At 38.2% G+C, this 72,089-nt stretch overlaps 4 protein-coding genes across 5 annotated transcripts; 2 read left to right on the forward strand and 2 right to left on the reverse strand.

Moving 5' to 3' along the window:
• The first annotated feature begins 7,051 nt into the window (after positions 1-7,051).
• Positions 7,052-11,706, forward strand: LOC113056131 (GTP cyclohydrolase 1-like). The gene is made up of 6 exons (XM_026222670.1): positions 7,052-7,562; positions 8,623-8,732; positions 8,959-9,014; positions 9,674-9,705; positions 10,352-10,436; positions 10,563-11,706. Exons 1-6 carry the CDS (start codon positions 7,256-7,258, stop codon positions 10,693-10,695), a joined length of 723 nt encoding a protein of 240 aa, XP_026078455.1. The 5' UTR covers positions 7,052-7,255; the 3' UTR covers positions 10,696-11,706.
• cript (cysteine-rich PDZ-binding protein) lies at positions 11,441-13,415 on the reverse strand. The gene is made up of 5 exons (XM_026222671.1): positions 13,282-13,415; positions 12,945-13,010; positions 12,781-12,835; positions 12,584-12,687; positions 11,441-12,492 (listed from the first exon to the last, which is right to left on the reverse strand). The coding sequence occupies exons 1-5, from the start codon at positions 13,295-13,297 to the stop codon at positions 12,428-12,430; spliced, it is 306 nt and encodes a 101-aa protein (XP_026078456.1). The 5' UTR covers positions 13,298-13,415; the 3' UTR covers positions 11,441-12,427.
• Positions 13,416-13,612: 197 nt separating this feature from the next.
• LOC113056133 (phosphatidylinositol-glycan biosynthesis class F protein-like) lies at positions 13,613-18,961 on the forward strand. Of its 2 annotated transcripts, none has more exons than XM_026222674.1 (6): positions 13,613-13,705; positions 14,026-14,276; positions 14,369-14,460; positions 14,538-14,654; positions 15,943-16,051; positions 18,336-18,961. In XM_026222674.1, exons 2-6 carry the CDS (start codon positions 14,046-14,048, stop codon positions 18,447-18,449), a joined length of 663 nt encoding a protein of 220 aa, XP_026078459.1. In that variant the 5' UTR covers positions 13,613-13,705; positions 14,026-14,045; the 3' UTR covers positions 18,450-18,961. The 2 variants fall into 2 exon arrangements, with proteins under 2 accessions (XP_026078459.1, XP_026078458.1); XM_026222673.1 differs by having other exon boundaries at positions 13,615-13,820.
• LOC113056134 (rho-related GTP-binding protein RhoQ-like) lies at positions 18,589-43,447 on the reverse strand. The gene is made up of 5 exons (XM_026222675.1): positions 42,954-43,447; positions 42,347-42,405; positions 24,837-25,001; positions 19,481-19,576; positions 18,589-19,322 (listed from the first exon to the last, which is right to left on the reverse strand). Exons 1-5 carry the CDS (start codon positions 43,093-43,095, stop codon positions 19,167-19,169), a joined length of 618 nt encoding a protein of 205 aa, XP_026078460.1. The 5' UTR covers positions 43,096-43,447; the 3' UTR covers positions 18,589-19,166.
• Positions 43,448-72,089: the final 28,642 nt, after the last annotated feature.

Consider the following 72,089-nt stretch of genomic DNA (forward strand, 5'->3'; position numbering starts at 1 on the left):
TCCAGGTTATTTAATACATGAATGCCCTGGAGCTGCATTGGGGCCTGAACTGGGTCCATGCATTTCGTAATGTTCGAAGAGCCATGGCTAAGCCAAAGGGAAGAACACGGTATTGATACACTTTGCCCTCCAAAGTGAATCTGAGGAACTTCCTGTGTCTCTTGATGATCTGAATATGAAAATATGCATCCTTCAGATAGATTGTGACAAACCAATTGTTTAGTTAAATCTGAGACAGAATAGACTTCTTGATTTCCATTCAGAATAGACTTCTTCTACCATCAACATCTTGATTTTGCTCATCCTGAGTGCAATATTTAAACGTAAATCCAATATGTTTTTTTTTTTACCAAAAAGTGGCTGTAAAAACCTGACTCCATCTGAGAGTGGTGTACTTTTATAGCCCCTTTTTCCAGCAGAGATGACATCTCCTGCCGCAGCACTGCAATTTCCTTTGTTTTAACAACTGTGGGAAGATTTTCAAGGCAAAGAGGCGGGCTTTTTCAAAACTGAATGGTGTATCCGTGACGAATTGTGCATAACACCCATATTGAAAATGCCGGGCAAGCGCTGCCCTGCAGCCTGGAAAACGTTAGTGGTTTCAGAGCATCCTGTGGCTGCAGCTTTCCCACATGCATAGCACATAGCTCGATCCAGTGATGCTTGATCCAGTGATGCTTGATCCAGTGATGCTCAAGGAGCCTTTTGCTGCGAGACAGTCAATGTTAGAGTTTGGGGACTGCAGTAAGAGGGTTGGATGTGCTTTAGTGGTCCAACAGCGCTCTCTAGTGGAGGGCACAGTCCCTGACGAACAGCAGAAGTATTAGGAATTGCTGTTAGGGGATTGAGGACGAGAGGCTTTTGCCGTCTGACTCAGGATTTCTGTAATGTCGGCAAGATTAGCCAAGGTGGCGCTCGACCGTTAACATCCCAATCATAGAACGGTTCACTGCTCAGGCAGTGTGTTTGGTAGCACTTAGTGCCAAATCTATTGCCCGCTGAAGATCTTTTACAGCCTCGGCTTGTGATACCTTTTTCGTAATGAACTGCCATAAAGTGGTGTAAAATTTTTGCAGAGATTAGACGCGACTCAAGCCTTCCAGAGGGGGTGAGACGTTACTCTGAGTTCAAAGCCGCGGTTGGCAAACATCGTTTAAGTGAAGAGGAAAAAACTTTAGTGTATACTGTCCTCATAGTCCAAGCCACACACATCGCCCCAAACCACCGCCTTGTGTGGCGCCTTTGGCAACCGCAGAATCGTTATGGCGGGGGTTAGACGCGAGGGCAACCTAGAGAAAATTTACCCTCCCGAGCGCAGAACTTTAGCCTCAGGCTATCACATAGAGGACAGGGCTGCTAAACGGACCTCTCATGAGTGCCTCCCTGTGTTAAACCTGTTATACGGCTCCTTACCTTTCGTTGACTCATCACATCCGCGAAGAGGAGTTGAACACTGCTCGAATAATTGTTGCTGAGAATGCAAGATGCTTTCCTAAGGCACAGAGAATTCACTTTCCTGAAGGAAATGAAATCTGAGCGAAATAGCACGTGGCACTCAATTATACTATGTGTACGCCAAGCGCTATTTGGCCAATAAAATTGGCGGGATGTTATATGGCTTCATACATTCGTCAAACCGAAAGGTGTTCCCATACGGTGACGCCACCGCAGCATCGAATTGACCTATGAAAGGGACCTCTACGATATGGCTTGTGAAAAGTAAATACTTGACATTTTGTTTTGCCTAATTTTAATAAAGTGATAAAGACTTGAGTAAAAGCCTGTCATACTTTATTATTGATATATAAAAAATATTTGTAACATTGACAAACAGGTCCACTGAAGTGCCTTGAAATGCGCAGTGTTATTCTTTATGGTGTGTGTGTGCGGCGGCTGCCTAATCATTTTCACAAATTTATACATTTATACATAAATATATAACATGGAAAATGTTATATAAAATACGAAAAGAACATGATTATGTTACTAGTTAAACCATGGTAAATCAACATTTTGCTATTTGTAGTAAAACCTGTTTTTATACAGTTTATGAGTAAAACTGTGGTTATAGGCTATAATTGGCAATTAAAAAAAACCTGGCTAGCCTACTACACATTTACACTTTTTGCGATAGAATTGCTACAGCCTCTTTAATTTCTTCAACAAAAACATGTGGACATTAGGCTACAACCCTTACCAAAATGAACCATGGTTTTATCGTAGTAAAACTGCTTAATTTTATTTTGTGGGATTTCTGAATGCTTGAGAATATAAATCAATCAGACAACTGTATTAATAAAATCATACCCAAAGGTAATTGTCTAGAGATACAACTGTAATTTATAAATAATACAATTTAATTAATATTGATTTATTTACTTTTATATTTTATAAAAGTTCTAATTTGAGGCCTTACATGAATTAAGATAAAATTGATAACTGAGTACATAAAAAAAAATAAAGATATTGTGTGGCATATATTTCCCAATTTATTTTAAAATGTAATATTTCAATTGATAAAATGCCAATTATATTGGCAAGCTTTCACAAGCAAGAAACAAACACAAATTAAGACGTTAACTGTCTGTGCTGAAAGCAAACACGCGTGAATGGATCGTAACTTCCATAATGTGATTTGATTCTCTATGTGTCATGTAGATGATTAGGTAACTAGAAAACCGAACAGCCACAGTGACACCATACTGCAATGGAATTAAAAGAAAGAATAATCTGAACAAAACTTAATTTAGAACTTATTACTTTTACAGCAATGTCAAACACTTGTCAGTTTTCAGTTGTGCCTCTAATGTGGCATAAAATGTGGAAAAATCTTCTTTAAAAAATTATAACAAAAATAGTAAACAAAAACAAAAACAAAAAATAGTGGGAAAAAAGTTTCTACATAGAAAGAAAACAAAATAGTGTTGACTATTATGTGAGCAATTGTCCCTTTATCCTGTGTCCCCTTCATGGGTGCATGTTGTGCGACAAAGACAGGCTGTTCTTTAAATCCCCTGTAAGCCACAGTGTCAAATACTGACCTTTACAATACAGAGAAGTTCATGTGTGCTTGGTCTCTAACAACATATGGTTTTCATCTAACAATACTCAGATCCTTTGATATTCATATGCCTGTCTGTGGATTAATAGATTGGTATTCTTTCAATTCAATTTATTCTGATTAGTTGCACTGTAAACTGTTGCTATACCTGCTGTTTTTTGCTATCTAGTAGTTATTCATTCTTAGTGATTACACTATAAAGGTACGACTTTTAAAACTTACAGAAAGTGAGTTGTTTTAAATGGATTTTGTAAGGATATTTAGATCAATGATTGGTCTATTTGGTATGCTTAGAGAATTCATGTGAATGAAACGAGAAATCACAAGTTCTTTGGCAAAATGCTATTTCCAAGGAATTAATGCGTGATACTAGAATGGAAGGCAGCATTAAAGTAAATATAGTAGTTATTTTCCTTAATATTTTCAATAACATCCCAAAAAGGAATTGAGTTTTTTATTTTACAAATGTGTTGCCATGAAGAACGATTTACGTGATTTACCATTGTGTAATTCCAAACCCATATTTCATTCAAAGTTTGAATATGCATGTGTTGTTCTTTTATGTATAGTTACATAAGCAAACTAGTCCATATTCACAGTTCTCAAACCATATGCAAAAGCTTTAGAGGTGAACAGACTGAAATCAAAGTTTTTCAGTAATCTTAAGTAGCTTTGGATAAAAGAGCCTGCTAAATGAATAAATGAGTCTTTGTCAATGGTTTGTGAACTTGATCTACCAATTCAAAAAAACTAAAGACTCAATGAATATAACCACTTCTATCATATGCCTCAAAATCATGTACTGTTTTGTCTTTTTTTTCATAAATGATAAAAAAAAAAGATATATTTTGGAAGGCCTATTGTGCTCAACAAGGCTGCATTTATTTGATGAAAAATAGCAATTTTGTGCAATATCATTACAATTGAAAATACCTGTTTTTTATTTTAATATATTTTAAAACATAATTTTTCCTGTGATTGCAAAACTGATTTTTTTTTTTTAGCATCATTAATCTTCAGTTTCACATGATCCTTCAGAAATCATTCTAATATGCTGCTTTGGTGCTTAAGTAACATTTTTTTAATTATTATCAATGTTGAAAAAAGGTTATTTCATTGCTGAACTCTTTAATGTCACTATCTGATAAAATTTCCTCAGTTTGATTCTAGACTTGTCTCGCCATGTTCTGAATGTAGCTGTCTCTGAATAAAACACACATTTTTGTGAAGGGAAGCTTCTGTTTAAAGACACATGGTTTCTCATATGGCCTGTATCTCAAGCGTGATCAACACAGCTTTCGTTCCTCAGATCATCATCAAATATAAAAGTCCTGTGCGTGAAGAACCTCTCCAAACTGATTTGCACAGATATCTTTTCCTGTTTTAACATCTCTTAGCGTGGCCTCACATGTGTCTGTAAATTCCAATTCATTTGTTTCATAGACATTAAATATATGGCCATCCATCCAGGCTCTGCAACGCTGGGATAGGCTTCAGTAATCTTTGACCCTATAGGAAAAGTTTGGAAAATGGATGGATGGTTGGACACCTATAATTGCACTACAGAACAAATTGTCAGTGTAGACCTTGTTTCCTTACATGCTTTCCCTAAGGAGGCATTTCAAACTTTAAGTTTAAAATCATTATCATAGTTGACTCTTGCCTTAATGTATCCTATGCTGTTTTTGTTAACTAAAACTAAACATAAATACAACTGAAATAAAAGATAAATTTGATTAAAAACTTAAATAAATCAATAAATAAGTACAAGTTGTACTAAATTACAAAAACTAAAACTGAAAAATAAATTAAAAGCTAAAAAAACACAAAAACTTAACCTAAAAGTAAAATAAAAATGTAAAATATAAAAATACAAGCTAATTTTAAAATATTCATAAACACTATAGCAGCATATAAATCATCCTAAAATAACACACGCTTCATTGTGTGCGCACTCAAGAGCTAATTTTAGTTCAAACAATTATCTTTCGCTAAATGTTTATAAAAGAGTTTATGTAGCTGTTTAATTAATTTGACATAATCTTGCAATATGGAGAGTAACAGCTTTTCTACATCACATAATGTATATCAACCCAAAAAACACATGCTTGTACCTAAGGTTTTTTCAGCAATTAGTTAGAAACTCTTTCTCTGTTCATGCACATGGGTCATAGACAGTCCACAAAGCCTGAGGGGCAAGCACCTTGTTCGCCTGGTCTCTACGGTAACATGGCTTATTTGATCTACAGTACTTGCATGGATGCTGTGATTCATGCCATGCTCCGATATCCTGATCTTGTCATTCACTGGTGACGTCAGGCCTGTTAACGGCAGAACAGCAGAACTGTCCAATGTCCAAGCAGGTTACATTAAGCAGAGCGTGCAGAAGGTGATGGCAATTCTGGCTTTTTAGTGAGCCGGGTCCTTCGGTTTAGCCCCGCTATATATTTTGCTCCCAAATGGTGCTTCATGTCTAATTAATTAATTAATTAATTTTTAGAAATGGTCTGACCTGTGACTGGTGTATGTGTTACACATATCACTTAAACATTTCCTGGTGTAAAGACCTGGTGCAAAAACAATAATAAAAAAAAAAAAAAACGTAAAACCATCAAACATTACTACACATTATCATTGTGTATTTTATTTATATTGAACTATCCTAAACCCATCCCAGGGCAAACATTCACACAAAGCAGCATCTAAAAGTCCTGAAACCGATGGCTCATCTCTTGAATTCCATTGTGATGTTTTTCCAAGGAGAAAATTATAATTTAGGTCCGTCAGCCAGCTTTCCATTCCACATCTTAAAGGCCAGCTGTACCCGAACCTTCACCATCATCACAAGAAAAAAAATAAAAAAATAAAAAATAAAACACAATGACACAATATAGTGATGCAATGGAGCTGCTGAGTTATTTTTGTACATTGCACAATGAAATAATCTCCTTTTGGATAAGATCTTGGATCCTGTGTACTTTCTGAGCAAAAGTGTTTGAGTACTGGAACACTGTAACCAGCAATTACATAATTCCAAAACATTAATGTCAATCATTCATTGTTCATACATTTAATAATTCATTCATTACTTTTTTCATTTTGCATGAAATAAAGTCTATCTGCATACAATCATAAAATAACCCACTGTAAACTATCCCAATTTATCAGTCCACTCCTGACTTTCAGATGATTGAATTTCAAGCAAAAATCCCAAGAATACTGACCTTTTTGGGAAAATGAGCTTTGTCACAGGAATCAGTCTTGGATATGCTGCTATGAGGAATGACCCTAATGTTAAAATTTTCAGTCATATGATTTCAATAAATAAGAAAAAAAATACAACTTTAAAAACCTCTATAAATGATCTCATAACTTTGATCAGGTTTTGCCAACATCATGGGATGAAAATGTGCCCACAAGGCAACCTGAGAAAGTATGACTTAATAAACATTTAAAATAATGATTTAATGTAATATTAATATGCAAAAAAATATTGTGTTATGGTTAGACTTTTAATAAGGGGATATACAATGTCCTAAAATCTGTACACACAGTAAACATCAGTGTAAAGTCAAGTACAATGTGTAATTGTGTGCACTTTTCAAATTAATAGAACTCTTTGCCTATAACATTTATTTCACAACAACAAAAACAGAACTAACAACAAAGACACTATCAAATCCAATTTTTACTGTCATTATTACTAGGCTATTACATAAAACTTTCAAGGAATTTGACGTGTCTGATACAGCTTATGGGGGTCTAGCTTATGTGTGAGCACGTGAAGTCATATGCTCATAATTCTGACGCTCATTTGTGTCTTTACATTCAGACTAGCAAATCACGAATCAGTTTACGCCGTTTGCATGACTGCAACGCATTATTCAATTACACCCCATAAAAAGGATGTGACGTGCAAAACACAATAGGGCGCGTGCTCACACTAAACACCGACGTGTTCAATTGGACAGTGATAGTGGAGGGCACCTATAAAAGCTACGCTGAGTTAGTGAGAGAGACTTACACTGCGACTGAATCTCAACTCGAGAGGCACTACAACGACCAATACCTGGAAACCGGTTGCAGTTCTGAAAGAATATAGCTACATCTGATTGCATTTACGACTTTGATTTTAAAATATATAACAATATTTATAACTAATTCCCTCTTAAATAGTAATTGAAACTGCATTCAATGGAATACCAAAAGGCGGCAGAATTAAACGGTTTGTGCAATGGCAAAATTGTCACAGAGTATCTCTGTCGTAACGGCTTTAGCGAGCTGACAGTCGATACGAAGAAAGTCGCTGTGCAGCACAAACACGAGACATCGCGGAAAGAGGCGGAGGACGAGTCGCGGTTACCTGCTCTGGAGGCGGCGTACTCAACCATCCTGCGAGGTCTGGGAGAGAACACGGACCGACAGGGGCTCCTCAAAACCCCGCTCCGTGCAGCAAAGGCCATGCAGTTTCTGACCAAAGGCTACCACGAGACCATCTACGGTGAGTTTTATTATTATTATTATTATGCAGAAAATAAGAACAATATCCAATTTAATGATATTTCGTTTCAATTATAGGGTTTTAAAACAACATTTTAGTTAGCAAGTTACAATTTAAAAGTTAACAAGTCAACAGAAATCACTTTCACCTTAGGTTACAGCAACAGTAGCCACTCTGACACATCCAGCTAGGATCGCTACTCTTCATTTCTCTTATATTACTTTTTTATACTCTATTGTTTATTTCTTTATTTTGATTTTACACAACACAAATATACCACAGAAAGAAATATACTACTTCTATGCTTTCCTTAAAAAAAGAGTGTCACTAAAGACTAGTCACATAACAATTGTGTCGAGAGTGACTAGCAAAAATGACTGACAGATAAAGTAGACCCTCTGCAAGTCATTGGATTATTAGCACATTGGGTATATGAAAATGTTACATATGTTAATTCTGAAAGTTTTTGTTATTTTATAGCTTTTAATATATAGTTCCATTGTTTATTTTATTTAGATGTTTTTCAGACCTGATTTTTAGTTTCCACTGAGAATTTTTAGACTTAAGTCTAAGTCTAGTTCGTAGCTCATCATCACTAAACTTAGGTTTTATAAATTGCATTTATGGGTATGAATATAGCTAAAATTATGATCACGTCATAGTGCTTATCAATGGATTATAATTTGGCAGTCATAATACCAAAATAATTTTACCCAGTGGTGTGTCTGACAATTCCACTACATTATTGAGTTGTTGTATAAAATACTTCTGGAATAATTCAAAATAATTCTGGAATTGCTCAATTAGTCTGCAACAGATGCTGAAAGCATCAGCTTCAATAGCCTGATTGATGTAAAAGACTACTTAAAGTAATTGCATTAAAGTTGCTATGTATTTGGGTCTCTCCTGAGCTGACCTGATTTATGAGAGGGTTTTTAATGCAAGTTGTTTTTAAAGTTCTTTCATAAACCCTTCCATATGGAAATTTTGTGTTTTCCAGTGGCAAAAACCCCATCAAAGTTATGTTACATAGTAAACATATGTTTGTCATGTTCCACAGATATCCTTAATGATGCCATCTTTGATGAAGACCACGAGGAGCTAGTTATTGTGAAAGATATTGACATGTTTTCACTTTGCGAACATCATCTAGTACCGTTTTTTGGCAAGGTATGTCTTAGTGTCTGCTGATCATTTCAATGAAAGATGCTTTTAGTCATTCATATTTCTTGTGTTATACTTTTTATGTTATGCTTGATGTTGCACCTTTAAGTAAGGTGGTTTCGTAGGTTGTGAAGGGATCACTGATGCATGCATTTGTCTTGGACTGGGAGAGTGTTGAGTGCTAGGAGGTCAATAAGTCCATTTCAATGACATTATATTAATTAATCTGTAGGTTCACATAGGATATCTGCCAAGTAAAAAGGTTGTTGGCCTCAGTAAGCTTGCAAGGTGAGTATATAACTTGCAAACACACACACACACACTCCCAGAGACACGTTTAGTGCGCTAGTCTCAGACGGATGGTAAAGGGCCTTGTTCTCACATCAGAGTGGGTCCGAAAAAGAGACCGCATTAGTTACAAGTGGCTGAGTTCTTCTGTTATCACAACCCATTCACTTGAGGCTTACATCCAAAGCCTGGCACAGTACCCTGTCCCATCTGAAAAACACCAGACTAGCTGACTTCTGGCGCTGAGGAAATCCCCCTCATGTCCTACCTCCACTGCGGGGTGGTGGTGGGAACCATTAACATTGCAATCCTCACAAAATATCATGTGCAGCCTGGTGCTTCCTTTGCCTGAGTAAAATAAACCAGACTACATTCATCAGCCCCACTGATGTCTTTTACTAATCTTATTACAAAATTGTTTAGAATATTTACCATTTTCACTATAGTTATATACATTTGAGAAACAATATTCTAAGATACATGTTTATGAGAAAGAGGGTCAGAGCAACACCATATACCATACATACTGAAAAACAGACAGGAATATTCTGCTAATATTTTCAACTTAGGGAAAAAGCTACATATTAACTTGGCTTTCTGGAAAATGTTAAATTTTGCTGTAGTGTTTTAACATACTATGAATGTTTGTCCCTCTTTAGGATTGTTGAAATCTACAGTCGCAGACTTCAAGGTAACTATCTTATTATTATCTAGATATCAAAAAATTCAGCAAGAATGCATTAAATTGTAAAAAAAGTGACATTTGTAATGTTAAAAAAGATTTCTTTTTTTATATATATATATATAAATTGGGTTCTTTTGAACTTTTCTTTTTTTATTCCTCAAAAAATGTATTACGGTTTCCACAAAGATATTAACAAGCCCAGCTATTTTCAACATTGACTGATGTCAGCATATAAGATATATAAATATAAGATTTTAGAAGGATAATGTGGAACTAAAGACTGGAGTAATGACTGCTTAAAGTTCTGCTTTGCCAACATATGAATAAATTACATTCTGCTATTTATTAAAATAGAAAAGTTATTTCAATTGTAATATTACACAACATTACTATTTTTACTATACTATATTTTTTAACCAAATAATGCATCCTTGCTTTGAGACTTTTTTCAAAATATTTAAAATCTTAACTACCCATAACTTTTTTTTGGTAAAATCTAACATTACTTATATAGTAACATTATACTTCTATAGTAACATTTATTTTCAGCATCAGCATCCCTCAGTCTCAATAGTCTTTACTGTTGAATCCATGCTCTTATTTCAATTATTTTGTTTCTTCAGTGTTTTACTGTTAATTTTGTTTATTGCAGTCCAAGAGCGCCTAACAAAGCAAATAGCAATGGCTATCTCTGAGGCCTTGCAGCCTGTCGGTGTGGCAGTTGTCATCGAGGCAGCGTGAGTATTTGAAAAACGAAACAATCATTTGATTAGATTGCGAAATATTATTTAAAGTTATTAGACCTTATATTATTTAACAAAGTATGCAAACCCAAACCTGATACTATAATATTGTTTTTGTAGTCACATGTGTATGGTTATGCGTGGCGTGCAGAAGATGAACAGTCGTACTGTGACCAGTGCCATGCTGGGCGCGTTCAGAGAGGATCCAAAAGCTCGAGAAGAGTTCCTGGCCCTGACCAAAAGCGCACAGTGATTACACTTCCTTCCCTGCCCTGACTCCATCAGTGGGTTTACAGCCAAATCAGTCAATGGATATTCTCTACATTTGAAAAAAACCCTCTATGGTGCTAAGAGAATCACACTGAGCCAGAGCTGTAGATCTTTCCACCAGCTACTGAGAGTCAGCCTTCCGCTGACTCAGGGCTCTTCACTGTTTGCATATATGAAATGTGAATATTGAAGGATCATTGTTACATCAACAACTAGTTTTGAGTAAAAGACCTTGAGAAACTAACACTGAATGGCCAAACATGCAAACAAACTAATAGAATTATGTGTAACTTCTATGATCTTCTGTTATTAACAATTAATTAACACATTGCCTCAGATACTTGTCTAACAATATGACTTTTTAAAACTTGACGATACTAGAACTAATTTGTATATAACTTTAAAAAGTTTTTTTTTTTTTTTTGTCATTTTCTGATATATTTACTTTGTCATATACTCTGATATATCTGAATATTTAAGAAAATTATTAATCATTTATAATTCTATCAATGAAAGGTTTTTTTGTGACATTACTGTGTGGCATAATTTATATTTAGTTACAAATACACAACATTGCCATTAGGATATTGTCACTTTTTTTTACATAATATATGCAACTGAATTGTATAAGAAAACCAATATCAACTTATGCCAAATCCAACAATAAAGCACCATTATTAAATACATTTCTCTCTGCTTTCTTTTGGAAATGACTGATTTCTGCTAAATGGTGTCACAATTTTATTTGTCAAGAAATATTTACAGATGTAAAAACAGTCTCTTCGGCGTAATAGGTGTCCCGGAAATTTCTTAACTGAACTGATATTAAGGAAATTATATTATACAGTATCTAAGTATTGCTATGTTGTGACTTCTCGCACTTAAAATGTGGAAAATAAAATAAATGACACATACTGCAAGAGTATCCGCAAGTTCCTCTATACAAATCCTATTATGATACTATTATGTGGGTTCAAGAGACATGAAATCCAAAGCTATGCAATAACAAATGATCACTGAAGAAGGAAACAACAAGATCTCCAGAAAACATCTACAACAGTGTTGACAAAAAGAACCAGTGGCAGAATAATAAGAAGTGGAAACAGGCCATTACTGTACATTGAGCTCTTGGCTGTCTTATATTGGCATGTCACTGTCTATTTGTTTCATATTTACATTAGATTCTGTGATAGTGACATTGCCTAGGAAACAGTAGAGGAAATATCACTTCAAACAAGATATATTTCTTCTTTTTTTCATTGTGGGAAGAGGTAACATTTAAAAGTCTAAGTCTAAACTCTGGTAAGGTCCAATGGCTAAGTAAGTAAAAAAGGGCAATAAATTGCCATGAGGAGAACTTATTTTTATTAAATGGCTTAACCACTGTCATTATATTCGGTAGTATTAAAATGATCAATTATTTACTTAAAAAAAACAAAAAGGAGACCATTTACAAAACATGTTTCATTGTCCAAACAGTACAAGCCAATATATTGCTTGAAGGTTGCTAAGTGAGAGAAAAATACCACTGACATATTTTCATATAAATACGGTCATAAGCTAGTGCACTCCTATCGCACCACTTCGCCATAAAACACCGCAAATTTAACTCTTCTGTGAACTTAAATTATCATTCTCAACCCTTGGAAGTCAACACATTAATTCACAAACATCCTCTCCCAGCTAAAGACGGCTCTCCAGCAACAAACACGGAATCAAACTGAGGTCTGTTTGTAGTTCTTCGTATCAATAACCTTCTTCCCACACATGGCACAGATTCCTGCAAAAGTAGCAAAAGAGTGGTGGTGAGAACATATAGATGCGTGACAGAAACAAAAGAGCATCTAAGCATCTCTCACTATCGGTCTCACCTTTTTTGTAAGCACATCCCTGGCAGTAATGTGAACCAGACTGATGGACAGAGCTTTTGCATATCCTGCATGTGGCAAATCCAGATTTCCCATAAGGATCAAATCTGTCAAAATTGTATACATATGTTCATCACGTCATCATAACTCTTATATTTACCAGACTATGATGTTGAAGCATAAAACTCCAAGCGACAAACCTGGCTTTTTTTGAAGTCAGCATTTTATTTTCATTAAGCTTTCGACCACCACTCTCTGAAATTTAACAAGTTTTCAGGTCAGTATTCCGTTTTGACGAAGCATAAATACAGATATATAAGAGAGTAACAGATATAAAACATTACAGAAGCTTTAAAACAATTACCTGTCGTGTTTCTAGCCCCATCTTTCCAGGTATCTGGCGTGATGACTCGCCCCAGTTTCTTCTCGCCTGCGGAGGACACCAAAACATACGTAATTCACATAAGGCCGACAAATTTCATGTTTGGTTGTCGTCATATTGATGTTTACCAACGTCGAGTTAAAAATAAAAACTGAAAGAGACGTTCATATTAATAACACATTGTGTTGTTGTTTCTTTCGCTGGTCTTGCTAGCGAGCCAAAGCTACTGAATTATTGCACGAGCTCCAATAATAATGACGAAGAGACACTCGAGTAAAACAAATAATCCTTTGATATACATTATGATGTGCCAACTCACACTTCTCGCAAACCATCTTCAAATGTGTCAGATAATCGTAAATAGCACGTCTACGTAGTTCTCAAGTTGTTGTAAAAATGAAGCTAGAAACTCTGCTTAGTCTAGTGACGAATTCGAATTAGACAAGTTGTCAAAATAAAGGTCCCAACAAAATCACTCAATGTATAGTTGTATTTAGCGACAAACAAACAAAAAAAATAATAATAATATGTGGAGTAACAGTGAATAATACTACTACTACTACTCATAATAATAATAAGGTTTAAATAGTTTTATTATTAGAATTTTTCATTAGGTTTTGTTTAGAATTAAAGTGATTGTTGGGGACTTCATTCTACCGGAAGTACACGACAGTCATGTTTTGTAAATAAACTGTTCTACTTTTATATTTATTTGTAGTCTTATGGCAGTCGGACCAGAAAGGGTACGATTGTAATTTGTATATATCTGTTTAAGTGCTTGATGAATCTGGATTTTTTATTTGTGGACAAACACTTAAACTAGTCACTCCACTTCACTGGCAAGTCTTTACTTCGAAGGTGTGTTAATTTTTTTAATTGATCACTTATTTTAGTTTTCTTTTTTTCCACAAATGGATATCGCCAGTACCATCATTACGTTGGGTTCTTATCTGTGTTTTTTGTTGTTTGACCTTATATAAAATAGTTCGACAGTAACGCACATCTCTCTTGCAATCGTTCTTTCATCCCATTGATTTCACTTACTCTCATTGTTCTTTATCAGGTAGCACCCACTAAACCTCCATGATGTGGGATGTTGAGATCAGGGGCATGGCATCGGCTCATGCAATTGTTGCTTCCTCCATCTTCATGGCAACTGTGATGCCTGCTGTGTTTGTGGAAAACTTCTCTGTTTATGGGAGCCACATGGTTTGGCTGTACTGTGTGGCTGGATCTGTTGCTGTGGTCAACATTACAGTCTTTTGGCTTCTTGGCATCAGCCCACCAACAAAGAAGAACACACTGAGCTACAAGGTAGAGATGAGCAAAATGTTTTGCAATTATACACAAACATAATCGATGACTTTCATAATTTGTTGAATTTCCTTTGTTTTTTTCTTTGACAGCTCAACAGATTGTTCAGATCCTGTCTGTACTTTTTACTGTCATGCCTCTTTTTTCATACTGTGGTGGTACTTTACGGTGCACCTTTGCTTGAGTAAGTACGTGCTTGTTTATTTGTTTGTTGTCCCAAAATGTAAAATACCAATGTATACGTCATGCATCACATTGTAGGTCTGCTCTGGAGACATTTTCTCTGGCTGTGCTGCTGTCCACACTCACGACACTGAGATGTCTCTGTGTCCTGGGTCCTAATGTACAGGCATGGATCCGGGTTTTCAGCAGAGATGGGTAAGCGCAGGATAAACTCTCTACATGAAGGACTGGAACTATTGCCTGCTCCCTGGTTTGTGTGTGATTGTTTCAGAGACAGTCCTCAGTGGCTGGAATCCACTAGATGGAGACCTTGTCCAACTTTGACGAATGGGTGCAACAGTTCTTATAGTTTCACAGATGGGATTATTGTATGATGAACACATTATAACTAGAATAAATGAAGCAAAACCCATTTGAAATGACAGTTGCAATGCTCAAATCCTAGTTTGTGGGTAACTTAAGTGTGTCTTAATGCTCTCTCAGATCAAATCCAGTTTTTTTTCTTCACTGTAGGGTGGGACATGAACTGCGTCTTGTTTACTGATTGTATAAGTCAGCATTTAATTAGTAATATCGCTAAAGATTCTCTGTGTGTATTGTTTTAGCTTCATTTAAATGTTAGCTTCAGACTAACTGAAGTGTTTTGAAACAAGGCCACAGAATGTTTGGCTGAGCTACTGTGTTTATAGAGCTGCAGTATCTCTGCTTAAGCACTGCAGGAAATTTGACTCTCAGATGTAAATACGCAGTGCATGGTCTGTTTTCATCGAACGTTCATAGATCTATCTTATAACATTGCACTATATATCAATCCTCATATTTATTAACCTACATACAACCTTTTTTTTATTATACACACTACCGTTCAGATGTTTGGGACTGGTAAGATTTGAATGTTTTTGAAAGAAGTCTCATGCTCCTCAAGGCTGCATTTATTTGATCAAAAATGCAAATAAATAACAGCAGTAAAATTATATTATAAATATTATTCAAATTTAAAAGAACTTTTCTATTTGAGTATATTTTAAAATATATTTTAGAATTTTACTCCAGGCTTCAGTGTCACGCGATCCTTCGGTAATATGCTGATTTGGTGCTCGGAAACATTTCTTCTTATTATTATTATCATCAGTGTTAAAAACAGTTGTGCTGCTTAATATTTTTGTGGAAAGCGTTATATATATATTTTTTTAAGATACTTTGATGAATAGAAATGTAATTTATTTAAAAAAATAATTTTTTTTTGTATTAATAGAGACTTTACTGTGCCTTTTGGTCAATTTTATGCATCCTTGCTGAATAAAAGTAAAATTTTCTTTTAAAAAAATCTTACTAAGCTCAAACTTTTGAATGGTAGTGTATGTTCATATGAAAACTGCTTCTTTTTTTGGTTTATTTTCTGTATTTAGGAGTGATGTCTGTTTTTCTATCACTTTAATTTGTTATTAGTAATATTATGATGTTAAGCATGTGTTGTTTTCAGGGCGATGTCCGTGTGGGACACCTCTCTTCAGATTACCACTGGCTGTAGTGTGATTGGGGCCTGGCTGGGAGCTTTCCCTATTCCTCTCGACTGGGATAGACCCTGGCAGGTCTGTGTGATGAGACTAATGCAATATTGCATTGCCAACTTGTCTCAAATTCCAGTCATTTAAAAGGGAATGTCAATGTTAATGCAGATACTTCTGGCTTATTGTGATGTGGCACTCAATTGGGTGATTTAGTTTTGAGTCGAGCAACCATCCCAGTGCATTTGTTCTGTTCCAAAAGCCCCTCAAAAATTTGTCGCTTAATGAGAGCATTGTTTAGTTACAAATGTATGCTCAGTGAAGAGATCAGATTTCTGCTGTGGAAGCAGATTTTCAGTCGAGGGTTCCTTGTTTCAAAGCTCTAGCTCTAATGCTGCAGCAAACCTCAGAAAGGAGGAACATGCCAGAGAAAGGTTTTTGCTTTGTATACACTACTATTCAAAAGTTTGGGGTTTGATGATAAAGACTTAGATTGTTATAAAATATTTCTATTTTTAATAAACGTGGTTCTTTTTAAGTTTATCAAATAATCCTGAAAAAAAGTATCATAGGTTCCAAAAAAAAAAAAAAAAAAATTATATTATATATATATATATATATATATATATATATATATATATATATAAAAATAAAGGTGCACCACTTTTTCCAACATTGATAATAAATCATTAAATACAGCATATTAGAATGATGTGACACTGAAGACTGGAGTAGTGGCTGATGAATATTCAGCATTGCATCACAGAAATAAAATATATTTTAAAGTATATCTTTTTATTTTGGTCAAATAAATACAGCCTTGGTGAAAGAATTTGACTTCTTTAATAAAAAATAAAATAATAATAATAATTACAAATCTTACTGATCCCAAACTTTTGAACAACAGTGTAAATCTTTTGGTTTTGTTTTACTATTATTATTATTTTTTAATGCATTCGGTTTGTAACATTTTAAATGTAATTATTTATTGATTCTTAAAGGTATATTTTAGCAAAAATGTAAATTAGTTCACTCATTGTCATTGACAATGAAAAAAAAAACCTGGACTTTTCTCCTGCAGAAAACAAAATGCAATATTTTAATGTCCACATAATAAAAGCCAGTGGGGTCCAGTGTTGCTCTGGACCCCCCGATTTTCATTTTATGGGTAAAAACCTAAAAATGGCACGTACCTTTTTATTCAGAAAAAAAAAAAACTTGCTTGAAACTTGCTTTCTTTTATAATCAAAAATGTCTAAACTACCAGCTAAAAATTTTGAATGATTACAAATTTTTAAATGTTTTTGGAAAAGTACTCTTATTCTCACCAAGGCTGCATTTATTTGATAAAAAATACAGTAGTACATTAAAAAAAGGTATGTTGTGAAATATATTCTATTGTAATAAATTTTAAAATGTTATTTATAATGATGGCAAAGCTGAATTTTCTCCAGTCGTAACTCCAGTCTTCAGTGTCACATGATCCTTCAGAAATCATTCTTATATGCCGATTTGATGCTCAAGAAACATTTATTATTAGTAGTATCAATGTTATAAACATACTTTGCTGCTAAATGAAATACTACCAAGAAATAGATTAATACTTTGAAATTTTGCTCCAAAACAGCATATTAGAATGATTTCTGAAGGATCATTTAAAATAGAAAACATTGAATTAATTGAAATTACATTATGTAATATTAGTGTTTTAACATTTTTGATCAAATAAATTGCACTTCGAGCATAAGAGATTTCTGACAAAACATTCTTACAGACCCAAACTTTTGAACAATGGCATATAATTTGTTGTTTAATTAGTATTAAATAATTAAGACAATAAGACAAACAAGACAAAAAAAAGACAAAATATTAGAAAAACCTGTTTTATAGCCTGTAAATATTTTGAGGCAAGTCATGAAATGTACATTCTGTTCATCAACTGTGCATTTGGCATCAACAGCAATTTCATACTTAATAATGTCTTCTCATAAAACCGCTGTGACTTCTGATGTTTATATTAGCAATTTTGTTGCTCACAATGTACTGAAAGCTTTAAAGACCACTCCACATATCAGCATGGACTGCAAGAAATTCATAAAAAAAAAAAAAAAAAAATCGAAATAACATTTGAAATCACCTTGATCATATGAAGCAAAAATTCTAAATGCAAAGCAGTCGGCACACACCTGAGAGGCAAGGCCACCCATACATAACACTCAAAACTCAACGTTAAAGAAAGCGAAAGAAAGCAGTCTCGCATATAAAATTTGGCTGGTAAAACACCACAGTGATTCTGTAGAATTTGCAGTCAGTCACCTGTGCTCCTGCTAAAAGACAGCTTTGATCATTTTGTGGTTCCTCTGTCCAGGTTTGGCCCATTTCTTGTACCCTTGGGGCAACTACTGGATTTCTGACTGGCCTCCTCGCTGCTCCTGTCTGGATCCACTGGCATCGCAAACAGCTCACCTACAAGCTCAAGTGAGGAAAAGGACACCAGAAACTGAGAGAGAAAGAGATCCAGGCTGGAGTCAAAAGACCAGCACCTGCTCCAAATTCAAGAAATGATGCTCGACTCCGAAGTCACATTTACAAAAAAAAAAAAAAAAAAAATCTGTTGTTTCTGTTTTTTTTTTTGTTTTTTTTGTAGAATAGATATTTAATTTGTCATATGTTCCTAATGGCAGTAATTATTTGATAATTCCTCTCTTTTTCCTGTAAATTAAGCCAGTACTGACATTTAGTAATTTTGCAATCCAAATTGAGATGCAGAGTTTCCCTTTTTGAAGTTAAAAAAAGTCTTACTTCTGTAAATGACCCATGGGTTTGGTTGTGCTGTTTAGGCTTGTCTGGGTTTGGTCTCCTAAATGAACTCGTGCTTAATAAGCCAGACACAGAAATACAGTTTGACAGTTCTTGCTCATTAGAAAGGGTGTCTCAGACATCTCTTTCACTCTCTGTGCTTATATTTTTAATAAATCATTTTGTCCATTTTCATCTCAATGTTTACAGTTCTTTTGTCATTGAAAAGTGTGTCTTTTTGTCAGTTGTTCTTGTCATTCCGCCATAACTTGGACCTTTCATATTTCAGTTGCAGGTGACTGGGCCCATTGCTAAACCATGTTTGAGTTCAGAAGTCAGATTGAAATCTGGTTGGTTGTCAGTTCTTGCTTTCTTTCACTGGTGCCCCTGAGCTGGTGTATCATGTGATGAGGCAGCAGTCGATGCAGCGTGGGCCCAGTCTTCGCTTGAGCGCACCTTTCTTAGGAGCCAGAATGGCTATAATGGCCTCATCAAACACAGTCTTCAGGCCTTTCTGTGTCAGTGCTGAGCATTCAACATAACAGCAGGCACCAATCTGGAAAGGCACAGAAATTAGACACATTTATAGGGCAAACCAGTAAGTCATGACAATCTTTTCACATTCCTTTTGACCCATGTCTGACTGTTTTCGCAGAACAAAGTTTCAGTTTGATTTTGTACTTGAGAAAAAAAGGAACTATCTATTCTCCTCACCTCCTTAGCTAGCTTCTGGCCCTGTTCTGTCACAATGGGCTTTTCCTTCACATCGTTCAGCTTGGCAATAGTCTTGGGATCATCCCGCAGGTCAATCTACGGGAAAAAAATGGAGACGGAGACAAATTCACAGTTAAGTATGCTCGGCGTGAAGGTTTGAGCATCTGTGCTCTCTGCATTTCTTCTGAGGATGACTGATGAGATCTCATACAACGGGGTTTGATTTTAGAGCAGAAGGCTCCAGGAAATTCAACCCAAGACCAGATGGTGGCATGCGTCTACAGACTCCCCTTTCACCTAAAAAGTACCACCGTAGTTCTCTAGAAGGGTCTCCGTCTTCCCTGTTTCCAATTAAAATTCCACTTCATCAAAGTTTGAGTTTTTGCCAGCTGCTCTCCATACATCCACAGAGGTATTACCAAACCACTACACAGAGCAGTGCTTCCTTCACATCATCCAATTAGGCGTGTGGAGTACAAATTGAAAAGGATTCCTTTAAATATGTCAACAGCATAAGTGAAGCTTTGCAGGGTTCAGGGTAGGACTACGTGATTCAAAAAAAAAAAAAAAAAAATCAATCTAACTGAATTTTTTTAGAAAAATCCAAGTTGGCTGTGCTTGTTTGTAGGACTGCACATTTTGGTCAAAATTTCATCATTATGGTTATAAACATTAAATAAATACTTCCTTAGAGAGTATAAAATTCAATACTTACTGCATATCCAATATAGGACTGCATGTTGATGCGACTGTGGCTGTCATAATTTTCCAACGTTAAACCACTTTTATTTTAAAGGAAACCCACAAGCAGCACTTAAAGCTTATCTTTTTTGATGAGAACTTCTCATTACAAATATGAGAAGATGGAAGGAGCACGTGCATTCCCAAAAGGACATTACACTCACAAATACAGATGCAGAGATGAGTTTGCATGCAGCAGCTTTAATAAATTGCATTAAAGCTTTAGTTCACCCAAAAATGAAAATTATGTCGCGTTTTACTAACCCCCGAGGCTTCCTATGTGTATACGACTTTCATCTTTCAGACGAATCCAGTCGGAGTAATATTCAAAATTTTCTTTGATCTTTCAAGCTCTGTCATTGCAGACAGTGGGTGTTGCATTGCTTCAGTCCAAAAAAATGTAAATAAAAAGCCAGCAACCATAAAAAATAAATAAAAATAAAAGTGTCTCACGCAGCTCTGGGGGTTGAACAAAGGCCTCCTGTAGCAAATCGATGCATTTTTGTAAGAAAAATAGAAATAGAAAAAATTCAAAACTTAATTACATCTTGAATCTAGCTTGCACCAAAAGTTGTACATGGAAGCAGTTTCGGGAGCATGTCGTATGAGGTCAGCATTGCACATGCACCAGTAAGTCTCATGAAAACTAACATATGTTAACAAGGTTTGTCGATCGGTAACAGTTGATATATTAAACTTTTCCCAAAAACTGTCGCGATTAGGGCCATAACATCACCTCCATTTTTTAATTTTATTCTATGGCACCTATAAAATCTTTTGGACTGAAACACTGCAACACCCGCTGACTGCAATAACAGAGCTTGAAAGATCAAACATCAAAGACCATTTTTAAATATAATCCCCACTTGATTCTTCTGAAAGATGAAAGTCATATACACCTAGGATGCCTCAGGGGTTAGTAAAACGCAGCCTGATTTAACATTTTTGGGTGAACCAACCCTTTAAGCTATATCATGATTTCGGTTTTATCCTGATTTATCATGCAGCCCTAGTTCGAGGTCCTTGTTCCCTTTGACTCTCCCTGGCCTCCTTTGAACTGCATTTGAATTCATCTTTTTCTGTGGTCTGATTAAGACAGGAAGCATGCACACAGAAATAAACATGACCTGAAAGGACTGATGGGGCTGATGACGAACCTCTCACTCTTAAACCTGCAGTAGGTAACTTTTGTAAAAATATTTTTTACATATTTGTTAAACCTGTCATTATGTCCTGACAGTAGAATATGAGACAGATAATCTGTGAAAAAAAAAACTAAAAATCAAGCTCCTCTGGCTCCTCCCAGTGTCCCTATTGCCATTTGCAGAAATTAATCCGCTCCCGGCAAGAAACAACCAATCAGAGCTGCGGTCCGTAACTTTGTGTTCAAAATGTAGAAAAATGTATATAATAAGCGAGTACACCATGAATCCATTTTCCAAACCGTGTTTTTAGCTTGTCCTGAATCACTAGGGTGCACCTATAATAAGTGTTTATATTCTGACTATTTTAGATTGCTTCGGGGGTACCGCGGCGGAGTAACCCAGTACCTTTGTGATTCTTCATAGACATAAACAGAGAGTAGTAGTTCCGGCTAAAATGTTATTCCGCAAGACGCAAGCAGTTCTGTTTATTAACCGCTAGAGCGTCAAAAGTTACCTACCGCAGCTTTAACACACATAGGTTATTTTATTTGCCAAACCACAATTATAAGCCATTTGGATAATTTCACTGACAATATCATGCTTTAAACACTGTTTGACTGAACCTTTCATGATGGCACACAAATCAATATTTTAAATCCATAATATTACCACAATTTAAAAACACATCAGTTAACAACCACAATGGATTCTCCCAGAACATAAATATCTGTAGATAAATATAAATAAATGCACATTTCAGTAATTCTGACACAAAAAACATTTTAAAACAAAAACTGAATGAGTTTGGGCTACATTGGGATGTACAATATATTGATAACATATTGGTTATTTTAGATATTTGAACATCAGTCTTGTTTGATATTGGATTTATGCTGTATAAAAAGCAAAACTGGATATTTTAAATATTCAGTATTAGTTAATAAATAAGTCCATCTAAAAAACAATACTTTAATAACACGATTAAAAAATCTTTAGCAAATCTCCAAATGCATATACATTTTGTGTATTGTACATTATAATATTGTGATGCCTAAATTTTTGTGTGTGAGTTTGTTTATGTGGTTAACGAGGACACAAATTTGTAGAATGACATAGGTATGACATAGGTATTACAATGAGGAGGTGGTTTATGAGGACATTTTAGTGTCCCCGTAATTCAAAATGCTTATAAATCATACAGAATTAGTTATTTTGAAAATCCAAACATGCACAAAGTTTCCTGTGAGGGTTAGGTTTAGGTGTAGGGTTGGGGTAAGGCAATAGAAAATACAGTTTGTACAGAATAGTAATGGGTTTTATTCTGTACAAACTATTTTCTATTACCCTACCCCAACCCTACACCTAAACCTAACCCTCACAGGAAACTTTGTGCATTTTTGGATTTTCAAAATAACGAATTCTGTATGATTTATAAGCATTTTGAATTACGCCTATGGAGAGTCCCCATAAACCACATATACCAACGCGTGTGTGTGTGTACGTGTATGTATAATATATATATATATATATATATATATATATATATATATATATATATATATATATATATATATATATATATATATATATATATATATATATATAGTAACGATAAAAACTCCCTAATCATCGGGAAGGAGGAGGCGGGAACCGGCGCACAATCAAAATATTTTAATATCCAAAATAAACAAAACAGAAACACAAATAAAAAGCAAACATAAAATAATGTCCCAGGCCTGGTCCTCTCTCGTCCTTCACGGTTGTCACTCCAGTTTTATATCCTTCCATCTCCTACGTGGGACTCAAGACCGGCGGTGGGGCGCAGGTGTAGCTCATCTCCAATCACTACACCTGGCCTCACTCCTCGTTCCCACGCCTCTCGGCCCCGCCCCACTCGCCACATACCCCCATCGCCCCTCGCAGGCCGGGGGGTACCCTCGAGACTGCGCTCTACTACCCCCCACCCCCCCCCCCCTTCCCTCCGGGGGGGACCGCTCACGGGGACCTGCAGGAACCTGGGGGTAGGACAGACGAGGCGAGAGAAAAGGAGATGGAAGGAGGAGCGACAAGGACGAGAGAGGGGAGAGAGGAAAAAAAAAAAAATCCGGTTCCCAGACGCACTGCTGCTCGGCCCTCCACCAGCTGGGTGATCTCCTCCGCGGTGCCTGGCGGTGGCACTGGACGGCCCTCGGCGGACGGCGCGACACTCCTCCGCCGCCCGATGGACGGCAACGGCTCCTCCGGTTTTGGGCAGCCGGCAGGAGTCCCCCGTTCCCTGCCCCTCCGGATTCCGTCACGGGGGCGGCAGGCTCCGGCCCCCTGGCGAACGGCGCCGACTCCTCCGCTCCCTCACGGACGGCAGCCGCCCCTCCATATCGTGGGCGGCCAGCAGCGAGCTCGCCCGTCCCCGGCAACTCGCTCCAGCCCACCGCCTCGAGCGTCCCTGGCGGCACATACCTCGCCAGCTCGAGGGCACCACGGATTCACCACAGTGGCGAGGGATCTTCAGCAGCGCGTCCCTCCTTCTCCCGGGTTTCGGCACCACTGTAACGATAAAAACTCCCTAATCATCGGGAAGAAGGAGGCGGGAACCGGCGCACAATCAAAATATTTTAATATCCAAAATAAACAAAACACAAATAAAAAGCAAACATAAAATAACGTCCCAGGCCTGGTCCTCTCTCGTCCTTCACGGTCGTCACTCCAGTTTTATATCCTTCCATCTCCTACGTGGGACTCAAGACCGGCGGTGGGGCGCAGGTGTAGCTCATCTCCAATCACTACACCTGGCCTCACTCCTCGTTCCCACGCCTCTCGGCCCCGCCCCACTTGCCACATTATATATATATATATATATATATATATATATATATATATATATATATATATATATATATATATAAAAGAACTGTAATAGCTGCCATTTCTCAAGTACTATGCTACAAACTATTCATACCGTGTTTTTCCATATGCATACTTTGCACAGTATGGGAATTTGCAGAATGCATGGATGACACGCACGGTTAAAAAAAAAAAAATTTAAATGAATAATATATCTATGTATATACGTATATATTTTTTTCTGTCAGGACATTATCCAGTCGATTTACAGACATATATCACTTTAACCCGTTAACCTTACAACATAATGAAATTATTCAAAATACAGGTAAAATAACTGTAAAAATAAAAACTATAAAAATCAATATTCCTTTACCAATTCCTTCATATACAGACTACAACATTTAACAAAACGAGCAGTATACACATTCAGACCACACAATGTCTTTTTCTTTGTTAAAATGAACAATTTTAATAGATATATTTTCACAAAAATAAATAGACACCAATATAGCCACTGTATACTGTAGCATTCTAGTGTTTGAATTGTTTTTTTGTTTTGTTTTTTGCAATTTTCTGCACTATTTTACACACAATTATACAGTATATGCAGCAGCAGTTGTGCATACCTGAGTACCAATGAGCAAGTAAGGGACGTTAGGTGCATACTCCTGCAGCTCAGGGACCCACTCCTCTCTCACGTTCTGGAAGCTGGCTGAATTCACCACGGAGAAGCAAATGAGGAAGACATCTGTCATGGGGTAGGACAGGGGTCGCAGGCGATCATAGTCCTCCTGGCAGAGCAGAGGACACTGGGTAAAAACCAAGCACTGAGCCTTTTTTACTCAACAATGTTCAAAAACGCATCAGGAATGCACTCAAAAGATGTTACTGGAAACATTTACTTCGTAAACAACCCTAATAGGAGTTTGCTTTGAATAGAAAGTGTCATTTCCTTCTCTACAAATCTTAACTAATAGCATCCACTGCTGTATTGACTCACTGTCCTCAAACAGTCTGTAATGGAACATTATCAACAATCACTTAAGCAGCAACCAGAAATTATGCTGACCCCAATGACTGAGCAGAGATTAATATGATTTAGATTATGGTTTGTGACCCATAAATCCATATTTCACTCAATAGCGTTTCCTCCATCTCCCCATTTGTCCTCTAAAGCAGCACGGAGGCAGAGACATGTCCTCTGGAAACCAGAAATCCCAGATGCTAAAACGGATAAGCCTGGAATTACAGGAGACATGTGACTGATATTTTTGGGAACTAGTTTTTTTTTTTCAACGTGTGTGTGTGTGTGTGTGTGTGTGTGTGTCTGTGTCTCCAGAGGCAGCATGTGTATTGGTATGCAATCATCCATGGTTATTCTTTCTAATGAGAGTGTGTCTAAACTATAACCACATGTGCCTCTGGCCATGCATTGCAGTATAAACTTTTCATTTGCCACAGGGAACCATCCTGGGCTTCCAGAAATGAAACCTCAGAAATGTGGAGCCAGAGTTTCTTAGCTTCAGAGTTCAATTGACCATGAGATCTCTCATCTTGGAGCACCTTTGCATCTGACCAAAAGTGACGTTACTAACAACTGCCAACTGAAGACTGCGAGTGAAAAAGTACTTCCACCAGTTTCCATAACTTGGAGCTCTTCGGGATTTCTAAAGCCTTGAGGTGAGGTCAGATTAAAACACCAAAAAAAAAAAAAAAAGTCTATTGTCTATTATCAACAGCACAAAGATGTAGCAAAGCCCACAAAGAAGCCACTTTCAAACCAAGCAGCTTTCTCTTGGTCAACATGGTGAATTTGAGTGACCAACTTAAACACAAGTAGAAATCTGTGTGGAGAACTGTTTTGCCCTCGTGCAAAACCCCAACTTGCAAGGATTCCTGCTGGAATGACTTGATTTTGTTTGTGAAACGGTGTTAAATGTGATCTCACCTTCAAAGGCCTCAATATACTTACAGCAATGTTGTAAGGAATATCTGAGCGGTAGTATACTGCTAGCGAACAATTATGTCCCAATTATGATATTTCAAATATTGCCTTTCATGCAGTGTTTGTTGTAGCTGTAACAATATAAAAGATCTGCAAACTAGTAAATCTGAAAGTGCACTATAAATAAAGTTATTGTCTCCCAGAAGAATTAATCGATTCTGAACAGCCAAATGAATCGTCAGTAACTCGAATTCCACTACTTTGACGGCTACATGTCACGGGGTAACATATTTGCATAATGGCCACCTTTTTTTCGACGTTGGCCGGTCGTGAACAATTTGATCTGCCCTCAAACACTGTAGCTTGTTCGTGTGGTTAACACATCATGTTCAGAAGATGCAGTGTCCTACGCTCTGAAAGTTTTATTTTCACTTCCAAAAGATGAGGCTGCAGAGAATCGGTGGTTAAAATAAATGTTTCCCAATATACCATATCAGTACAACCCCAATCTTTTTTGCATTCCCATCATTTTACCGACGACTGTTTCTCTAATCTTGAGGAGTTTAACGAGGGATTTACAAAACTCTTGCTCTTGAAAGATGGCTCCACACCCAGTTTATTTGGACCAGCTGGCTCCACTGAAAGACAACCTGTAAGTATAAATAATGGATGTTTAGATTTTCTATTGAGCGTTCCACATACAGAATTATGGCAATGGGTGCATCTTTTCCGACACATTCTGTACGCAATAGACCAATCACAACAGACTGGGCCATCTGACTAATTAGAGCAGAGTATTGAAAGGAAGGGTTAAGAGATACTGAATCTTAGAACTGCTTCTAATAAATCATCTGAGAACTGCTGGAAAATAAGGTGTTATTAATATATCAATATAATATTTTATATATTAATAATATTTAGAGAACACAAAAGCATTTTTTTGAACTTGTCAACCTATTGTAGGAGACTCCTATAACATTAGTAGGAGTTGTTCCGATTCCGATACTAGTTTCGGAAATATCACCGATACCACAACAAATTCTGGCATCGGTGAGTACATGAACCTATATACCAATCCGATACAATTTTCTTAAACAAGACCTAGTTATGACCGCTAGCTTTGCCTAACCGCTGCATGGTTGTTCTTCGCTAATCAGAATGCATTGCAAACACAGGAAGTTGTGCTGTGTTGCCACAAGCAACCCCTGTTTAGAGCAGCGAAGAAGAAATGAAAAAGCATTAGCAGTATGTCCGCTGTTTAGCAGTATTTCAGACTGGACCAACTAGACAGTAAAACGGCGACTAGGGTAGTTTTTCATGTCCACGGTTTGAAGCAACCCCAATACCAATAATGTGATATTTAGCCCCTAAAATGCGAATTTTACCAAGACAACCATGCCATAAAACAAAACGTATATTTTAACCCCGGGAAGCATTTTTTTTTTTATCTGGGAACCTCCTGGAATCGTTAGATAGTTTTGGACTAGTTTTGAGAAGCAACAGGGCAGGATTTGTTGTGAAAACCTGGCAACCCTGATCTGAACGCACGTGCTGGAGATAATACTTCTAATTAAAGGAGCGTTTTTACTGATGAGATGTGCATGAAAATCGCATTCGATTTTTTGCACAGCCCTACAACCTTAATTTCTATTATGTCTGTTTGAATACTCGATTCTGATTGGCTGGAAGGTGTGCATTAAAACAGTTTAGGGCACAGGGAATTCCAAGGCAGTTTAATCACAGTTCTACACTAATCCACAGCTTTCATTGACACACACATAACTCGCACAAAGAGATCAGAGATCGCACTGTACACAAACAGAAACATCCAGGGGCACAGTAACTTGTTGTCAACACGGTCTTGTGACTTTTATTCTCGGGTGAACTAACCCTTTAAAGTAAGCTTTCACTTAATTATTTTTTTTTTTGACTCAAGAGTTTTGTGATCCGCTTCACCACTAACCACACTACTTTATCTTTGTGTCTGATGCTAGCATTAACGAGCCGTAATTGACGAAAAAAATCATCATTTTTTCCCTTTCAATCAAACAGCACAGCTGCAGACATCATTATCAGCTTTAAGTTGTCAATGCTGGCAAATGATCATGGTATAAGCAGGATAATCCAGGCCTATCTGAGCATCAAACAAATGTAGTTTTATTTAGAGGAGTTGTTAATTTGTGTAATGCACAGCAAACCTTGGATTATCCCTTACTTATAAAGAAGCTCTCCAGTGTGTTCATGTTTTTCTACTCATGACTGACCTCGACAGATTGAACAGAAGAAATAAACTGGAGAAGACTTCCATGTTAAAGCAGTTGGAGTCACAGAGCAAACCAACTTATTACTTCATCACTACGAACCAATGGAAGTTCGAAGGTGTTACCAGCTGGGGCAAACTTTTCTGGAGAGTTTACTTTGGCAAGCCATTTTGAACTCAAAATCCAAACAAATTTTATTTTGGCCAAATTTAGTTCGAAAAGATTAAATGAAGCATACAGCATAAGGGCCTTTAGGGTGCGTCATAGGACAGTGTAGGAAAGCTCACTTTGAGCTACGTTAAGTACACACACACTCAGTACACACAAAACAGCCAGATAATCGCTCATCCATCAAGAAGATTGGCGAGGGATATAAACCTTCTGTTTTTACTTGCAACTGCCAATGTTTCAAGGCCAAATGTGGCGTTCTGTGGCTCAGATTTGAACCTGTGATGCATAACCTTAAGAATTACAGCCCATAAACGGTATGCTTCTGCTGATGGAACACCGTCCTATCTCTGCCACATAACAAATCAAGATTTGATGCAACATAACCTGACAAAACAAAGTTGAGCAGGTGCATCTGGTGTAAGTGAGAGTGTTGCGTGAGCGTGTGTTGGGCCTGTAGGGTGGCTGCATTAAAAATACACTCGCTGCCCATCCTATGGTCTGTTCAAACTTTCTACAAGGGGTAGAGTGGGAGGGATGGTATTATTTACAGCTGCCCTTTGGCAAAACTGAAAGTAGAATAAGCTAACACATCATCCACCCACAACTCCTGGATACAACTCCAGAGAAAAAAAAAAAAAAAAACATTCAATACATGTTCGTGTTGGGAAGCGCTAATGAAATGTAGTAATGCTACAAACTTACGGTACATCCACACAAGGTGTTAGCACTGACGCTTGATGGAGGGCGTTTCTAAATAAATAAGTGTGCCGGACATCATCATGTATGGGCTTGAAATAATGAAGGTTTTATTTAGTTTATTTTATGTGTATTTCCATCTCTGTCTGCACTAACTTTTACCCAAAGAGGACACAGTGAATAAGTTGGTAAACAGAACTTCAAACCAAACTGGACATTTAGTTTGGTGTGGTCTAACTAATATACAGTATTGTTCAAAATAATAGCAGTACAATGTGACTAACCAGAATAATCAAGGTTTTTCGTATATTTTTTTATTGCTACGTGGCAAACAAGTTACCAGTAGGTTCAGTAGATTCTCAGAAAACAAATGAGACCCAGCATTCATGATATGCACGCTCTTAAGGCTGTGCAATTGGGCAATTAGTTGAATTAGTTGAAAGGGGTGGGTTCAAAAAAATAGCAGTGTGGCATTCAATCACTGAGGTCATCAATTTTGTGAAGAAACAGGTGTGAATCAGGTGGCCCCTATTTAAGGATGAAGCCAACACTTGTTGAACATGCATTTGAAAGCTGAGGAAAATGGGTCGTTCAAGACATTGTTCAGAAGAACAGCGTACTTTGATTAAAAAGTTGATTAGAGAGGGGAAAACCTATAAAGAGGTGCAAAAAATGATAGGCTGTTCAGCTAAAATGATCTCCAATGCCTTAAAATGGAGAGCAAAACCAGAGAGACGTGGAAGAAAACGGAAGACAACCATCAAAATGGATAGAAGAATAACCAGAATGGCAAAGGCTCAGCCAATGATCACCTCCAGGATGATCAAAGACAGTCTGGAGTTACCTGTAAGTACTGTGACAGTTAGAAGACGTCTGTGTGAAGCTAATCTATTTTCAAGAATCCCCCGCAAAGTCCCTCTGTTAAAAAAAAGGCATGTGCAGAAGAGGTTACAATTTGCCAAAGAACACATCAACTGGCCTAAAGAGAAATGGAGGAACATTTTGTGGACTAATGAGAGTAAAATTGTTCTTTTTGGGTCCAAGGGCCACAGGCAGTTTGTGAGACGACCCCCAAACTCTGAATTCAAGCCACAGTACACAGTGAAGACAGTGAAGCATGGAGGTGCAAGCATCATGATATGGGCATGTTTCTCCTACTATGGTGTTGGGCCTATTTATCGCATACCAGGGATCATGGATCAGTTTGCATATGTTAAAATACTTGAAGAGGTCATGTTGCCCTATGCTGAAGAGGACATGCCCTTGAAATGGTTGTTTCAACAAGACAATGACCCAAAACACACTAGTAAACGGGCAAAGTCTTGGTTCCAAACCAACAAAATTAATGTTATGGAGTGGCCAGCCCAATCTCCAGACCTTAATCCAATTGAGAACTTGTGGGGTGATATCAAAAATGCTGTTTCTGAAGCAAAACCAAGAAATGTGAATGAATTGTGGAATGTTGTTAAAGAATCATGGAGTGGAATAACAGCTGAGAGGTGCCACAAGTTGGTTGACTCCATGCCACACAGATGTCAAGCAGTTTTAAAAAACTGTGGTCATACAACTAAATATTAGTTTAGTGATTCACAGGATTGCTAAATCCCAGAAAAAAAAAATGTTTGTACAAAATAGTTTTGAGTTTGTACAGTCAAAGGTAGACACTGCTATTTTTTTGAACACACCCCTTTCAACTAATTGCCCAATTGCACAGCCTTAAGAGCGTGCATATCATGAATGCTGGGTCTTGTTTGTTTTCTGACAATCTACTGAACCTACTGGTAACTTGTTTGCCACGTAGCAATAAAAAATATACTAAAAACCTTGATTATTCTGGTTAGTCACATTGTACTGCTATTATTTTGAACAATACTGTAACTCCTACCTGATACCATCACTGGTCTCATCTTTACTTGATGCCATCGCCAACCTCATGTCTGTCTCTTTTACCCCTTGCCTGTGTTCTTCTCCATGAAGACATTGTCAAACAAACATTATGTAATAGATATTACATATTATTTTCTACTAGGGGTTAGGGCTGCTTGATTAGGACAAAAATCAATCACAGTTATTTTGGTCAATATTGTAAATCACAATTATTTATCACAATTATGAGGGGGCCATATGACCAAAACTTAATACGAGTGATTTATTTAAATAAAGTGATACATATCAAATATGTATTTTCTGTAAATACGGTTGCTATGACATCTACATTGTTGAGACCAGTGGAGTTTCAAAGAAACAAACAAAAGGTCCACAAAATTATTGAAAATTACTGAAAATAATTAAACTGTCAGTAATAAAAAAAAAAAGCCAAGGACAAATACAATAGACTAAAAAGATACAAATGAAACAGACTGTGCTTTAATGTTTATTTTATGCAAGTCTCAAGCAATTTATAGCTTACTACAGAAATGTATGATTAAATGTAAAATAAAACAGTCTTCACTGTAAGAATTAAACTTTGTTTCTTAAAGCTACAAAAGTCATTCACTAAAGAGCAGTGTGTGATTATAAATTTGTCTTTTATTGTTTGTTTAATAAGCACACAGTCGCAGCAGGAAAATAGCCCACTGTTACTTTAAGAACCACACGGATCCAAATTACCGTAACACAAGTATTTTCATTCTCTTTACATTAATTTATTACATGACCGATGAAGGTATACATGGATAATCACCAAGCACAGCATTTTGACACATTTGTGTGTGTATTTGAGCATTTAGGTGTGCACCTTGAACTAAAAGATGACTTTACATGTCCGTGTTCCATCTCGAAGCGCATCTCTCTTCCTGAGGAGCAGCGAAAGTTCTCTTTCACGCTTTTAAAAACCTGAATAAATATACTTTTATAGATAAAGCATGTCCCATTATGCACAGCGCTGCAAAAAGGGGGCAGAATGGGGCGCAATTATAGTTTTATCTCGATTATTGTATTTTCATGATCGTTGGAGGCCAAAATCGAAATCGAACCGATTTTTCGATTAAATCGCACAGCCCCACTAGGGGTGTAACGATACACAAATCTGTATTGAACCGTTCAGTATGAGGCTTTCGGTTCGGTTTTTGGTATGCATTTTCAAACTGAATGGTTCGTTGGACCATTTTTCCTGCCAACCAAAATTTCGTTATTTCAAATGTAGATGCGTTGTGCGTGGCAAGCGCGCTCATAAAGTAAAAGAGGCACTGGCGCGAACACAACAGCAACTGGCAAATGTAATGTAAGCAGAACGAAACTGAGCTACTCGTTATTGTGTTTCTGTGGACTGTTTTTCAGTCTGGACCATGCATTGCAAACCTGATAAAGCAACACCGTTACTACACAGCGAGATCCAGTAAAGAAAGCTTTTAAATTAGCCACTGAAGTAATTACATCGGTGCGAGATCTAGTAAGATATATTCACATTTCTCCATTATTAACGGGTCAAACATGAACGATCCATTGTCCACAGTTTAGCAACATTCATTCACCGTGGATTTACTGTATTAACACTAACTGCAACCATGGAAGTTTTCCAGGAATAGTAGGCTATAATGTTTTTAAATAACCTTACTTTTGGTTTTATTTTGACATTATGAATACAATTGCTGCCCTCAAATGTTAATCTGAACTAAAATAAACCTGTTTTTATAACAAGCCTACTACAATATTACATTTTATTTTGTCCAAGGGGCTGTTTTGTTTTATATGCTCCTAAGAAGAGTCACGTATAGCTCCATCATTGCTCAAAGTAAAAACTTTATGATGTTGCTTTTAATAAAAATAATTAAAAAGAATTGTGAACTGTTATACCCGTACTTTATCCATATTAATAATGTTGAAAAAATTAACCTGTATGCATCAAGTGGTCCCTCTACAATTCCACCTAATGTTAGACCTACCTGTTGCCTTTCACTGTCTTTCCTGATCCACCATCCTCACACCTGAATTAAATAAACTCACTGTTAAATATAGCAGCCTAAATTAATTTTTTTAAATCAGCCTAGTGATGGCATCAGATAAGACAACTATTATGCAGTAAGGTTGTGCTGCTGAAATTACATTAACATTTTGGATTATAAATAGTATAATGAACAAGTCATCATCTGGCTCGGTGTTCATCTTCAGTTCTCTCTTCACAGCAGTTCAGTCAGTGTACTGTTTGAGTAAATGAATTACTCCGGGATATTGGTTTGTTTCAACTCAGAGGGAGTGTCAGCCACATTAAAAAAGTTAACAGCTTAAGTAAATTGTGGATTAATGCATATTGGATACATGAACCATTTAAAAGGATTCAGTTCGATTTGGTGAACTGGTTCAAAAATATCCGGTTACATCTAATGATTCGTACGCGAACCGGATATGACCAAATTTGATATGACCAATTTTTAGACCAAAATGTATTTTCGATGCTTCAAAAAATTCTAACTGACCCTCTGATGTCACATGGACTACTTTGATAATGTACCTTTTCGTACCTTTCTGGACATGGACAGTATACCTTACACACAGCTTCAATGGAGGGACTGAGAGCTCTCGGACTAAATCTAAAATATATTAAACTGTGTTCCGAAGATAAATGGAGGTCTTACTGGTTTGGAATGACATGAGGGTGAGTTATTAATGACAATTTTCATTTTTGGGTGAACTAACGCTTTAAGTTGAACCTGGAACCGAGTGTTGAACCAAACGGAACAGGTTTTCTTCAGCGAACCGTGCCACCCCTAATATATATATAATCACAGATCTTTAAAGAGAGAAAGATGTGACCCTTATTACAGCTTACATGTCACCCAGCAGATGTAGCTGTTGCCTGTATGTCTGACAGCACAGCTGAGCTAACATGAACAGCTAATGGTTAAAAAAAAAAAAAAAGCTATGTAAAAAAAAAATAAAAAAAATTAACCATCGCTTTGTCGCCCCCCATGGTGCGGCGCATACCCACTGTTTGCGCCACTGATCACAATCACAGTGTTCTGGTGTTGGATGAACACGATTGGCTAGAGTCTGCGCTAAGGTATTTGCATAAGGCGGTCTGATTGGTTGACGCCTGCGTTGGCGCTTGAAAAGTAAACAAATTTTCAACTCCTCCTGCGAGCATAGACAGTGAAAGAAATGGACACAGCGACCCCATTAGATTCAACGGAGACAAGTGAAGTGAATTAGAAGCATGCACTTCCTGGGGGTCGAAGTCCTCTATTCGCTGTGCCAAGCGAAATCTGAAATCACCCACCAAATCTTGCAGACGTTGTAGAACAATTTTGTCCTGTTTCTTTTATGGACTCTCTATGGGCTTCTCCCTTGACTTTATGCCTCCACGTCCCCCCGATAGCCTCATAGACAGTAAAAGATTGCCTTTCAAAAGGTACTAACACAACGAACACAAAATAATTCCAAAATCGACAAAGAATCGCCTGCGACTTTAACATCGATTTTGTGTAGATTGTCAGTGAATTACGGCTCGGTGTAGTAAATGCCAACCAGTGTTGCCAAGTCTGCGGTTGTTTTTCATGACCACGGGTCAAAGCGAACACAATAGAAATAACGTGATATTTAGCCGCTAAAATGGGAATTTTACCAAGGCAACCCTGCTAAAAACGTATATTTTATCCCCGGGAATCAATGTTTTATCGGGGAACCTTCTGGAAGCGCGATTGGGCTAGTTTTGAGAAGCAACTGGGCAAGATTTGTTGTGAAAACCTGGCAACCCTGATCTGAACGCACGTGCTGGAGATATACTTCTAATTACAGGAGCGTCTTTACTGATGAAATGTGCATGAAAATCGCATTCGATTTTTTGCACAGCCCTAAATTCCATTGAAAATCTATATGAAGATGACATTAGATCTTCTAATGTCTAATTCAAGGATCACAAAGACTAGAATAATGGCTATTGAAAAATCCCCTGTCATTGCAGGAATAACTTAAAACATTTAAAAAAACTGAAATAAAATAGAAAATTATCAATTTAAATTGTAATAATATTTTGCAATATATTACAGACTTTACAGTACTAGATCAATTAAATACAGCCTTGTCAAAAACAAAGCATATTTATATAGACCGTATACACAAAAGCTTGTATTGCAATTTTTCACAAATATAATTTCTATACATGTATAGAAATGTAAGGTACATGTGTACATAAATTTAAGTAGAAAATTATAATAATTAAAAAGGTAGTTTGACTATAGAAGAATTACACTGAAAGTGTAGCTTGTCACTCACGCTGCAAGCTTCCCATAATTATAAATTATTTCCACAACATTGATTTCTGTTGTAGCATAAAAAGCCAGCAGAGCTGAAACAGGCTGCTTTTACTGGCTTTTTATAAAGTTAAAATACATTTTAATTGTGGCTTGTGAAAAAAAACGTTGAATAAATAGGTTTTTAGATTAGTGCTTCATTCCCTTTAAAATACTCTGTGATGACTTCCACGATCCAGAGCCAGTTAATAATGAAATATGTGACATTTCTGTAGAAATGGAGTGTGTGTGTGTGTGTGTGTATACTTGTGTGAGCACCCTGCTCTTTTGAAAGCTGAGCAAAATGGATTGAAAAAAAGTGAGACAGAAGTCTAATGCAGTGAACCTGGAAACACCCTTCTCTGCTGCCTGCTGCCGTCATTACAATACAGCTCTCCCTCCAGCTGATACCACTGACAACAGACAGCCTCTGAATACACATTTTTCTTGGAGTATGAACTGACAATACAGTCAATTGTACACAATCTCTGATCCACACATATTACTGTATAAGACAACTCCTGCCTCTCTTCTTCTCCTACTTTTAGTTTCTTACAAAAGCAAATATCTGATATGGAATGGAGGAGGACTATCAGACATTTGTTATCTGTACTGCCATGCCTGGTCCCGGTTCTTTACTAGCTACAGACATCAGAAATATATGTTCCTGCATTCTTCCTAACACACAAACACACAATCAGTATATAAAATACATTTGTATGTTGGAGTCTCAGCTCAGCGGTTCCCATAGATGACATGTTTGAATTCATTTCAAGATCATTACTCCAGTCTTCAGTGTCACATGATCCTTCAGAAATCATCTTAAAATGCTAATTTAGTGATCAAGAAATATTTCTTATTATTGTCAATATTGAAAACAATTGTGCGGCTTAATATTTTTGTGAAACTCTGATACATTTCCCCCCCCAGAAATCTCTGATGAATGGAGAGGTAAAAAAAATGCAATTATTTGAAAAGGAAATCTTTAGTAACTTTATGGTCACTTTTAATTAATTGAGTGCAACTTTTTTTAACAAAAGTATTCATTCCTTCCAGAACAAAAAAAAGTATTGATTGGTAGTGTGTATAAATATATGTACTTCATATATTATATAATATGCATTTCATATCAGCATCAGTCAGCATCTATTGAAATTCATGCTACACTGTTCTGTGTTCCAATAGTACAGAGTTGACTGTGTCTGGCTTTTATTGCAGCACAATTTACAACACTGGGCTAATAAAGCAAGCATCCATCCATCCATCACTCGGATTGCAATTGCCTTGCCCTTTTCTCTTCCCTCGCCCCTTGTCTTTCAGATCAGATTCCTGTCGTATGGTAGAGAAAGAAAGTGTTTTTAAACTGCTGTTCCTATAAAACATTTATCTCCTGAGGCCCTCTGCTCTCCATTTACTGCATGTTTGTGTGACCTCCTGTATTCCGATTTAAACTCTCTTGTGATTTAAAAACTCTTGTGTCTGTGTGTGTGTGTGTGTGTGTGTGTAAGAGAGAGCATACCTAGAAGTTTATCTTTCTTTGTCAATCTCCTGCATAATACATATGTGAATGTGAACATGGTATGTGAGCTGTATGGATTTGCTGTGGTAAAATAAGCGGGTCAATCTGCAGTTGATAGTCTATTTGCTGTTAGCACCTCATTCCTTACATAAGACAACAGGAATCAGAGGGAGAGACTGAAGAAAAAACATCCCCAGCAAACTAAAATTACCCACAAGGCTCACTCATACAAGTTGAAAAATAATTAAAGTGGGAATGAAATGGTTGGGTGATTTTCTACAGAACATTTTATTTTCAAAATGTATTCAGCAAGAAAGAGACTTGAGGAAGGGAAGGAGATGAAGAAAGAAAAAGGCTCCTGTGTCTTTATCCAAAGAGAATAATTCATGGCTGTGTTTACTCAGACGATGCAGATTAATTCAAGCTTGCCGTGTGGGACGGCAAATAAACACACACAGAGGCAGATTACTCAGCCGAGATGAAGCTCAGTCAGGTCTTTTCTCTCACACTTCCTCCAGAAGCGGAATCGGACTGGGACTAGGCTACATGTCCTTAACCAAACAAGACAAACAAATCTCCCAACAAGATACCTGAGGTGGGAGCAAATGTGGTTGTTAAAGGATCCATAACATTTCAGTGACGTTAATGTGGTTTTTTACATTTGCTCTCACTCCACTAGCTCCCTGTATCTGCCAGCATCAAATTCAATGCTCTGACCTGGCATTTGTGACTGACATCCTCCTACTTTACCACACTCCTACAGGTCTATGCTCCCTCCCGTCCTCTGAGGTCAGTGAGTGAGTCGTGCCTGGTGGTACCATCGCAGTGACACATTTATTCACAAAAACACTCACTCTCCCTGTTCCACTGTAGTAGAACGTTCTTCGTACCACATCTGATCTGCTGAGAACGCAACAACGTTCAAGAATCAGTCAGTTCTGCAAGGTAATTGATTCATAACAGTTGCAAAATAACCTATTCTCATTGTCTTTTCTGTAGTAACAGTTGTAGTTGTTTCAGCTTTTATATTGCTATAGTTGTTATCGTTAAACTTTCATTCAAATAAAGTTTTTATTTTAATAATAGCTTTATTTTAAAGACTACTTTTCATTGAAATAAAATTTATTTTAGATTAAAACCTTTAAAAAAAAGCAAAAATTTGAAAATGTGGCCTTGAGTAAATAGAAATACAAAAAAAAACTGAAATTAATTACTAAAACGAAATCTGAACCATATAAATCTAATTCAAAATATTAATAAATACTATAAAAGTATACAAGTAATACTGTATAAGTAAATAAGTAAAATTGCTTGTTCATTCCTTTTGGTACAATGGATAAAAGTGTCTGCTAAATGATAAGCCTAATTATCATAAGACCATTTCATTCAGTCTACAAATTGCGTGCTTTTTCAGTAATGTCTCCACTAATCAAAGACATTAATGTGTGTGGCTCAAACTCAATGTCCTTTTTTCATTCCAGAAATAGACTCCATAAGAATTCAAAGCAGTTGAAAATAAAAGGAGAATATTATGTGAGCCAGTGCTGGGAGGTATACCAGTTCATACCGATATTTTTGTTACGATATTAATTTTTAATATACCCCCATACCGATTTAATTACTCAACATTCGGAACGAACATTATGCTGCGATGCGAGACACTGTTTTTAGACGGACCTTTTACAATGTTGCACTTCTAAGCAGCAACTGCGAGGCGTGGTGAGGGTAAACACAGCAGTGCTCTGGTTTTACGTTACAGGGAAGGTGGATTGTGCAGAACTAGTAGAACATGACACAGAAGAACTTGTGCCAAAAAGAGGAGCCGGGTCTGTTGTTTGGAAGTTTTTTGGTTTCCAAAAATCCAGCGTCGACCAAACAACCATTTTATGCAAGTGCTGTCGGGCTAAAATTGTCACCAAAGGCGGTAACACGAGTAATTTGCTTCAGCATCTTAGCCGCAAGCACGTCTTGGAATATCAAGAATGTATGAAATTCAAGTCAGAGGACTCAGCGCCCTCCACATCAGCAGGTAACACAGGTAAAGCAAAAGAAAAGTCGAGCCAAATGTCATTTAAAGACGCATTTGTTAGAGGGACTTACTATGACAGAAAAAGCAAATGGTGGATCGAGAATACAAACTTTATCACTAACCACATAGCCAGAAACATGGTCCCGCTAAATACAGTCGAAAAAGAGGGCTTCAAGCAGATGATCAAGACGCTGGATCCCAGGTATGAAATGCCGAACAGAAAGTACTTTAGCCAAGTTGCTATCCCCAACTTGAACCAAAAGCACAGAGCTAATGACAGTAAAATAGGCCATCAATTTAAAAGTCAATTTACTGCAGTAATTCTGCTCTCAACCAGTAGAAGATGCATTGAACACCGGATTATGCATAAACCTTCATAAACTGGACACCTGGCATAATAAAAAAAAAAAAAAAAAAAGTGATATACATTTTTGGTCAAACCGCCCAGCACTAATGCGAACACTTTAAAAACATGAACATTTTTATGGTTCAAAATCCCTTCTAGTTATCTTCCTGGACACGAGGTAGCCTGAGCCCAAGGACGGGCAAAAGGCAGTCGGGTACTCCAGGGTGGGAGGGTTTCCTGGATTGAAAATGCAAACTACAGCTGTACTTAACATCTGGGGCCCAGTTCCCTCTTTGAGGCTCATTAAGATCCAGCCAGTCTACTCAAAGTCATGTTGAAACATCTCCTCAGTGAAGGAAGAAAAAGTTCTAGGACTGAGAGTAAAGGACAAAGGGTCAGGATTAGATGGTTGAGATGGAGCTGTGACACAGATGCCAACATCTGTGAGGTTGCCCCTTTACTGACATTAGCCAGCAAACTCTCTGATTCCTCCTGAGGCAATTAGCATGTCAGGACCAATCAGACAGACATTCAGTGAAGACATCCAACAGACATGCATCTGCTTATGAGCCAAGCGACGCCCTCCTTTTCAGCAACCACAGGCTTGAAACTATTTTTAACATAGTCAAACAGAATTAACACCTACCTATTTTTCCAATATTCTCTTTATTCACTGCAGAAAGAATGCCAGAAAACTGTCGCTTATTTCTTTTCTCCCGAGGTTTGAAATCGCATGGCTATGGAGCACACACTCATTAACACACATGTCTGAGAAGGGCAAGTCACCGTTTGTCATACAAAGGGAATTCTGATGAGGTCCTTTATCTAGGAAACAGAGAAGGGAATGTATATGGAATATTTAAATTGGAATATTGCAGTCAAACACAAAAATACGTCTGGAAAAATGTAATTACAGATGTAAGATGTCTAAAAACGCAAACACCTCATTATTTTGGTCTTCAAAAATATTCCAAATGATCTGATCTAGGAAACAGTGCTCTGAAGGCATTTTATTCCGATTAAACACTTTGGGTTCAAAGAACAAATGTTTGGCAACTGAAACACAAACTTAGAATCTATTTTAAAGAGGTGCCTTTAAATTACAGTTTTATTGCCCTGGTGAACACCATATAATGTGGAGATGATTCTGATTTTACTTCATGCATCTTGTTTGGGTATGTACTTCAATTGAGTCTGAGGATGTACAGAAAAAAAAAAAATTATGTTTTCCTAGAAGCTGTTAACCAGCATTTGGAGGTTATTTCCAGCCCAAGACATGCTTTTCCTATCGGAGTTCTTACAGCAATCTCTTCATGTTGGAACACTGAAACCACCTGGTTCACCTTTGGTTTCCAAGTGCATTAGTTTAAGGAATGGCTCACCAAAATGTTTTAATTCAGTCATAATTTCTTTAGCATCAAAATGACTGGGAACCAGGGACTGCTCAAGCACCAAAAATGGCCATGAAAGTGCTGTACATCATCGTAAAAGTAGTCCATTTGAGTCTGCACTACATTCAGAGGGTCCATTTGGTAGCTTTGTGAGAAGAACTAACAAATATAAAAGTTGTTATTCACTCCAAATTCTGCTTAACACCATTCACTTTCATGGGACAGAGAAAATCAGCTCGGCCACTGCACTATAAACATCTACTTTTTCAACAATAAAAGTGTTTTTACAGGCATTTCGCTGAATGACATGTTTTTGTAACTGCGGATACCACACCATGAAAAGGTGGAATTATCAAATAATTAAGAACAATAAAATCACTTTTCTACAGCACCACATGATCCACAGGTGCCATCTGATGATGTCACAGACTGCTGAATGACTATCAGGTTTATATATGATTTCAGAATGGCTTTTTGATCCTGTTAACAATGAATGACCTCTGACTAACTGCATTTTCAGGACAAAAGTCCACTGGTTATTTCATAACTTAAAAAAATAAGACAGTTCTTTTAATATAACATAGCCAACACCTGAAAATGCCAAGACATCCAATGTATTTTTTTACTTGGTATTTTATGTTTATTTAAAGATGTAATGGTAAAATCAAAGTCCGGACCGTTACACTGAATGACATAGTTATTTGAAATATCAAAGTAGGCTCTTGCATTTAACATGTCTTTTTATATATATAGAATTACTTTTATAAACTAAATTTGATGCGGACACCAATCACCATTTTAGGTGTACTAATCTGGATCACATCCAGATTACTACATCCAGTACTTATTCAAAAGAAGAACCAATTTAGGGAGTATGAGATTTCAGACACAACTTTTGTCTTTCAGGTCACAATTTCTAAACCACCCTTTTATAATGCTAAACCTCCAGAGATGTATTCCTCTAGACTACACCACTTCTGAGAAGTAATGTTCAACGGATGTATGGCAACTTGAGATCTTTCAATGATAGCTTTTAACAACTTGGCTAAAACAGAGAAAGGAAAACTTTCAGATTGCTGTCAGCTTCATGTTTATCTTTCCACTGACAGACACTATTGTGTTCTCACCTGTTGATTATGGCAGTGACTTAATGATTAAAGAGACGTTAAACCAAAAATGAGAAGTCTGTAATCTAACACTCATATTCATGTTGACTTACCTGACTTTATGACTTTCTTTTTTCTGTGAAACATTAAAAGGAAAGTATCAACAGAATTAGGGACTGAATGCTTTTCATTTGCATCTTTTTCGATACAACGATGTGTCCCGGAAGAACAAAAGCCATACAGGTTTGGAACGACATGAAGCGAATGATGGCGATTTTCATTTCTGTATGAATTATCTCTTTAAATCACATGCATACAGTGTCAAAAAGACTCAGAACGCATCTGAACAGACCACCACGTACTTGGCCTGAATCGATCGAGTTACTATTGCTAATGAACAAGCCTCAGGCCAAAGAGGAATGAGAGAGGAATGGTTTAACCCTACCTGGCCTGCAGTGTCATACAGCCCCAGAAGGTACTGTTTTCCCCCAACCGTCACACTCACTGAAAACAAAATCACAAATCATTTATTTAAATATGGAACTCAAATTATTCTATATGAATAAATGCACTTCCATTTAGAGTAAGAGAAGGATGTTGCTCACGTGTAAATAATTTCTGAAAAGGTGAAGGAATCATGTAAAACAGTATTAAGTTCTGATCAAGTGAAAGAGGGATGCAGTCTCTTTAAATGTATTTCTAATGAAGTGAATGTACACAATTTGTATTTATTTCATCATGAGAGAGGAACGAAAATGTGTTTACTTCTGAAGTGAAAGAGGTGCTCAATCAGAATTTTTTTTAAACTTCTGATCAGAAGAAAGAGGAACTGATCTGTTTATTTATCAAGGGTGATGAATCGTGCCATAAGGGCGCTGGTGTGCACCAGTTGCATCCTCAGCCCACAGGTGGTTTCCATTATAAAAACACAAGCGCAACACAATGCAAGTCACTCTGAGGTCACTAATTGAATGTCAAATACATTTATAAATCAAATAGACGCTGAAAGATTGATTCATATTCATTATGTCATAATATGATGGTATGTTTACCTGCATAATGATCAAAGACAGTGGGCACATATTCCTCAGGAAAGGCGTCGTTGGCGTAGCTCATCAACAGGCAAGTTTTTCCAACGGCGCCGTCGCCGACGACCACGCATTTCAACATGATGCTGCCGGTTCCGTTTGCCATGACGATAATAAAACACTTGAATTCACCATCTTCAGCTGCTAGAGATATATCCCGCTTTATTAAAGCTCGCTATCAGGCGTCACCACTAGCAGCAGCTGAAATGCCATTTCCTCCACCCCGCTTCCCAAATTTGGCATTAACTGAGGTTTTCCCCCTCTCAGTACTGGCACACGACGAGCACGTGCCGCTTCCGTGAGATTTAAGCAAACGACAAACTTAGCCTCGTGTCAAGACATCAACCTGAAAAATACGCCCTCACCGCTGTTCCACTTTCCCTACTTTACAAACCCCAGTATCACCTCCTCTGACTCTTGAGCCCAACACGGATTGACTTGCGACATAGGCGGAGTAATAACTCTGGATCAAGGGATCAAGTATAAAGATTAGTTATCCTTGTTTAGTGTCTGAATCAACCGACTATTATCCAGTTCTGCATCCTTTGGATCTGAGAATGAGACTTAGATTAATTAACCACTGAAAGAGCAGGAACATAAAAGTACTTCATAAAAAATATTCTTTATTACTATTTGCCAAACATGTCTGGTCTTAAAAAATACATTGCCTGTAATCCAGTGTTCGTAGAGATTCACTTCATAACATTAATTATCAGAAATGTTAGGTTCACTGTCACTCTCTCAAGTGTCTGTATCCCTTATGATACAAAACCATTTAAGGGTTAAATCATTGTAGTAGTTAAGGTTAAACATTATATAAACAGTTTTTCTATTAACTTCTCTGATAATATTACAACTATTTTGCAGCATGATGTTTTAATACTGGATTCATATTGACAGCAATTCTTTGATAAAACCTGTAGCCTATTTGACTATAATTAGATTTTACTTGTTAAATTAGTTTTTATTAGCGAGCTGCTGTCTTCCTTATATGTTTACAATTCGTTGCTATCACAAGTAAGTCGTTTTTATTTCGTTTCTGCACTTTCTAGATGATCCCTAACACCTGATCGCAGTCCAATCAGCTGGAAGCGGGGATGGCAGGCTGGTCAAGGATGCGCTGCTGTATCACTTTTGACAGCTACTGCAGGAGTCATGTGACCAAACAATTACCTCATACCTTGTGAGCGGCAGTGTGTGTTTGTGTGTGTCTGTGTATATAGATTTGTGTGGGCGCGCAACATCACTGTGTCTGTAAATACACCCAGATGCAAATATGATTTTGTAATAACTTAATGGGTTTTCAGTTAGAAATATGAAACCTTTCTGAACCACTAAAATGTGGTATTGTAGTAGTGTATTACTTCTGAATGAACTAATAAGAAGCTTTTTAACTGTGGCATTCCTTTAAAGGTACACTGAATACTTTTATTTATTTATTTATTTATTTATTTAGCGGGGTGTGCAATTCTGCTCTTGGTGGGCCAGTGTCTGGCAGAGTTTAGTTGGACTATAGATATTTATATGTAGACCCACATTCAACTGCTCCAATCATGTCTGACATCTCGGAAAGGTCAACATGGTTAACATTTTCCAAGATGTCACAACATTGCACAGCCTCTGATTGAACATTTAAATTCCCGAAGAAATTAGATAACCTTTCACAGCTGAGAATGTGTGATTTCTTCTTTCATATGTGAATATGTACATATTTTCATATGTACTCAATATTGTAGGTTTATTAACTATATGGTAACTTTGTGGTGTCATGTTAGACTATGCCTTTGTAGTGATGTATTGTGTTAATTTAGCAAAGTCATCTACTCATCTATGACATATGTAAATATTCATATATGCGTATTGGTGGCACATGTACAGTCAGCATGCTCTTGTGTGTTCACGGACCAGCTTTATTCTAATAAGGCGGACAGCTTATGTATAGAGAACCATAGAAACAGCCACTAATGAGGCATCTTTATATATCTGGGGTTTGGACACCCCAGTTTTACAGATAAAAATAAAAGTAACAAACATATGTTTACAATTATGTGTACACATTATGTATATTAAGATGAATGCCATATTAGCTAGTGAAATAAAAAATTTACTTGCGTGTACCTTTAAATGACTACAATTGACTAGTGATTACAGAGCTCAGGGTCACCTAGTCCTATAGAGGATCCACATTGAAGAATAGCACTTCTGTGGATTTTGACTTAATTATTGCCACATTTTGTTTGATATTGCACAGCAGTAGTATCATAATTATCTGTTTTAAATTGTGTAATAAGGCTGTTGGTTTCTTCAGGCCTACTGCCAGCTTTTTTGGATATCCTAAAATATCTCAGAAATTATCTAGAGTTACAGATATACGCAGAGGAAAAAAATAATTCAGAATGAATCATTGTTTTTTATCAAAAAGATTTGGAGACTCACAGGCTCTCAATCAACTGGACAGCAACAGGAGTGAGAGACAGTCCGACATTTTTTATTATTATCATATCTCCCTCTAGTGGAGAGTTCAAGTATTTCGGTATAGGTACTCAAACGTTTAACATTAAAGGGAACCTTCACCTTCAGTTGCTGTTCCCCATTAACTTACATAGTGTTTTTTCCCCTCAACTGAAGGTGAAATATTCCTTTAATTATGTCAAATTAGTTTGCAATTATGTGCTGCTTGATAATTTTAGAAGAAGCATATATGCTTCCAAATTGCAGTTCCATCTGCTTCCCACACACTAGACATTTTATCTTGCGTCAGCTTTATTCTTGTGCAAATTATAATGAACAATTATGCACAATCGATACACTAGACTTTAAAATAACACAGAGCTGGTGCAGAATTTGCGAAAGTTCAGATTACAAAGAAAAATTGGTACTGAATCATAATAAACTATACTGACCAATAATTAAGTGCATAAAAACATACCACCCTGACAGCAATAAAGATGTAAATGGTTAAAAATTTAAATTTAAATGATTATGAGTCTTAAAAAATGTTTGTTTGTGCTTAAACGTTATTAAAATGTTTGCTATGTTAAGTATTTTACAGTTTTTCTCGATTGCTTAAACACATTTCTTGAAATTGTGACTCCTTTTCTCAAAACTCTAAACACAAATACATAACTTCTCACCCATGTCTCCATACTTCCTATTTTCAGGTCAAGCTCTGGACTCAAAACCATTAAATCTTGATGAAAAAACAAACTTTGCCCTCCCCTAAAATACACACACACACACCACAACTTATTCTTACACACTAATGAGATAAATTCATAACACTAATGCAAAAACCTTCTTTCTGCAATCAGGGATCATTTTAAATCTCAATGTCTTTTACGGTATACAACATAAATAGAGCAGATACATGTTAAATATAGCATATTTAAGAAAAGATTATTTTTATTACACTGCTGTAAAGAGATCTTACAGTACAGTAGATAAAAAGCAGTAGAAAAGAAAAGGTCAAATACCAAAGAATAACACCACACAACAGAATAGAGTCATCTCTCAGTTCTGCAAAAATGCAGTACATGTAAGAAGTACTTGGCTACAGTCAGTTCATCAGTGCTTTAGTGTTTACTGTACTACACAGAAAAAGTAAAATTTCCCACATCTGAAGTACTGCTACTGTTTTGTCTTTATATTTTATCTGTATTGAAACCCTGCAGATGAGCCTGTAGGCCAGCTGTCCTCATGGACAAGAACATGGTCAACTATAGCCTCTGTATATTTAATTAGGAATAAATGCCATTTGACCACACCCCCTTCATTTTTCTTTTGACTTCCTCTTCGTATCCCATTAGTAGGATTCATTTTCCAAATCACATAATCAGCGGCGCTCCTGAAATTCATGCTGAATTTCTGTCTGGTGTGTCATCATTTTTGCTACTTGATGTTCACACTCGGATAAATGTGTGCTATTGTGAATCTTGAGGTAATTGTAATGAGTGTAGGCTACTTTTGTGTAGATTTTTGCAGAAAACACTGAGCAAACTGGAACGTGAAACAGGCTATTTTGATTTTTTTAACGAAGGACCTACAGTCCTTATCGTAAATGAACGCACAAACTCAACGACGTTCCAACAGCAACCATTAGATGGCGCAAATGGTTTATTCACTGTGAATCAACAGTTTAATCTCCAAATATCACAAATTACGAGTCACAGCTCGATTTTAAACTAAGCAATGACACCAATTTTTGAGAACTTTGATAGCATACATTCTGTAAAATGCGAGGGTTTCTGAGTGACTCAACTCAACTGAAGTAAAAGTTAGAGAAAGAAATGCAGTGCTGTGGCTCACATAAAAAGGTGCAGTGAGTATTAGAGCTAATAAATAATGTATGCGACTCCGTGAAACATTGCCTTTCCAGCAATGTGGAGTGTAATTGGTCGCCTGCGGCCTAGTAGTTCGATGTCAGGCAAAACTAATGTCGAATTCAGAATGCTTACCTCTATTACTCTCGGCCCTGTTCACATGTCAGTCGTTGACTCTCCTTTTTTTCTGCACGTGGCATAAGTTGTTTATTTTTCTCCATTCTCTTCGGTTTTATATGGCGTTTTTTTTTCGGACACTTGTTGAGATCTCAGGACAAAGACTGTGAGGTGAGAAGGAGAATTTTGCATTAATGCTTTTGCATTGCTTGTCTAAGTGCTACTTACCCTTAGCTGAAGCCGCCCTATCTGTTTATCAATTCATTTCTCCCATCGAGTGCAGGGCATTGATTATCACTCTCTTGGATATTGATGAAAATTAGAGAGACAAACAGTAAAAAGCATACTAGAGAGGAAGTAGGCCTGTTGTCTGACTTGGTTATAATATATCTCTTTTTGTGTTACATGAAGCTCGGTGGTGAGAATTGTGTGAGAGCTATGATATATTATACTACTTGTTATGCTGGATCAAATCCACAGAGTCTGCATTGATATATCAGCTTGACTGATGAGCATTTTGGGGAGCCACTTTGCGAAGTTCCCCTATAGCTGTGAGAATGAGGAAGGAACAAGAACCATTTTAATATTAGAGCAGCTCGACACACTTGACAGATCTCATGAAGGAATGGACATGAATTTTTAATTTCATTCTGAAATATGAAGTTATATTTTATTGAGGGCATTAAGTTTAGCCTGAGAACATTGTTCACATCCAGCGAGAAGAAAGAACTACTTGATGTGTTAATCAGCAAAAGGAATTGACAGTGTGCCAGGCTGCTACAGAATCTATTACAAGAATATAAATATTTTCCTTGTCTTTCATTTGGTTTAACTTTTAAATTTGTAAATATTTTATAACGTTAATAATATCCTCTTTAGAGATCAGGGTGCAATTAGAGCGATTTTGATTAGAATGATGATAAAAATAAAACTCTGACCTGTGCAGAATTGATGGCAGTATTTGTGACTTCATCTTTCACAGTCCGTTGCTTAAGTGATTTTTAGGAGAGTGTTTCTGCTGTGTGTGTCGAAAGCTCTACTGGCAGAGTTCATTTTGTTAGAGTGGCTGGCCCCTTGAGATGGGTTTGTGGGTTCATGGGCCATTACTGAACCATTTAGTCTTTCCAACGCTCTGGTTTCTACAGTAATCCGACCGAACACACTTTGTAATCATCTTCTGCCAGGCCTCTTTCAAAGTAGGGGAAATTACTCTTGTGTTGCTTTGTGTCGATATAAATAATGCTTCATTTTATCAGGATGTCTGATGCTTGGATAACATGATTTTTCAGGGATGTCTGAAAGTGAAAGACTGATAAATAATGTAAAAAAAAATCAAGTTGAACTGGAGCGTGCAATGGGTTATTGAATTTTGTCACAAATCTTAGTGGGGATTTTATTAGTGATAAGCAGCCTCAGTTTCCTTCATTGAGCAAATGTATTAAGTCAATTTTGTGAGAAAGATGAATCCAGTCACAGCAGACATCCTGCATGTGTATTTTCAGGTCAAGATCTGAAGAAAGCCAAGATGTTCCACTTGACAGCATAAACCATAATATTGAAATAAACTGTCATGAATCCATTCATTTTGCCTGGAGACACGTGTAAATCACACTGAGCATTCATCAAAGGTCTGGGACTACTGTTGTAAGACATGGACTTTAATATCAAAGGATCAGCACCATGGGGGTCCGGAGTCAAATTTGGAAATAAATGAGATCCTATTCTTAGTGTCAGGGAGTAGCTCCTTCTGCAGGCTAAGTTGTTACACGTAAAGACAAATTATTTTCTTTTATGAATGAGTCATGGTATTGTTTATTCAATCGAAACTGATTCATTATGGAATGAATCCGTTTTTTTCCATATGAGTGAATCATTAAATCATTCACTCCAATTTGTTCAAAACACTAAGAATCCATCCACACAGCCTTAACCAGTCTAAAAGCCTTAAACTGAGACATAAATGTCCGTTGTGAAGCTTAATATTAAATGTTTTAGAATTTGATCTATATCTGTATACATTGTATATGTATATTGGTTATCTTATGTAACCCGTTATTTGGACTATTTTCTTCAAAATGCTAAATGTAAAATCTTTAGTTTTCCCACAAGATCGGGTTGATTGTTTGGTGAGTTCAATAAGGCTCCATTCTATTTTAACATGTGTGAGGACAGATAAACAGCATATAGTTAAATCATTAGTCAAATCTGTCTTTAATCTGTTATCGAATTGAATGGCCCAGGTGACTGGCACTGGTCTTTAGTGCTACACGACTTGATTGAGTCAAGCTGCAGCTATTTTCTCAGGGCACGAACTGCATTTCACACTGTGGAGTTCAACTAAGACCAGGTCACGTAGGAAACATGAAGCAGCAGAGCTAATCAGAGCTGCGATCACGGCCCTCCCGCCTCTCTCTCTCAGCTCTTATGACTATTCACTCCCTTTGGCAAAATCAGTTACAAAATCCCTTGATCTGTCTCAATGGCATTTCTTCTTCAGAAATACCAAGTGCTGTTAAAAACTCGAATTAGTAGTAGTCTGAATGCAGAAGTCGACTGATAAGTGGGTCGCAGGTACGCTGGAATAGGGAGAAATAATCTGTGTAATTAAATTTATTACCTCAGGGCTCAGGAGTGGAAAATACGAACAAAGAGAAAGCATGAAGAGGTGTCATTCATACACAGGGTAATTTCAGAGAGTCAGACCACATCGCCATCATCCCTGTGATAAAAGTCTATGAGAATTATCTCTGTCTTTCTGTGGATTTCGAAAACTTTGTTGTAGTTTGCTTCAGAATAACCAAAGGCTTTTTTGGCAACAGTTACCCACACTGATAAACACAAACAGCAGCGCTTTAGCATGAGAGGAATACTAATAAAATAAGTACAAGCATATCACAAAATCATTTCAGTATAATCTGAAAATTGCTTTCTTCATTTCACTTCCACAACCTCTGGAGCTTGTATCGATTACACATCCTTCGCTTGAGAAGAATTTTCCCTGGGCTGTGGCTATAATACTTCATCAAGCTGTAAAGAAAAGGCAGCACAGGGAATAACATATAGTGACTTTCCCCCTTGGCCAAGTTGTTTAACAATAAGGCTGTTTGTGTGTGTGTGTGTGTGTGTGTGTTTAGTTGACATATGATGGCGGAGTCCCATAACAGAACCCTTTACTGAAAGCAGGAAAGCTACAATTATAGTCTAAGCACCATAAAGAGCATGCAGACTCAGGGACAATCAGAGAATAGAGCACTCTAAGGGCCCTATCTTGCACCCAGCGCAATTGACTTTGTACACCGACGCATGTGTCATTCCTATTTTGCACCCGCGCAAAGCGCGCTTTTCCCTCCACAGAAGCACGTCGCTAAACTAGTGAATGAACTTGCGCTCCCTGGGCGGTTCAGCGCAGAAAAGGAGGCGTGTTCCGGCGCAAACAATCCCTGGTGCTATTTTGTTGTTCCATTAAACAATTGCGCCACTGACCAGAAAAAACCTAGTCTAAGTCAGTGGCGCGTTGCGCGTTGTTCATTATGCTATTTTAAGGGCGCATGCTTGACCATAATGTATAGCGTGCACAACGCGCATACACTTTGCTCATGTAATCTACACAGATGCAAGTTATTTTTGCAAATCATAAATTGTTACACTAAAAAAATATTAACACATGAGATGACGGAAATCATTGTGGTGTGCCACGAAGATGTGAAAAAAATAGGCATAAAACTAGCTCACAAATTATTCAGGCTAATTATTCTCCTATCCCCATACAACACAACTTCTCTGTCTTTCACTGCTCTTACAAGAACATCAGTCTCCTCGGCTGTGAACCGCTCCTGGCGTGCGCCTGGTAAATACGCCATAATAATAGCAATCCATAATGGAACTTGCGCACCTGCTTTTAAAGGGAATGTTGGATGACGCTCTGATTGGTTTATTTCACGTTACGCCCAAACCACACCTATGAATAATGAAGCTACTTCAGACCAACCCATTTTAGATTTGCGCCGGGCGCAAGAGCCATTTATCCCGCCGGGAAAATAGCAACAGCGCCGAGACCCGCCCACAAAGTTACTTGCGCTTCGCGCTTTGACACTTGCGTTTCAGATCGTTAAAATAGGGCCCTAAATGTTTTTTTCAGGGGAAAAATGGAATACATGCTTTCACCAAAGATCACAGTGAAGGAAGATGACTATGGCCAGTGTAAATAGAGAGCTATTAGGATGATAAGATTACCTGGAGGGAACATCATGGAGATCATAATACTAATTTTAAGTTAAGATTAAAGAATTCTCAAGCACAGACCTATGGGCTGCAATAAAATTCTGTGTGACTGATATGAAATAATGTGAGTTCAGTAGAGGTTGAGTGGGCCAGTGAAAGTTGGTGATGATTATAGGTGACTATTCGGTTTCTGTACCTGGACACCTACAAACTTTAAAACTTAAACATTGTGTAAATAGCACAAATAAATAAATAAAAAGAACATACAAATTAAACAAATGTAAAGTTTCAAACAGGGCCCAATGGTACAACCTGCACTGGAGCACCACAAACCACAGCTACAGCCCTGGGTGAGTGACTTGATATTTTCAATTCTGACATAACATACAAGTTACAAGAGACAGTGTTGTTGATTGATTGACATGATTGTTGACTTGTCACTTAACCCTTTCAAACCCTGCATTCATTTGAATCAACATCACATGTTTTTTTTTTTTTTTTTTTTTTTTTTTTTTTTTATTTAAACTAATAAAAAAAACTATTTGTTGTTTCATTTGCAAACAGCATCATAAAGTTGTGTGGTTGGGACATCTATGTATGTGACTCTCATTTCCTGAAGGAGGGAACATGTTACGTCAACACTGATGTTATGTGTCTCACTTGGGAGCCCCAGTCACCTCTGAGTATTAAAAAAAAAGGCCAATGACAATTGGTTAGTGGAATTTGCATGCCAAGCTACTCCCCGTGCATACAGTTATACAAGATGGCAGCATGCATCCACTCATTCAGACACAGGTATACCAAGGGAAATCATAAAGTGTAAAAAACATACAGGATTACCAAGGGGAATCTCATGTATTAAATTAGATTAGGTTAGATTCAACGTTATTCTCATTGCACATATAAGGTATAAGGCAACGGAATGCAGTTAGCATCTAGCCAGTAGTTAAGGTAAGTTGTCACCCATCCCGCAGCTCTGCAGATGACTACTAGAGAAACACCATGTGTATAGCAGTGCTTCTCTAGTGCAAGCTGAACACAGCAACACAAGGGCTGGATATACCTTCTCCAAAGGTAGTGCTTGCAAGTTCACCACTTGGTCCGAAAGGGAATAGTGGGAACTTTGAGAACATAACCAGGTCGGGGTCTCAAGGTAACATGAGCATCAGCAGGCCAAAATTCAAGGCATAATTCATTCACAAAAAATACCTGCAGGTCCCCAACCCTCTTGACGGATGTGATTGCGACCAGGAGCCCTATCTTGTTCAACACTGACTGAACACGCTCATTTGTGATACGTGCTGTCATGCTTTCCAGGTCCCTACTGAGAAAAGAGAAACTCCGCACAGGAGAGAGCTTGCTCTTTTCCCAGTTAACCCAAAGCCCCAACTGGTTGAGATGTTGAAGAACCACATTCTTGTGCTCACACAACAGATCTTGTAAGTGAGCTAATACAAGATAGTTGTTGAGATAGTTGAGAACTTGGATGCCCTTCTCCCATAGTCAGTGGCTCTGGATGAAGAGGAAAGACCCCAGCTGGGCACCGAAGTGAGAGGGTCAGGAGGAATGCGGTCAAGAATGCTTGACTCAGGGAGGAGGACGCCCCTGTCATGCATAGTCCCATGGGATGTTGGCTATCAACAACGAGGCAATTCCTATAACTAATTGGGTATGGGACACAAGCATAGGATTGATCACCCTGTCGCTGGCCGCCTGTGGGGAGGGTGTATGGTGTGAAAGGCCGAAACACCCTAGGAACCAAAGGTACACTACTGATGATGCATTCCCAAATTTCTTCAGGCTCTGTTCATGAACTCTTGGAAATGCTTGCACAAAGGATAGTAACATCTTATCCTGTGTTCTTTGAATCTCCCATAATAGGGATAGGGCACCCTCTGTGACTTTTGTGAAAATGCAGGGAGACAGGGACAGACCAAAGGGAAGGACCTTGTACTGATATGCCCAACCCTCGAAAGCAAACCAAAGAAACGGCCTGTGTCGAGGTAGAATTGAGACATGAAAGTATGTGTCCTTCAGGCCCATAGCTGAAAACTAATCCTGGTGTTGAATGCATGAAAAGATGTACTTCTGTATCAACATCTTAAGCTGAAGCCTGTGAAGAGACTGATTCAAGACTCACAGATCCAGGATGGGTCATAGCTCACTGCTCTTTTTGGATACGATGAAATAAGGACAGTAAAATCCGATTTCATCTCAGCTGGAGGTACAGGCTCTATTACATCCTTTGCCAAGAGGACTGCAATCTCTGCACGCAGGACAGGGTCAACCTTGTCTGTTACTGACATCAAGAAGATAACCCTGAACCAAGTCAAATCATCCAAATGGGCCAGCGAGACAGGTATGTCAGAGGGGTGGAAGAGGACACAAATCATGAAGCATTATGTCCCAAAGTAAAGGCAGAGGAGAAGCTCTTACCTGACTCCATGGATCCCATGGAAAGGTAGTAAGTGGAAGTGTGAGGAGGTGAAACATCCTGCAAATGCAACCTCTTTAGTGGTGAAACTGTGTGTCAAGACTTACAGTGAAGAAGCATAGCATCATTCACAGAGATCCTGACACATTCACCAAAAGATTAAGGAAATTGCTCATAAATGAGAATGTGGGTACTACTGACTGATGGTTCAGCGGCAGAACAGGCATTGTTTGTTGTGAACACCCCCAGCCCTCGACCAGGGGTGGGGCACCGATTTTGGTGTCCCCAAAAGTGCAACTCCTTCCATGTTTGGGTCAACCATCTGGTGGCACCCTAAAAAGTGGGCTACTCCCTCTTCCTGTAGGAAGTTCAATGTCCCTGCTGAGGAGTATCCATTTACATTCACATTTAATCATTTAGCAGATATAATCATTTTCATAATCATATTTAAAAAAAAAAGAATATGATAGACAAGAAAAGAAAAGGTAGGTGCTAGTACTAGTTGGTTAAGTGCTGTCGAAAAAGATGAGTCTTTAGTTTTTTGAAAATGAGGAAAGACTGATCGAATTGAGATTGGGAGGTCATTCCATCAACTGGGCATAATCCAGGAAAAGGTCCATGAGAGTGATTTAGAAATTCTTTGGGATGGAACTTCTGGAGGGCACATAATATTGAACTAGTGAGTTTAGGTATGTTGGTGCCGTGCCAGTGGTCATCTTGTAGGCAAGCATCAGTAACTTGAATTTGATGCAAGCAACTACTGGTAGCCAGTGTACTTTGTATCCTCCTTGGATTCTGTTTGAAGCGGATAAGATGTTGACATCACAGCGGGCGCCCTTTGCAATGAGCAGATAAAGAACCAGACCTAGGAGTTTTGTCAACAAGATGTGCTTAATGGCCACCATCTGCTTCTGGACTGCTGAGAACTGCTGGACAATGTCCTTGACAGTGTCTTGACAGAGGCAGGCCTGTGAGATTGGGGTGTTGAGAAAGCGAACTTCGACAGCGACATGCATCTTAATCAGGATCAGCCTGATTGGTGAATGGTGCTCCTGAACTACCAAAGTAGACATCACCTGTCCAAGGGACCATGCTGTGACTCTTGTCACCCGAAGGGCAAAATTAGTCACTGTGCGTAGTTCCTGGATCAACCATGGAACAAAACTACCCGTGTGCAGTTTTTTGAGTCCCTTGAGTGCCTAGTGTACTTGCAGGATGGCCATAGCAAGCAGGGCGGAGGTGGCTGTGCTGATGTTAGCTTACAGCCTTTGGAAGGAAAGCATGAATGATTCCTCCAAGTGGCAGCTTTTTGAGGGCACAAGTGCACCACAATCACCCGCTCCACCTGGGGAACATCCACATACATCTAGGCCACCCTACTATCGAGGGTAGTGAAGAGTGAGGAGCTCAGATGTGACTGGGTGGCATAGGGAGCATTCCACATTTTAGTGAGCTCTTCATGAACCTCTGGGAAGAAAGGCACTGGGGCAAAGTCATCTCGAAAGACCCTCTCAACCATGCAAGCTGTAGGAAATTGCTGTTTTTGGTTGGAGCACCTATTTATCTGTGCTCACAGGGTTGAAGACACTGCTGGATGTGTCGTCTTGACACAGCCAAGAAACTCTTGCAGACCATAGAGTATAGCTTGTCCTCATTGTTGTTCTCGTACAAGAAAAGCACCCACAAAGCGATTGGCTCCAAAGCAAAAATCTGAACGAGTGGTTTGGCCTGGAAGGTCTACTCGCCAATTGTCATTGACAATTTGTTTGTAATGTTTAGAGGTGATTGGGACTAGGGCTGTAGTACTCGAGTCAGGTCTTGGACTCGTGTCTGGACTCAAGACATTTTTCTATCGTCTCGGACTCGTTGTGTTTGCACTCGGACTTGGCCATTGGATTCGCCAAATGTTCCTCTCGAGTCCAGCAAAAAGAATAATAATAATAATAATAATAATAATAATTCTCCTTCAAAATTAAACCACATTTGCATGATGTCACGACTGAAAATGTGTGGAAAATGCTAGGCGCGCCGCTTTCTCCTTTTTTCCAAAGCACTCTGTAGCCTGCTCTACGTTTGCGCTTCAGTGGCATCTGCTGCTGCTAGGGTACCCTGACCTGCTCTCCATGAAGACACAGAAGTTTCAGCAAAGAATAAATGGATTTCCAGCACTAAGAAAACCCTTGCCGTAGATCTACTAATAAATGATTTTAAAAAATGGCTATCCCTGTACAGCTATGATCAGCTGTTTCTCCATCTTGCCTTAGCTTTCAGATTTGTTACAGGAAAGGATTTGCATGAGCAGCAGTGCACTTGCTGCAATCTGAAAAGTTTAGATGTTTCTAACTTAATTTTCTACCTGATAGATTGTGTTTTATTTACGTCTACACCTAGATAGCCTTAACTTACCATTTACAATAATGAAATACTAATTAATTTTTTACAGTATAGGGGTTGCAAGACTAATGATTTCTACTAGTCGATTTTTTGTATAAAAAAATACTTGAGTTACTCGACTCATGGTTCATGTCACATTAAAGTTTTTTAATCAACAAATGCTTATTAATGTATAGCCTTATGCAACAATTACATATGTAAATTTTATACTTATTTAAATTTTCATGTAACAGCCAGTATTTTTATCTGTAACAATCACAACATTTTTCGTATCTGCATTTGGATACAACGTCGTACAGTTACTTGATAAGTCCGTTATGACTTTTTATCTTTTTTTTCGTAGTTATCACTGAAAGATTATTTGTTTTTAATTAACTTTGGTTGAATGTATTTGGAATCAACTGTAGGCAACTGTACTTTGTTCACAATAGTGTGAAACAACGGGCCCATATAATCAGCCTCTTAGGTCAACATCAGGTCAATGAATGGGCTCTCCATAGCCCCTTTCACACTGCCATTCCGGCAAATACAGGGGTAAAGTGTTCCTGCAATTGTTCCCTGGTCGCTAGATTTGGCACTTTCACACTGCCAGTGATGACCCGGTATATGTGCGTGCTTTCACACCGACCCTTGAAGATCCCGTAACGACACGTGACATCAGCGCGTGATGTGTAATGTACGAGTCGACAACGCGAGGCACGTTATACTTTCACTGAAGCAAGCAAACGATCTCGGCGTCAGCACAGCAAAATACGGCAAAATCTAACATCACTGAACAAGTATGTTGTGTCAAACTAAAATAATTATACATTTTTTAAATAATATTTATCATGCAAGTAGGGAGATGTCATAACAAATGTTTAGTGATCATTTGAACACGACTGAATCCATTCAATGTGCACATTTTCATTATGCAGAACACTTTAAGTGATTCTTAATGTTTAGTGAACTTCACTAAACAAATGTGTGCATTCCGCGCAAACCAGCAAAAGGTAAAGATGCAAACATGTACAAGAAGAAAATGTTACAATGTTAGCATACTTAACATTTAAATATCAGGTTGATTCATCATGACTTTTTCTAATCTTATGGAAACTGATTATAAACAAAATGTCAACTTTATAACATGCTTCAAATGTCCTGTATAACAAATTATACTTTGCTAATGTTTGGGTCTCAGAGACCCCATAAAAACATGAATAAATGCAATAATTATGCATATATTTATTGAAAATAATAACATGTAAATTTATGAATTATAATAAATCTGAATTCAGATTGATAGTTTCTTGTATAAAAGTCACACTTATGAAAGAGAATAATAACAGATTGTTATCTTACTGTCATCATTGTTTATGATTAATCACTATCTGCCAAAGCCAGACACAAAGAATTCCAGTATGTCATTTAAATATTTGTTATTTTAATTCAGTGTGAGATGGAACGTGATTCCCTTTGAGTATTGTATCTATTGTGAATCATGAAAGAGGCCATTTAATTTTTTTCTCTGGGAATGAAGGAGAGGCTTATTTCAGGAGCGAGTATTTGCTGTTCTTACAAATGCACATTGCTGACAGAGATGTAAAAAAACATAGTACATTTAGAAAATCAATAGTATTGTCCTCTAGTTCACCTTCAGTGCTTTTCCTGGCAGATTTACACTTAATAAAGAGCAACAACACACAGTGTACTGTAGAGAAAATGGAATAAAAGGTATTTTTCTATAAAGTCAATTGGAGATATACTCCTCTTGTTATGTCCTAATATTGAAAGTAACAGCCTTTATTATTGAAAACCTTAACAAAGAAACACTCTCTTTTATTAATATAAGAGCAGGAGAAGAGAATTTTTTTGGTAAAGGAATGATTTTTTGATCACAATATAGTCACTAATAAAAATCTAAAGTATGTGCACTAGGACTGGAGATTGAAAAAAAAAAAGTGTTTTGCATTGTTTTGTTAAATGTGGACCTGGACCACAAAACCAGTCTTAAGTCACTGGGTACATTTGTAGCAACAGCCAAAAAACTACTGTATGGGTCAAAATTATAGATTTTTCTTTTATGCCAAAAATCATTAGGATATTAAGTAAAGATCATGTTCCATGATGATATTTAGTAAATTTCCTACCATAAATATATCAAAAAATGTCATTTAATTATTATGCATTGCTAAGGACTTCATTTGGACAACTTTAAAGGCAGTTTTCTCATTATTTCGATTTTCTTTGCACCCTCAGATTCCAGATTTTCAAATAGCTGTATCTCGGCCAAATATTGTCAGATACTAACAAACCATACATCAATGGAAAGCTTATTTATCCAACAACTTTATCATATTGGAATATGATGGAAAAAAAATTCAAATCATTTTTTGAAAGAGATTTGTTTTGTTTATTGCACCTGTAAGCACTCCAAAGCTATCTTTATCTAAGCTGATTATTAGCCTACTCTTGAGAGAGAACTTATTTGGTCTTTGAGAGACTGAGATGTGCAACGCAGCTGTTTGATTGCTGAGCGCGCTGTGCTTATTAATTCATTCGTTTTAGGCAACAGCAATGCTGTGTTTGATTTGCGGTCTTTTCATTCATAAAGTTTACATTCATTCACTTCACACTCGTGACTTTAGAGGTCTGTGTATAATATTGCACTGATTCCCTGACTCAACTGTTAACTAGCAAACACCGGACTTTGTCAGCTTCAGCTGAGTACACAGGCAGAATTATTCCTTGTCCGTTATTCGTTTTTGCAGCCATTATCCATGCCATTCCGAATAAAGTATTCTGCTTCAGGCACAACCCTAATTATTACATTAAACATTTTATTTTTTACATGCAACATAGATAAGGTCATAGAAAGTAACAGCTCCATGCAATATTGTAATCCTAAAATTCACCGTCGTATGTGCAAACACTTTGTATGTATTATGGTTAATGCATTCTGGAGTAGTCGATTGTTTCCGACAAATCCGACTAGTCTATACAAGCCCTAATACAATATGACAAAATTTCACTGTATTTATGTGAACCAGCTAATCAAGCTCTTACTAGACACACTAGAATCTTCCAGATAGGTGTGTTAAGGCCAGTTGGAGCTAAACTTTTCAGGGCATTGGCCCTCCAGGATCTAGTTTGGAGACCCCTGTCCTACAGAGTTGTTATTTTGCACATGCTTTTTGATCATTACAAATAATAATGTACAATTATTTTCTTAGAATAGGAGATATGCTGTCTCTTACATCACATCACATGCATTATCAGTAGTTAAGTATGTGATCTTGAAGAGGATCATTTTTTCTCTCATTTGGACTCGGTCTCGACTAGTCCTGGACTTGGACTTGACTTGGACTCGACAAAGCTGGACTTGACTACAGCTCTAACTGGGACTAAGTGAGACCCCTTACATCAGTGTCAATGTAACATCAAGTGTGACTAACTTAAGGGGAACTATAGCTCTTGACCTGTGGTTAGAATCATACCTACCAATAATAATAATAAAAAACTGACCTTTTGTTTCTTTTTTCTAAATTCATATTGCTTTTTTTATTGTTACAGTATGTGCTCATTTCGAAATCTCCAACACTAGTTCACATAGTGTATTTGTTTAGTTCATAAGTATGTTTAGATGGCATCATAAAAAACTCAACTAATTTCTCTCATGGCACGTTTACACTCCTGCAGTCTGGTAAAAGATGTATAGATAAAGGACTACTCTGCTGTTAAACAGCTTTTTTTTCCCACAAACTGCTCAATCAGTGAATGTCAACTGCACTTAAGAGTCTGCACTTTCTTTATTCTATTTAGCGTATTTCAGCTTATTTATTATTATTATTATTTATTAGCTACTTATTTTATAGTTTTGCACTGAATTACTGAGTGGTGGAAACTATTTAGTTTTTTATGTAAAGCTAAAAAAAATAAAAAAAGGAATATTAATTAAAATATGAGGATGTATTGTATAAAATATGACCATCCAATGTAGTAGACATTTGAAGAGGACATTGGAGAAGAGCAAATATCAAGCAGGTCAAATTATTTTACTAAGTGGAAAAAAGGTTGCGGGTCTGCACCAACGATTGTTATTTTACCAAAATGTAAAATGTTAACCCCAAAGACATTTTGGTAGCTTAAAAGCATACTTAACATTTAAATATCAGGTTGATTCATCATGACTTTTTCTAATCTTATGGAAACTGATTATAAACAAAATGTCAACTTGATAACATGCTTCAAATGTCCTGTATAACAAATTATACTTTGCTAATGTTTGGGTCTCAGAGACCCCATAAAAACATGAATAAATGCAATAATTATGCATATATTTATTGAAAATAATAACATGTAAATTTATGAATTATAATAAATCTGAATTCAGATTGATAGTTTCTTGTATAAAAGTCACACTTATGAAAGAGAATAATAACAGATTGTTATCTTACTGTCATCATTGTTTATGATTAATCACTATCTGCCAAAGCCAGACACAAAGAATTCCGGTATGTCATTTAAATATTTGTTATTTTAATTCAGTGTGAGATGGAACGTGATTCCCTTTGAGTATTGTATCTATTGTGAATCATGAAAGAGGCCATTTAATTTTTTTCTCTGGGAATGAAGGAGAGGCTTATTTCAGGAGCGAGTATTTGCTGTTCTTACAAATGCACATTGCTGACAGAGATGTAAAAAAACAGTTCATTTAGAAAATCAATAGTATTGTCCTCTAGTTCACCTTCAGTGCTTTTCCTGGCAGATTTACACTTCACGAGTTCACCCTTACATCTAATCTGAAGGCAAATAGTAGGCATATTTTGGCGTGCTGTCCTGGGGGAGGGGTCCGGGCCCGGAGCATAGCCCGAACCCAAATAACTCCCCCTATCCCAATTTGGGATAAATAGATTAGAAGTGAGGAGTTGGGGTGGAGGAGGGTTGCCGAAAAACTGTCGTGGGACAGGAGGTAGGAAGACTGGATATATATACGCGTGCGTGCTATAAGATGATTAGCTAAACGAGATGCACCTGTACCAAATTGGATGATTATCTGATCGTGCTTCTCCCGAACTTTGTTAATAAAACCACATTTCACGAGTTCACCCTTACATCTAATCTGAAGGCAAATAGTAGGCATATTTTGGCGTGCTGTCCTGGGGGAGGGGTCCGGGCCCGGAGCATAGCCCGAACCCAAATAACTCCCCAAAAGAAGCTTAAAGCCATAGGACAGCAGCCAGAGAGATAAAATTTAGTTGCCCCCCAAAATATGTGTGTTGGGAAGAAAATGCAGAGCGACCTGGAGAGCCCGTGCAGTGTTCGACGAGAGCTGCGGCTCGCAACGTCTTACCAGCGAGCCCTCCATGCCGCTTATGGGAGGAGCACAATGCCAGATATCAAGAAATGAGGGACTCTTGCTGCCTCCGAAGGGAGCTGCGGCTCTGCTGCACCGGAAGGGAGAGTCCCTCTTGCGGCGGAGTACGAGGCGCGGTTTGTTGCATCTGATGGAGGGCTCTCACTGCGACTGAAGGGAGCCAGCGACTGTATCCCATCGGGAGGGAGATCCCTGGCCGCCATAGAGTATGCAACATAACTCGGACGGGGGGTTCACACTGCGACCGAAGGGAGCCGTGGGTCTGCTGCACCAGAAGGGAGAGCCCCGTCAGATGCTAAATAGGCAATGAGATTCGAGCCGCGGTTTGGCGCGTCGGATGAAGGGCTCCTATTGCAACCGAAGGGAGCCAGCGGCTGTACCCCATCGGGAGGGAGATCCCTAGCCATCGTGGAGCATGCAACATAACTCAGATGGGGGGTTCACAATGCGACCGAAGGGAGCTGTGGGTCTGCTGCACCGGAAGAGGAGCCCTAGTCCGATGCTGAGAAGGCAAAGAGACGCGACTGTTGGAGGGACTCCCGCTGCATCCGAAGGGAGCTGCGGCTCTGCTGCACCGGAAGGGGGAGTCCCCCATTGCGGGTTTATGGAGGCACGGTTTTTTGCCTCTGAGGGTTCTCCCAGCCTCCGTAGGGGGTTCGCAACTCTGCAGCAGGAGTGCTGCCCCGGAGGGGAGAGCCCTGATTGACGCTAACTAGAATACGACTGTTGGAGGGACTTTTGCTGCGTCCGAAGGGAGCTGCGGCTCTGCTGCATCGGAAAGGCGAGTCCCCCTTGCGATGCGAGGCATGGCTTGATGCGTCTGATGGAGGGCTCTCACTGCGACCGAAGGGAGCCAGCAGCTCTATTCCCCCGGGAGGGAGAACCCTATCCGCCCTTGAGCATGCAACATAACTCAGACGGGGGGTTCACCCTGCGACCGAAGGGAGCCGTGGGTCTGCTGCACCGGAAGGGAGAGCCCCATCAGATGCAGAATAGGCAAGAAGATTCGAGGAACGGTTTGATGCATCGGATGGAGGGCTCCTGCTGCGACCGAAGGGAGCCAGCGGCTGTGTTCCCCCGGGAGGGAGATCCCGGTTCGCCCTTGAGCATGCAACATAACTCAGACGGGGGGGTTCACCCTGCGACCGAAGGGAGCCGTGGGTCTGCTGCACCGGTAGGGGAGCCCCGTCCGATACGGAGTAGGCAAGAAAACGCGACTGATGGAGGGACTCTCGCTGCGTCCGAAGGGAGCTGCGGCTCTGCTGCACCGGAAGGGAGAGTCCCCCTTGCGACTGTATAAGCGGCTTAATTTGATGCATCGGATGGAGGGCTGTCACAACGACCGAAGGGGGCCTGTGGCTCTGCTGCACCGGGAGGGATACCCCCATCTGCCGCTGAGCGCGCAGCGCAACTCAATGACAGATGAAAGGCTCACACTGCGACCGAAGGGAGCCACTGCCCAGCTGCACCGGAAGGGAGAGCCCTGTCCGATGCTGAAATAGGCAAGGAGATTGTAACGATGGCTGGAGGGCCCTTACTTTGGCCGAAGAAACGATAACTGAGAGGCTTCTATTATTTAAGTACACAACATGATTTAAGGAGGAATATTTTTTTTTTTTTTTTTTTTTTTTTTTAAATGTCTGATGAGCAACAACCGAGGGCATCTATCGGATTATGTGAGAGGCCCCTTTTGAGCTGCTTAAGTTTAGGGCTGAAACGATTCCTCGAGTAACGCGATTACAAAAAATGATGTAGGCAAATTCCTCTGCTTCGAAGCCTCTTTTAATTTATTCTAAATCTCACGTCAGGTTCTTTCGCAATGATTTATTGTATTTTTTAAAATGTGACAACGCTTTTTTTTTTTTTTTTTTTTTTTTTTTTTTTTTGTTGGCGGAAGGAGACAAGCGCTGCGTCCGAAAATCACGTACTGCAAGGAGTCAGCAGTGTTTTGATTTGAGGACGTAAAGAGAACGTTGTGGCATGTGTCCATTGCAAGATAGAGCTAGCATACCACAACTAGGGCCCTACAATTTCCGCGATGCAGAAAACGTGGAGGGGGATCGCGGAATCCAGTCACAAAAACGGAATTTACAGTTGAACGCGGAATGGCAAAGAACTTGCCAATTATTATTATTATTTATTTTATTATTAATTTTTTTTTTTTTTTTTTTTTTTTTTTTTTGAATGAATGAATCAAAATAGGTAATTGCACTTACATCCAATTCACGAATTAATATCTCTAAATATTAAGCCGGAACAGTATTTAAATGTAAATCCTGCATGTTCTGTGTGTCTCTGTTAATGAATGGAGCAGGAGCGCGACTTCCTTTATCACACACACACTGAAGCGCGCGTTACGCTCACGGTAATTTCTGCGTCTGCGGTCTCACTAAATAAGGACTTGAACAACATCTCCAGACATTTTATCCTACCCATCAGATTTACTGTGCATGCGCACATCAGTATAATTAAGCAAAAACACATTTTATTTTATTACTCGATTAATCGATGGATTTTTTTTTTTTTTTTTATTTTTTTTTTTTTTTAAGAATACTTGATTACTAATATTTTTAAACCAGAGTCGTTGATGAAAGGAGGGTCCATCATGAATTTAGATTGGGCGTTCCGGAGTTAGACAAAAGCGAGCCTGATGAGGTTGAATTGGAGAATGGACATAAAATATATATTTTTATTTATTTATTTATTAATTTTTTTTTTTTTTTTTTTTTTTTTTTTTTTTTTTTTTGAAGCTCTTGCGGCAGCGAGAATTGCGGCAGTAGGGAAGGATGGAAAGGGCTCCTGCGGGAGCAGACACTGCTATGGCAGTGGTGAAATATAGGTAGAGGCTCCTGCGGGAGCAGACACTGCTGCGGCAGTGGTGAAATATAGGTAGAGGCTCCTGCGGGAGCAGACACTGCTGCGGCAGTGGTGAAATATAGGTAGAGGCTCCTGCGGGAGCAGACACTGCTGCGGCAGTGGTGAAATATAGGTAGAGGCTCCTGCGGGAGCAGACACTGCTGCGGCAGTGGTGAAATATAGGTAGAGGCTCCTGCGGAAGCGGAGACTGCTGCGGCAGTGGTGAAATATAGGTAGAGGCTCCTGCGGGAGCAGACACTGCTGCGGCAGTGGTGAAATATAGGTAGAGGCTCCTGCGGAAGCGGAGACTGCTGCGGCACTGGTGAAATATAGGTAGAGGCTCCTGCGGGAGCAGACACTGCTGCGGCAGTGGTGAAATATAGGTAGAGGCTCCTGCGGGAGCAGACACTGCTGCGGCAGTGAGGAAATATAGGTAGAGGCTCCTGCGGGAGCAGACACTGCTGCGGCAGTGGTGAAATATAGGTAGAGGCTCCTGCGGAAGCGGAGACTGCTGCGGCAGTGGTGAAATATAGGTAGAGGCTCCTGCGGGAGCAGACACTGCTGCGGCAGTGGTGAAATATAGGTAGAGGCTCCTGCGGGAGCAGACACTGCTGCGGCAGTGAGGAAAAAACAGAAAAGGCTCCTGCAGGAGCGGACAATACTGCGGCGGTGGGGAGATATAGAGAAGGCTCCTGCGGGAGCGGACAATGCTGCGGCGGTGGGGAGATACAGAGAAAGCTCCTGCGGAAGGATGGCTGAAGTGAGGATTGACCATTACAGATAGATAGGGCATGTTAGGAGAGTTAGCTATGGTAGATTAGGAGTTTTAGTGAAAGGGGATGAGCTGGCGTTAGAGGGGTTGGCTGAAGAGGGTTCGAGATAGATATATATAAATAAATAAAATAATCGGCCTGACCAATAATAGGTCTTGGTACCCTCTGCCTTCTGGCAAATCTGGAGCTGGAGGCCACTGAACAGAAAAATGGTTAGTAGCATGAGGGAGCGGAAGAGTTGAGGGCGCGTTTACGAATGGAGGCGGCCTCACGTTTGCTTCAGCTGCTGTAGCTGTGGGTCGTGGGAAGGGGCTGGGGTGTGTGATGTCTTGAAGAACCTGTGTAGCCTGCACTGCTAGCAGAAGTAACAGGATGGAAATACTGAGATGTGCAGGCCCGTGTTGCAAGTAAAAGTAGCTTCATGCTTGCTTTGGCTGCTGTAGTTGTTGGTTGATTTGACAATTGCTCAAACCTTGTCTGAATTAATACAGTCCTGTTGGAAAAGCATCTTTTCCTCTTGTTTTGGCCTTCGGGCCCTTTTAAACAGCCTCCGGAGCAGATAAATTTGGGATGCTGTTTTCCTGTTGTAGTATGGACTGTGAAAATAGAGGCTTTGAAACGATGTAGCATGTTTAGTTTTATAAACCATTGTACCAATAGACATGTCTATAGCAGTAACGTTAATTGCAGTAATTCAAATTCAAGCCGTTTCTAAAGACATTTACTTTGCATGCTTTTCATATAACAGTCCTAAAAAGACGATAGAAAATTTACTCACACTTGTTCTTCTGCAGCCAAACACGAGGCAGTAGCGTGAAAAATTCTGAATAATCATGCCAGTAAATGGTGAAATATGTCCCTAAATAATTGATCCTGCCGGAATAATTGCATGAAACTTATGTCTGTATCATCTCAGTGAGGTTTAAACATGCACAGTAAAGCAAATGTAATGTCTTTAGACATTTCGGTGTGGATGACAACTCTGCAAAAAGCCTTTGCTTCGTGGTTAAAAAGTGGCATCGTCATCGGACAGAGTTAAGTCATAACGCCGTTTAACAAATTTTGGCGTCTTCATAAGCGCATTCTATATATAACGTCTATTTAAATTGTTCAGATGAGCAAATCACGAGGTTTTCTTGCATGATTAGCATTTTAATTGTTTGGTCAGACGGTTCATATATTGATCTATATATTCACGTTCATAAATCTGGGATTAAACATGGAATTTATCTTTTGTATGCTAAACATGTAAACAATATGTGCACAGTACCTATAACTGCGCTTTACATTTTGCAAGATTGACATGCTAAATGGCTAACTGACCCGGTTTACTCTCATCAATTTTGTTAAGATATGTACCAGTTCATTGCGTTTACGAACGACATGTATCCGTTTAATCAACTCGACATGCATACCGGTTTAGTCCTTTCATTCACGAATGAGAGCTCTCGATCTCTGAGACTCATATGAAACTCGCTCATTGTGGATGACAACTCTGAAAAATTCTTCATGAATGAGTGTAAACTGAGAACGATTCGTTCGCCTAGAAGATTCATTCGAAAAAGCGATTCTTTCACGAACGACATGCCACTACAATAACGCACGGTCTTCGCCGCTAGTGGAGGCAGCATCGAACTGCGCCACGGCTGAAAAAGCGAGAGAGGTTTACTGCGGGGAGAACTGGAGCACTGCTGCGATCCAGCATTATAAGAGAGCCCGGTCCTGGCGAGAAAATCGTGTTGTCGAGTGAGGCGAGCTCAAGGATTTGCACGAGCTTTTGGCCACAACGTGTGGCTTGGTGAGAAGAGCAGCTGACGCGATGACGCTTGTTGGTGTTCGGCGGATAGATATCTTCGTCGGAAGGAAGATTGGGCCTGTGATAAGATGACGGACAGCGCGAACCGAATGCTGACAGAGCGAACCGAATGCTGACAGACGGTCTATGCCGAAAAACTGTCGTGGGACAGGAGGTAGGAAGACTGGATATATATACGCGTGCGTGCTATAAGATGATTAGCTAAACGAGATGCACCTGTACCAAATTGGATGATTATCTGATCGTGCTTCTCCCGAACTTTGTTAATAAAACCACATTTAATAAAGAGCAACAACACACAGTGCACTGTAGAGAAAATGGAATAAAAGGTATTTTTCTATAAAGTCAATTGGAGATATACTCCTCTTGTTATGTCCTAATATTGAAAGTAACAGCCTTTATTATTGAAAACCTTAACAAAGAAACACTCTCTTTTATTAATATAAGAGCAGGAGAAGAGAATTTTTTTGGTAAAGGAATGCTTTTATGATCACAATATAGTCACTAATAAAAATCTAAAGTATGTGCACTAGGACTGGAGATTGAAAAAATAAAAGTGTTGTGCATTGTTTTGTTAAATGTGGACCTGGACCACAAAACCAGTCTTAAGTCACTGGGTACATTTGTAGCAATAGCCAAAAAACTACTGTATGGGTCAAAATTATAGATTTTTCTTTTATGCCAAAAATCATTAGGATATTAAGTAAAGATCATGTTCCATGATGATATTTAGTAAATTTCCTACCATAAATGTATCAAAAAATGTCATTTAATTATTATGCATTGCTAAGGACTTCATTTGGACAACTTTAAAGGCAGTTTTCTCATTATTTCGATTTTCTTTGCACCCTCAGATTCCAGATTTTGGAATAGCTGTATCTCAGCCAAATATTGTCAGATACTAATAAACCATACATCAATGGAAAGCTTATTTATCCAACAACTTTATCATATTGGAATATGATGGAAAAAAATTCAAATCATTTTTTGAAAGAGATTTTTGTTTATTGCACCTGTAAGCACTCCAAAGCTTTGGCAATATTTCAGGCTTTAACAGTCATTCCAATTAAGCTGTATTGACTTTCAGAGAATGAAAGATAATCAGAGTTAAAAATGTAAGCAGACAAGGAAAGGTCAGAGCAGCAGTTGAATAGAACATCACAAATATATTTCAGCACAGTGTATTTGTTCAGCACTTCTCGACTCAGTTTTACAGAAATTCACATTTGCGGCAGGTTATCTCTTTACACCATATTTCAGTTGCTATCTTGTGCAGTGACCACAAGGAATATAAAGATGTTCTAGATAACATTGTGGTATAAATTAGAAACAAAATCCACTAAGGTCAACAGCTCTGAATCCAATTAAAGGAAGGCTCTGGAAGTAAGGCAGTAAGTTTGGGGTAGTTCATATTTTTGAAAGAAGACACTTACGCTTTTTGTTTGTGCTAAGCCCACTAAAGTCCTGTTTAAGGGTAGTCAATATGCTTTTCATCCATATTGGTATGTGTGTTACCACATGATTATGTATAAAAAACAGTTTTAACTGTTTTAATAATTTTGGTGGTTATTGCTTTTTTAAGTTCTTCCCTAGCTAAAAGTTACCAGTGACCCTTTACCTTTATCCATGGTGTAAGCACAAATATGTTTGCGCTCAGCAAACAATCAAGTCCCATTGATTTCTCTCTATATGAGAACTAGCGGCTAAGAAATGTGCAGCAGGGTGATATTTCAGAGGATTATGGCATGAGATGATCCTGTACAGGTTTATTTGCCACTGAAGATTGGACAATTTCAAATGTACAATTGTCTCTTGAGCAGACACTTTAGGCTTTGGCTTGTTGTATGGTTGTGGGTGTTTTTTTTCTTCCTAAGAACAGTTGGTGTGGTTCAAAGCCAGCACAAATTCTGTAGACTGCCACCCTATTCTCCCGTTCCTCCGAAAACATGACCTGACATGAAAATAACCAATATCCTAAGTGACCAAAAAGAGTTCATGGCAATGACTTTTGAAAGCCTCCAAAGTCTCCAATAATAGGTGTATCTGCACCAAATTAATTTAGACAAATAATTTTGTTTTGAGATTTGGTGCTTAAAGATGGTTGTTATGCTATCTACAGTCAAAAAGAAGACTGAAAAAAGCTATGAACAATAAAGAATAATCATCAGACATCAACTGATAAGACCAAAGAATAGAGGAAGCCAAGACTAATCAAACATCAAAGTCTTTTCATGTGTTCCTCTAAATAGGTCTTTAATTAGCCAGAATCAGTTTGTCTGTTAATCCCTCTGTTCTTTTTTTCATTACATCAGTGCAATGAATGTTCTTGACTGAGCAGCTCTGTATTTGTTTTAAGTAAGTTGGATATAGCCAAGAAATCAATAGTGTATCAGGGCTATTAAGAAAACCTCACGAACCATTTGAACTCAAGTGACACATGCAAAAGATAACCTACTACACACACTATTACCAGAGAAGAGAGAGAGCTTTGCTTATATCCAAGTGAGCAGCAGGGCTACAGATGGAGATTAGCAACTGCTCGCTAGCTCTCTCTCACTCTCGGCTCCACAGACTGAGGTCTTACACCAGTCACACACACTGCCCTCAAATAAACACATTGCCACCACTGCACACCCCCGTGATGTCTGCTATACCCATGACTTTCCCCAAAATGAAGAAGTCATGACGAATGAATTCCCAGTTAACAAATATCTCTAAGAATAAGCTGCTAAAGAATAACCTGCTAGCATTCCCATTAAAGGGGTCATATGATGCAATTTAAAATTTTCCTTTGTCTTTGGATTGTTACAAGCTCTTGGTGAATAAAGAAGTTGTGTGAAGTTGCAAAGACTAAAGTCTCAAATCCAAAGAGATATTCTTTATCAAATTTACCGCTCATCCACCTCCCCCCGAACGGCTCGTTCTAACATACCCCACATCTCTATGTCACTATGTGGGAAGATTTGCATAATGCCACACTGATGTTCACTCAAAGAAAGAAGGTGAAGTTTTTATTCCTGTTTTAGTATTGTTGTTGCCGCCACCATTTCGTATAGACGCTGAGTAAATACATCAACTTTGCACTGTGGATCACCGAATCGGCTTTAACCGTGGATGAAGCGGCGTCTAGCCCGGGGTCGTCACATGTGGTTGCTGCAAGACCAAGGTACACTCTTTCGTAGAATCCTCCTGCCACACCATTCTCATTCAAGCAGGCCCTGGCTCACTCTAAGCCGCCAGCCTCTGCTCACTCAAGGCCACGGTGTGTGACGTTGTTCCGTTGCGAAAGTGAAACTACTTTGTTTTTGCCTTCCAAAAGAAAACACAACTAGAAATCATGTTTATAATGGGTTTTATGTTTTTGTCTGGTAAAGGCTTCACAATATGTTAAGAGGCGTAACATTTCCATCTCACGCTTTAGGCATTCGGCCAATCACAACACACTGGATAGCTGGCCAATCACAGCACATCACAGCACACAAGACAGCTTTTCAGAGAGATGAGCCTTGTGAAAATCTTTTTTTTTTTCTTTTTTTTTTTTTCCTTAAACTGCATAAACACATTTTATTACACCAGATACACAAAATAATGTTCTTTTTGGCAGCATTATATGACCCCTTTAAGTTATGAAAATGAAATGTTCTCTGAATGTTCAAAACAATCAGTTTTTTCAATGCTTTAAAAAAACCTTTTGGTTATGTGAATGTTAGTGATAGTGTACCCAAAAATGAAGATTACTCCATGATTTTCTTACCCTCAAGCCATGCTAGGTGTATGTGACTTCCTTCTTTCAAACGAATACAAGTCGGAGTTATGTCCTGGCTCTTCCAAGCTTTATGAGAGTGAATGAGGGTCGAGATTTTGAAGCCAAAAATGGGCTTTGATCATTTGATTCGATTGTTACTTTTGAATATTCTCTGAATGGAAGTAAAAACATTTTTAAAAAACAAACTCTCAAACATAATATCTATAAATAACATTTTTGTTTATAATTTCAAAATTCTGAACAGAGGCACAAAGAAAAAGTGTGGAGAATAAAATCCATTCTTCGTTCATCTATTCAGTCTTAATAAGGCAAACGAAATAAATCAAGAGAAGGGGAAGCAAGTGAATTAAAGAAGAGCAGTGTGTTTCCTGTGGCTTCATTAGAGGTAATGGGCACAAATCAATCACTACTCTCAACATATGTTAGCGGTCATGTTTACATTCAGACAAAAGATGGATGTGTATTCATTTAAAAATGAAATGTACGTCATGGAGAAATGAATAATGTAAACAGAATTAACCACATCCGAGGAACTATGTGCAGCACTGGCCACAGATTTATATTGATTGTCTTGGAAGACTTCTTTGGAAGTCTTAACCACAAGGCTATTATAGAACAGCTGTACTTGGCAAATAGATTACTCTTTAAATTGCTCTGTGTAGTCGAACATTTTAGCTGTCAGAGTCTTCAGTAGTGGCTCAGAGATGATGCTGGGTGAATCACAGCCTCTCACTGTCATAGATTGTTTCACTTTGCTTTGTGATCTGACAGCTTATCAAGCGCCAGTGCGCAGTTAGACAGTCTGTCAGCCTCATGTTGTGTTATTACCCCTTGACTAGAAAGAAATGTGGAAAAATAGCATCTAGGAACAATCAAAATCTTTCTTTGCAGTTCTACAGTGCTTTGGCCATACAAGAGACAGATTCAAAGGGAATTTTTGGAAGTCTTTTTGTGTACAGCATCTCCTATAGCCTTGTTGCCATGTGAACAGGGGTCTGAAATGCTGTACACATGATTGAGACTGATGAAAAGAAATTAAGGATAAATA

This window comes from Carassius auratus, chromosome 37 (assembly GCF_003368295.1).
Source record: "Carassius auratus strain Wakin chromosome 37, ASM336829v1, whole genome shotgun sequence".
Classification (NCBI taxonomy): domain Eukaryota; kingdom Metazoa; phylum Chordata; class Actinopteri; order Cypriniformes; family Cyprinidae; genus Carassius; species Carassius auratus.

Excerpts from the sequence above, each read along its gene's own strand:
- LOC113056131 (XM_026222670.1), top strand. The coding sequence starts at position 7,256 with ATGGAATACCAAAAGGCGGCAGAATTAAACGGTTTGTGCAATGGCAAA. Across the intron at positions 7,563-8,622 it reads CTACCACGAGACCATCTACG|ATATCCTTAATGATGCCATC; the intron begins GTGAGTTTTATT and ends CATGTTCCACAG. Across the intron at positions 9,015-9,673 it reads GGCCTCAGTAAGCTTGCAAG|GATTGTTGAAATCTACAGTC; the intron begins GTGAGTATATAA and ends GTCCCTCTTTAG.
- cript (XM_026222671.1), bottom strand. Across the intron at positions 12,836-12,944 it reads TGGGGCTAGAAACACGACAG|AGAGTGGTGGTCGAAAGCTT; the intron begins GTAATTGTTTTA and ends GTTAAATTTCAG. Across the intron at positions 12,493-12,583 it reads GGGATGTGCTTACAAAAAAG|GAATCTGTGCCATGTGTGGG; the intron begins GTGAGACCGATA and ends CTACTTTTGCAG.
- LOC113056133 (XM_026222674.1), top strand. The coding sequence starts at position 14,046 with ATGATGTGGGATGTTGAGATCAGGGGCATGGCATCGGCTCATGCAATT. Across the intron at positions 14,461-14,537 it reads TACGGTGCACCTTTGCTTGA|GTCTGCTCTGGAGACATTTT; the intron begins GTAAGTACGTGC and ends ATCACATTGTAG. Across the intron at positions 16,052-18,335 it reads ACTGGGATAGACCCTGGCAG|GTTTGGCCCATTTCTTGTAC; the intron begins GTCTGTGTGATG and ends TCCTCTGTCCAG.
- LOC113056134 (XM_026222675.1), bottom strand. The coding sequence starts at position 43,095 with ATGGCAAACGGAACCGGCAGCATCATGTTGAAATGCGTGGTCGTCGGC. Across the intron at positions 42,406-42,953 it reads TGTCTTTGATCATTATGCAG|TGAGTGTGACGGTTGGGGGA; the intron begins GTAAACATACCA and ends TTTTGTTTTCAG. Across the intron at positions 25,002-42,346 it reads TGTATGACACTGCAGGCCAG|GAGGACTATGATCGCCTGCG; the intron begins GTAGGGTTAAAC and ends CTGCTCTGCCAG.